General features: G+C 39.0%; 1 protein-coding gene and 1 pseudogene across 1 annotated transcript in view; one reads left to right on the top strand and one right to left on the bottom strand.

Moving 5' to 3' along the window:
* Positions 1–13,026, top strand: part of LOC133546676 (zinc finger protein 391-like) — a 26,451-nt gene extending 13,425 nt beyond the window's left edge. The window contains exon 5 of the mRNA XM_061892469.1: positions 10,047–13,026. Within this exon, the coding sequence (XP_061748453.1) occupies positions 10,047–10,900 (854 nt within the window). The 3' untranslated portion in view covers positions 10,901–13,026. The remainder of the gene's footprint in view (positions 1–10,046) is intronic.
* A 10,214-nt stretch (positions 13,027–23,240) lies between these two features.
* On the bottom strand, positions 23,241–66,748 carry LOC133546665 (zinc finger protein 568-like; annotated as a pseudogene).
* Positions 66,749–67,062: the final 314 nt, after the last annotated feature.

Raw genomic sequence — 67,062 nt, 5'->3', positions numbered from 1 at the left:
ACAAAGCAAATCATCAAATTGTTTTGAACATAAGAAACAAAATACACTCTTCCTTCCCTTATTAATGAATTGAAATTAAAAAATCAACTCATTCCAACATTCTGAAGGCATACATCTGTGGAATATTCATTTGACTAAAAATTAAAAACAACTACCTATTCATCAATAAAAACAGCAAATTTATAAAAATGTAAATAAATAAAATATCTATCTTTGTTGATCCGTCCATTGCTAGGGGTTGACCGCTAAAAACAATACAATTGCATGGCAGCAAGAGATGTCGCATAAGGGCTGTGACATACATTTACATCCACAATATATTCACATGGGTTTTATTTTCCTATGACAAGATCCCAGAACTCTCCAAAATAACAACTGTTGAATTAAAATAAACTAACTAAATAAAATGAAATATAATAGATCAAGTAACCATTATTTGTTAACATTCGGTTTCAAAGCCGAAGGGAGCCAGGGAGGCATGAAAGAACCTCATGTGGCTCCAGAGCCGCGGGTTGAAGATCCCTGATCTAACGCTAGCTATCATTGAATATAGATTCAATGTAATTAGAAATTGTAAAGAATATAGACACTAAAATGTTCTGGTAAACCACTAATGGTAACAATCTATCCTTTGGTGTTGTGTGTGTGTGTGTGTGTGTGCGTGTGTGTGTGTGTGTGTGTGTGTGTGTGTGTGTGTGTGTGTGTGTGTGTCTGTCTGTCTGTCAACCTTGACGAGTTATGACATCATGGTGTTGTTACAGTGTAGTTTGAGTGGGGTCATGTGACTGCCAAGCTCCGTTTGATTGGTGAAATGGAGTCAAAGGTCACGAGTGCTTAGTTTGGATTGGTGAAATGAAGTCATGTGACCGTGCCCGCTGTAAGAAGTCTTTCTAACGAGCTAAATGACTAAATGCCAGAAGCAGCATGCAGTGGAAAAGTGGCTTTATTTACAATGACGTTAGTATCTTTAGTTGTTGAATTGAAATCCACGGTGACTGGCTAGTTGTTTGAGTAGAAGCTAAGCGAGAGGGGTAATGCTGTGTGCACATGGCTACAAATGTAGCTTACCACCACCAAAGTGTGAATGTGGTGTAAATGAATGAATGGCACTTACTTCTCTGTGAGCGCTTTGAGTGTCTAGTACAGAGCTGGGAAAATATTTTGACTCTGCGGCCACAAAACTGTGCCAAGGTGTGTGGGTATAAATAGTACATACACAATTAGCTGTAAAAATCTGCTGTACAGTATGTGTGTTTGGATCTCTTTTTTCAGGAACATTAATACCAAAAATCACAATGTCCGAAAGAATTCTAAAAAAGTTATGACAGACCACCTCATAAAAACCGGAATGCAATTTAAACATGTTTTACTGAATGGGACACTGAAAATGTACATTAAAATAAAGAAAGTGGGATTAACAATATTAGCTATGAACAATAAAACACTGAATATTAAAGGGGAACATTATCACAATTTCAGAAGGGTTAAAACCAATCAAAATCAGTTCCCAGTGTCTTATTTTATTTTTTGAAGTTTTTCTTAAAATTTTACCCATCACGCAATATCCCGAAAAACGACTTCAAAGTGCCTGATTTTAACTGTCGTCATAGCCACACGTCTATTGTCCTGCGACGTCACTGCGTGAAGCCAACAAAAACAAATATGGCAGATAGCACAGAAAGGTATAGCGTCATTAGCTCGGATTCAGACTCAGATTTCAGCGGCATAAGCGATTCAACAGATTACGCATGTATTGAAACGGATGGTTGGAGTGTGGAGGCAGATAGCGAAAACAAAATTGAAGAAGAAACTGAAGCTGTTGAGCCATATCATGACAGACAGCGGCAACGAGGACGAATTCGGCAATCGCCTTCTAACCAACAATTGCATCTTTTGACTGCCGGTGCAACTTTAATCCAACGATTGGTAAGTGTTTGTTTGGCATTAAATGTGGGTGGAGGAAAAGGCTGGATGCAAATATAGCTAGGTGACGGACTTCCTGCCGTCCATGTGTGGGTTGCCGTAATGATGGACACATGACGCATCGTAGCAGGTTTGACTTTGATTTATTATTTCAACAATCATTACGTCTTCTTGCCTGTCTGTCGCGCCAATTTCTAGCGCGCCGGCTGATCCTGCTCGTCGCTTCGGTGTACCTTTCGGTGGCCGTTTGTTGTGTCTTTGGTGGGGGCGCATCTCGCTCGGGTTCTCCTTCGTCGCTCTCGTGGTCGTTCGGGTTGCATCGTTCCGCACCTACTTATCTTCCGATCGTTCCTCCTTCGCCTCTTTTATGCTGCAGCAGCAGATGATAGGATTGAGCGCAGGTGTGTGGTGTACGCACCTTGCTCTGATTGCTGCTGCCGCGCGGCTCCGAGTGTGTCACGCCTCTCCTCTCCGCCGCATGCCCCGCCTCCTGGCCTCCATCTCGGTCAGGACCACTGCTCTTCTCAGCCTGCTGTCGGCCCGTCGACTGCGTCTCTCCACAAGCTACAAATGAGGCATAATGATGCAATATGTACATACAGCTAGCCTAAATAGCATGTTAGCATCGATTAGCTTGCAGTAATGCTGTGAACAAATATGTCTGATTAGCACACAAGTCAATAACATCAACAAAACTCACCTTTGTGATTTCTTTGATTTTATCGTTGGAAATGCATCTGCTTTGAGTGTCGCAGGATATCCACAAATTCTTGCCATCTCTGTCGTAACATAGCTGTCGTCGGTAAAATGTGCGTCCAATTTCTTGCCACTTTTGCATCTTTTGGCCACTGGTGCAACTTGAATCCGTCCCTGATCGTGTTGTTACACCCTCCAACAACACACCGACGAGGCATGATGTCTCCAAGGTACGGAAACACTCGAAAAAATGGAAAATAACAGAGCTGATTTGACTTGCTGCGTGTAATGTGTTTGAGAAAGTGGCAGATTGCTTCACGTTTTGACGTCACAATTGAAAAGGCGTTTACATCGCCAAATTCACCCTTTTAGAGTTCGGAAATCGTTTAAAAAAACATATGGTCTGTTTTCTGCAACATCAAGGTATATATTGACGCTTACATAGGTCTGGTGATAATGTTCTCCTTTAACATATATTCATCGCTCCTCTTTTACTTCTCAAACGATAGACATCTTTTACAATCAAGCAAAAACACAACAAAAATGTAAGAAACAGCAAAATGTGAATGCAAAGTGTAATAAACAACTACAATATGATATCTTATCAATTTTATGCAGAAATGTGTCGTCTAAATTTGCTTCCGCATCTCTTCCTGACACATGAGTTTCGGGCTGGCTGCTCTGAAAACAAATCTCTTTGTTCCTGGTCGGAGCTGCTGTGACGTAGATTACCGTAATAACTGCTACAACACTCGAAAGCGCAGATTTCAACCATGTAATTACTTTCTATAGTTCAAGATTTACGGTCGTTTGAAAACAGCACCGCACATCACAATGGCGGCTACAGTTTTGATGTTAAAGCTCTAAAAAAATTATGACGAACGTCCAGTGGGCCAGATTGAAAATCTTAATGGGCCACATGTGGCCCATGGGTCGTATTTTGCCCAGGTCTGGTCTAGTGTATAAAAAAGTGCTATATAATTGTAATCCATTATTATTATTAATGATACTGCTATCTGTATTTTTTGTTCCAGCGGACCGATTGAATGATGACACGCTGTCACACTCAGTTCAGCTGCTGTCGCTACACATTATCATCAGCGCTAAATGATGACAAATAAGGAAGCAACACCACACAAACGTTTGTTGCATAACAATATTTTATTTTCAAAGTCACTCACAAGGTGTCATTTTGAAGTGAACACACTTTTCTCACGACGAGTCACGGCCGTGTTTTATCAACCGTCCTTCGGGCGATCCATTAATCCACAGGCCAATTACTACACACACACACACATACATTGGTAGCGCGACACTCAATATGGCTTCCGGTCCATCACTCAAATACGTCCGTATGCAACATGAACACAAAAATTCCTACTGTACATGCAAACTCACATAACATGCTAATTGATTGTATTAATTTATATAATATATTTGATATGATGTATCATGTAAAAGGTAAGTGATGCCATACCTAAATATTATTTCTAGCTGAGTGTAATTATAATGAATAGAACCCCATATATACTATATCAGGGGTCACCAACCTTTTTAAAAGCAAGAGCTACTTCTTGGGTACTGATTAATGCGAAGGGCTACCAGTTTGATACACACTTAAATAAATTGCCAGAAATAGCCAATTTGCTCAATTTACCTTTAATAAATAAATCTATATATATATATAAAAAAATGGGTATTTCTGTCTGTCATTCCATCGTACATTTTTTTTCCTTTTATGGAAGGTTTTTTGTAGAGAATAAATGATGAAAAAAACACTTAATTGAACAGTTTAAAAGAGGAGAAAACACAAAAAAAATGAATTTAATTTTGAAACATAGTTTATATTCTATTTTGACTCTTTAAAATTCAAAATTCAACCGAAAAAAATTAAGAGAAAAACTAGCAAATTCGAATACTTTTGAAAAAATTAAAAAAATAATTTATGGAACATCATTAGTAATTTTTCCTGATTAAGATTAATATTAGAATTTTGATGACATATTTTAAATAGGTTAAAATCCAATATGCACTTTGTTAGAATACATAACAAATTGGACCAAGCTATATTTCTAACAAAGACAAACAAAAATTTGAAAAGAAATTCAAAAGACTTTGAAATAAGATTTAAATTTGATTCTTATCAATTTTAAAATTCAACCGAAAAAAATGAAGAGAAAAACTAGCAAATTCGAATACTTTTGAAACAATAAAAAAAAGAATTTATGGAACATCATTAGTAATTTTTCCTGATTAAGATTAATATTAGAATTTTGATGACATATTTTAAATAGGTTAAAATCCAATCTGCACTTTGTTAGAATACATGAAAAATTGGACCAAGCTATATTTCTAACAAAGACAAACAAAAATTTGAAAATAAATTCAAAAGACTTTGAAATAAGATTTAAATTTGATTCTACAGATTTTGTAGATTTGCCAGAATTATTATTTTTTTAATTTTAATTATAATAAGTTTGAAGAAATATTTAACAAATATTCTTCGTCGAAAAAACATTAGCTAAAATGAAGAATTAAATTTAAATGTATTTATTATTGTTTACAATAAAAATAAATAAATTACTCGAACATTGATTCAAATTGTCAGGAAAGAAGAGGAAGGAATTTAAAAGGTAAAAAGGTATATGTGTTTAAAAATCCTAAAATCATTTTTAAGGTTGTATTTTTTCTCTAAAAGTGTCTTTCTGAAATGTATAAGAAGCAAAGTAAAAAAATAAATGAATTTATTTAAACAAGTGAAAACCAGGTCTTTGAAATATTTTCTTGGATTTTCAAATTCTAATTGAGTTTTGTCTCTCTTAGAATTAAAAATGTCGAGCAAAGCGACACCAGCTTGCTAGTTAATAAATACAATTGAAAAAAATAGAGGCAGCTGACTGGTAAGTGCTGCTACTTGAGCTATTTTTAGAACAGGCCAGCGGGCGACTCATCTGGTCCTTACTGGCTACCTGGTGCCCGCGGTCACCGCGTTGGTGACCCCTGGTATATACCGTATTTCCTTGAATTGCCTCAGGGCATATAGTATGTGCCTGTCTTAAATTACTGCCGGGTCAAATTCGCTTCGCAAAATAATTAGCCCATACTTAGTATTACCGCCTGGTTAAATTTGTGACGTCACGAGTGACACTTCCCCTGTCATCATTTTCAAAATGGAGGAGGCTGATTTCAATACCGGTAATTTGAAATCGCATAAAGGGAAGAAGATTAAGAGCTATTCAGTAGGATTTAAGGTCCAAGCTTACATCACACTAAAATTTTTACTGCATGCCTTTGGTAAGTGCCCGAGTGAGAAGAGGTTTTAAAATAATTAGCGCATGCTTACTTTTACCGCATGCCTTTGGTAAGCGCAGGAGTGAGAAGAGGTTTTAAATTAATTAGCGCCCCGGTGGCAATTCAAGGAAATACGGTATATGGATATATATATATATATATATATATATATATATATATATATATATATATATATATATATATATATATATATACACAAACCCCGTTTCCATATGAGTTGGGAAATTGTGCTAGATGTAAATATAAACGGAATACAATGATTTGCAAATCCTTTTCAACCCATATTCAGTTGAATATGCTACAAAGACAAGATATCTGATGTTCAAACGCATAAACTTTATTTTTTTTTTTGCAAAAAATAATTCACTTAGAATTTCATTGCTGCAACACGTGCCAAAGTAATTGGGAAAGGGCATGTTCACCAATTTGTTACATCACCTTTTCTTTTAACAACACTCAATAAACGTTTGGGAATTAAGGAAAATAATTGTTGAAGCTTTCAAAGTGGAATTCTTTCCCATTCTTGTTTTATGTAGAGCTTAACAATATTAGCTATGAACAATAAAACGCTGAATATTAACATATATACATCGCTCCTATTTTACTTCTCAAACGACAGACATCTTTTACAATCAAGCAAAAACACAACAAACTTGTAACAAGCAGCAAAATGTGAATGCAAAGTGTTATAAACAACCACAATATGATATGTTTAAATTTTATGCAGAAATGTGTTGTCCAAATTTGCTTCCGCATCTCGTCCTGACACATGAGTTTCGTGCTGGCATATATATATATATATATATATATATATATATATATATATATATATATATATATATATATATATATGTATGTATATATATATATATATATATATATATATGTATGTATATGTATGTATGTATATTTGTGTGTGTATATATATTTGTGTGTGTATATATATATATATGTGTGTGTGTGTGGGTTTATATATATATATATATATATATATATATATATATATATATATATATATATATATATATATATGTGGAGTTCCACAAGGCTCTGTATTGGGACCCAAGTTATTTATACTTTATTTCAATTATGTTTGTTCATTGTCTAATACATTGAAATGTATTATGTTTGCAGATGATACACATGTATATTGTTCAGGAGAAGATTTAAAGGAAGTGTTGAGGTTAATAGAGGTTGAGTTGATTCAGCTAAAAAAATGTTTTGATATTTATAAGTTATTAAATAATAAGAAAACTAAATTTGTGGTGTTTAGTGGTGCAAGGACAAATTGTGAAGCAAAATTAAAATGTAATCAAGTGGAAATTGATAGAGTATATGAAACAAAATTATTGGGAAGAATAATTGATAATAAAGCATGCTGAATATATACCTTATTTTTCGGATCAAAAAATCACATTTATTTTTCATAGTTTGGCCAGGGGCGCGATTTATACTCTGGAAGGATTTATGTGTGAAATTATTAACACATTACTGTAAAATATCAAAAAAATATTTATCTTATTCACATAAGTGCCTAGACGTACCGATAGAAGATGAAGCGGCACATTGTCTACTTTGGACTTGGCAGAGTTGTTTAGAAGCGACACCGACTAAGTAGATTTCATGGGATTTAGCGATTTGGAGTGACAGATTTTTTGGTAAAGGTATAGCATGTTCTATAAGTTATAGTTATTTGAATGACTCTTAGCATAATATGTTACGTTAACATAGGTGGCACCTTCTGAGTTGGTTATTTATGCGTCAAAAAACATACACTTATTCGGCTTAATGTTCACTATTCTGTAATTTATTTCAAGTTGCCTTTCAAATGTCTATTCTTGGTGTTGGGTTTTAGCAAAAAAAATTCCCCCAAAAATGCGACTTATACTTTGGTGCGACCTATATGTTTTTTTTCCTTCTTTATTATGCATTTTCGGCCGGTGCGATTTATTCCCCGGAGCGATTTAAAATCCGAAAAATACGGTAAAGGGAAACATATCCAAATCCATTGCTACTCTTTATAATGTAAAACATGCTGAATAAGACATGTCTGCATATGTTATATTATTCTATTACTTTTCCATATTTAACAGATTGTGTTGAAGTTTGGAGAAATGTTTATAAAACAAATATAGACCCAATTATTCAACTTCAAACAAGGGTCATCAGAATAATACACAAAGCGTGCTACTATGGACATACCAATCCATTATTTATGAGTTCTAATGTGTCAAAATGTTCATATATTGTTTTTTTAAAAACCTTGGAAATTATATTTCAAGTAAAGCAACAGTCTTCCAGCTTGTATTATTAGGTTATTTTAATTAAGAAGAAAAAAAACTATAATTTACGGGGGACATTGATTTTTGAAAAAGGTAAAGTAAGAAGGAATATAAAATGCAAATGTATTTCAGTTTTAGGAGTTAAATGGTGGAACAAGCTCAGTGATGAGTTGAAGACATGTAGTTCTCTCACTGGGTCCATGTGTACACTCTCAGTTACATTAACACTGATATTATACATGTGGGCCAATAGATAGAAATGCTGTTAAAGGGGAACATTATCACAATTTCAGAAGGGTTAAAACCAATAGAAATCAGTTCCCAGTGGCTTATTTTATTTTTCGTAGTTTTTTTCAAATTTTTACCCGTCCCGGAATATCCCTAAAAAAAGCTTTAAAGTGCTTGATTTTCGCTATTTGCTTAAGCCACTGTCCATTTCCCTGTGACGTCACATAGCGATTCCCATACAAACAATGGCGAATAGCACAGCAAGATATAGCGATATTAGCTCGGATTCAGACTCGGATTTCAGCGGCTTAAGCAATTCAACAGATTACGCATTAATTAAAATAGATGGCTGGAGTATGGAGGCAGATAGCGAAAACAAAATTGAAGAAGAAACTGAAGCTATTGAACGAATAGCTATTGACGCTATTCGGCCATGCATTTCTGCGTTAGCATCGCCGGTAAAATGTGCAGAACAACAGATCAGGACTTTGGCATTGACACTGGACCAACTTAAATCCGTCGATTGGTAAGTGTTTGTTTCGCATTAAATGTGGGTGGAAGGAAATGCTTGATGTAAATACAGTTTCAAATGTACATACAGGTAGCCTAAATAGCATGTTAGCATCGATTAGCTGGCAGTCATGCCGCAACCAAATATGTCTGATTAGCACATAAGTGAACAACATCAACAAAACTCACCTTTGTGATTTTGTTGACTTTATCGTTGGGAATCCATCTGCTTTGAATGTCGCAGGATATCCAGACATTCTTGTCATCTCTGTGCCATCTCTGTCGTAGCATCGCCGGTAGAAACCAAACGAGGGACTTTCGCTAATCTTGACACTGGAGCAACTTAAACCCGTCGATTGTTAAGTGTTTGTTTGGCATTAAATGTGGAAGGAATCGTAAGGCTGGATGTAAATATAGCTACAAATGAGGCGTAATGCTGCAATATGTACACACAGCTAGCCTAAATAGCATGTTAGCATTGATTAGCATGCCGTGCTAATCGATGCACATTCTACGTAAATCAATTTGAATCCGTCCCTGATCGTGTTGTTACACCCTCCGACAACACACCGACGAGGCATGATGTCTCCAAGGTACCGGAAAACAGTCGAAAAAACGGAAAATAACAGAGCTGATTTGACTCGATGCGTGTGATGTGGTAGGGAAAAATGGCGTTGAGCACCGATGTGACGTCACATTCTGACGTCGTCGCTCAGAGAGGGATAAACAGAAAGGCGTTTCATTCGCCAAAATTCACCCATTTAGAGTTTGGAAATCGGTTAAAAAATTATATGGTCTTTTTCCTGCAACATCAATATATATATTGACGCTTACATAGGTCTGGTGATAATGTTCCCCTTTAAATGTAGCTTTGATGTGGCAAGCTACTTTTGCAGTGTAGCGTGTAGTGTAGCTTGCTACAATTCTCTGAGGATAGCTTAGCTACATTTAATGGAGAGTAACTTGTAGCTTAGCTAACTACATTTTCCAGGTCGCTTGCCCATCACTGTCTGTTTGGCCTAGCTCACATGTGAATAGTTTGAATACTGCAAACTTCAATACAGTAACACCTCATTTGTGTTTTATGTTTTGCAGACGTCCAGCAGGTGTCAGCAGAGAGTCATGAAGAGATTCCCTCCAAGCAGCAGGAGTGGAGCTCCAGTGTGGGACAGAAGGAGCTACAGACCCCCTCCCACATTAAAGAGGAAGAGGAGGAACTGTGGAAGCAGCTTCAAAGGTTGGTGGAGGATAATGATGAAGATGAAGCTCAGTTCTTACTGCTTCATCACAGTCAAAGTGAGGAGAACAGAGGGGCGGAGCTTGTAAGTCAACACATCACAGAAGCTGATGGAGAGCATTGTGAAGATATAAAGTCAGAACCAGACAGCATCTTTGCTCCACTGTCAGACATGGACCACATGATGTCACACTCTTCTGATCACAGTGATCACATCCAACAACCTTTGGAGAGGAAAAATGACTCTAAAGGTGATACGAGACATCACACTAACAACAAACACTTTGACTGCTCTCAATGTGGGAAATCATTTAGACAGAAGAGTATTTATACAAGACACATGAGGATACATACCGGAGAGAAACCTTTTACTTGCTCTGTTTGTAAGAAGAGTTTCTCCACAAAGTTTGAAATGACCACACACATGAGAACACACACTGGAGAGAAACCTTTTACTTGCTCTGTTTGTAAGAAGAGTTTCTCCACAAAGCTTGTCATGACCACACACATGAGAACACATACTGGAGAGAAACCTTTTACTTGCTCTGTTTGTAAGAAGAGTTTCTCCAGAAAGCAATACATGACACCACACATGAGAACACACACTGGAGAGAACCCGTTGAGTTGCACTGTGTGTGATAAAAGGTTCAGGTATAAGTATCAGGTCAGTAAACACAAGTGTGTAACAGTCATGGAAGCTGCAGGGATTTAAAAACACTTAAACAGTGATTGTGCCAAATGTACTCTAATAACACAGCATGTTTAAAGGGGAACATTATCAGCAGACCTATGTAAGCGTCTATAAATACCTTGATGTTGCAGAAAAAAGACCACGTTTTTTTAACCGATTTCCAAACTCTAAAAGGGCGAATTTGGCGATTTAAAGACCTTTCAATTATTCGCTGTCGGAGCGATGTTTCTTTCACCCGTGACATCACAATGGGAAGCAATCCGCCATTTCCTTAAACACATTACACACACAAGTCAAGTCAGCTCTGTTATTTTCCGTTTTTTCGACTGTTTTCCGTACCTTGGAGACATCATGCCTCGTCGGTGGGTTGTCGGAGGGTGTAACAACACGATCAGGGATGGATTCAAGTTGGAATGTGCATCGATTAGAACGGCATGCTAATCGATGCTAACATGCTATTTAGGCTAGCTGTAGGTACATATCGCATCGCTGTGCCTCATTTGCACCTATATTTGCATCCAGCCTTTCTCTCCACCCACATTTAAGGCCAAACAAACACATACCAATCGACAGATTCAAGTTGCACCATTGTCAAAAGATGCGAAAGTCCCTCGTTTGTTCTGCACATTTTACCGGCGATGCTATGACAGACATGGCACAGAGATGTGTGGATATCCTGCGACACTCAAAGCAGATGCATTTCCAACGATAAAGTCAATGAAATCACAACGGTGAGTTTTGTTGATGTTATTGACTTATGTGCTAATCAGACATATTTGGTCGCGGCATGACTGCCAGCTAATCGATGCTAACATGCTATTTAGGCTAGCTGTATCTACATTTGTGGCTATATTTGCATCCAGCCTTTCCCTCCACCCACATTTAATGCCAAACAAACACTTACCAATCAACGGATTTAAGTTGCTCCAGTGGTCAAAAGATGCAATCTTTGGTTAGAAGGCGATCGCCGAATAGCTTCAATAGCTATTCACTCAAAAGCTTCAGTTTCTTCTTCAATTTTGTTTTCGCTATCTGCCTCCACACTCCAACCATCCGTTTCAATACATGCGTAATCTGTTGAATCGCTTAAGCCGCTGAAATCCGAATCTGAATTCGAGCTAATGTCGCTATATCTTGCTGGTCTGTCCGCCATGTTTGATTGTATTGGCATCACTATGTGACATCACAGGAAAATGGACGGTGGATTTACAGATAGCGAAAATCAGGCACTCTAAAGGCTTTTTTTGGGATATTCCATGATTGGTAAAATTTTGAAAAAAACTTTGAAAAATAAAATAAGCCACTGGGAACTGATTTTTATTGGTTTTAACTCTTATGAAATTGTGATAAGGTTCTCCTTTAATATGAATGTATATTTGATGATGTATGTAGTGCTTCTCATCTTCTACTGTTATGTTATCCTGGAGTTTTTAAGTTGTGTGCATGTATTGAATATCATATATGTAGCTACTAATTTATTTGATTTTCTCATTGTTAAAGAGAGGACATTTTTATTTTCACTTTGGGTTTTTTTTCACACATTTTCTTCCTATGTATTTTTATTGATGTTATTATCCAATTAAAAGTATGAATGAATAAAATATTTAACAAAATGTGGACTCTAGTAGATGAGCAGCATTGTTACATCATGGATGTTAACTACAGAAAAACATCAACAAAGAAGAAAAAGGCTGAAGTTAGCAACACATCACTGAACTTTAGAGCCATCGTGAGTGGAGTTGCTTGTTTTTATTGCTGCATTTGTACTTATTTCACCTCACATCTTCACTTTCAACTCTAAAGTCTTCTTCAAATATATTGTTCTGGGCTTCTAATATTGATGTTTACTATGTGTGTGTAGTCTGTGGAAAGGGTTGTTGTCCCTTGTGGATCCATTTGTTCACTTGAACAGATACATCATCATCATCATCATCATCATCATTATCAAAATACAGATTTAAGTACTGTATTAGAGTGCCTCTTGTAGTACTCCAACTCGCCACACTGAGAAGTGGGGGCGATCCTGAGCTAGCAGATGAATGTTGCTATCCTGTTTTATCAGCGAGGAAGACAGCATTTGTGTTTACTTTTTTGTCAGATCCAAGTTGTATTGCTCTGCTGAATAAATGAATCACTATGGCTGCCAATATGGAGGATTATATATATATATATATATATTTATATTTATATTTATATTTAAAGGCCTACTGAAATGAGATTTTCTTATCTAAACGATGTGTCATACTTGATCATTTCGCGATATTGCCATATTTTTGCTGAAAGGATTTAGTAGAGAACATCCACGATAAGCTTCGCAACTTTTGCTTGCTAACAGAAAAGCCTTGCCACTACCGGAAGTCGCAGACGATGACGTCACATGTTGATGGCTCCTCACATCCTCACATTGATTTTAATGGGAGCCTCCAACAAAAACAGCTATTCGGACCGAGAAAACGAAAATTTCCCCATTAGTTTGAGCGAGGATGAAAGGTTCGTGTTTGAGGATATTGATAGCGACGGACAAGAAAAAAAAAAAAGTTTAAAAAAAAAACGCGATTGCATTGGGACGGATTCAGATGTTTTTAAACACATGTACTTGGATAATTCTGGGAAATCCCTTATCTTTCTATTGTGTTGCTAGTGTTTTAGTGAGTTTAACAGTACCTGATAGTCAGATGTGTGTGTTCACGGGTGTGTTGACGCCAGTGTCTCAGGGAAGTCGACGGCTGCTTTATGGGCGGCACAAGCTGACCTAAGAAGAGACTTTTTACCACAATTTTCTCACCGAAACCTGCTGGTTGACATTCGGTCGGGATCCATGTTCGCTGTGATCCATAGTAAAGTTTCACCTCTGTGAATTTTAAACAAGGAATCACCGTGTGTTTGTGTGGCTAAAGGCTAAAGCTTCCCAACTCCATCTTTCTACTTTGACTTCTCCATTATCAATTGAACAAATTGCAAAAGATTCAACAACACAGTTCTCCAAAATACTGTGTAATTATGCGATTAAAGCAGACAACTTTTAGCTGTGTGTGTGTGCAGCGCTAATATTTCCTAACAGTCTGTGACGTCAAGCGTACACGTCATCATTACGCGACGTTTTCAAGAAAAAACACCCGGGAAATTTAAATTGCAATTTAGTAAACTAAAGCGGCTGTATTAGCATGTGTTGCAATGTTAATATTTCATCATTGATGTATAAACTATCAGACTGCGTGGTGGCTAGTAGTGGCTTTCAGTAGGCCTTTAATTCGGGGTCTGATCATGACTAGTCATTGATATCGACACCAACATCGCCCCCTTGTGGTGGAAAATTATAACAGTCATAACTTCCTTCCACATGCTCCAATCTTCCTGTTTTGTTTTATGGTGGGTGAAGATCATCGTCATTCTACATCCTGTACGCAAATTCAAAATGACATTTTTCATACTCAGCACATTTTCTAACATAATCTTGTTAATATGCTCAATAAGGTTCTATTCAAATGTAATACAAGTAATACGTAAGACTTTATTTGCACACTTAAGGAGATAAGTTTCCAGGTGAAAAGGATTGTTTATCAATTTATTTTCCATGAATTAATTTAGATCCAGAACAAACATTGTTATATATCTTATTATATTATAATGATTACTATAATTGAATGTAAGTTTGTGTAAAATATTTTCACACAACAAAGTGTGAATACATGTTGTAAAGTGTGGGGTTGAGTTATAATTGATATAATACAATTAGGTATGGCAAATGCATTTTGTTTACTTGCCAACTATTCAAATTATATTTAATATACATATTTATATAATGTCATGTAATATGAATTCAACATGTCTTATGTTAACATAAGAGTTTATTTGCTAGCCAGTTCTACTTCTGAGTATTTATTTTATTTTGTTATTGAACAATTAAACACACATAAACAATGTTTAGACACATTAAGGTACTTTCAATACAATATGAGTGTCAGGCCTTGACGTGGATTGAGTGTGCTCCTTCGACGCAGCGGGATTACAGGACGAGCCAGGCGTGAATTCAGGTACATGTTTTTATTTAAACACTCTAATCAAAAATCATCAAACTAAGGGTGCTCACAAAGAGGAAGAAACTTGGCTAAACAGTACAAACGTGAAACAAAAACACCTGCTCAAGGGCATGAAAGAAAATTTAACTATAAACTTAAACAGCACGATGGCAAGACTAAAGACATGAAACAAAAGAGTGCACTTTGGCATAAATATATAAACTTACTCGGCATGGAACTGTGGACAGGGCGTAAAGGTTTGGACAGCATGGGTAGGGTGCGTGTGAGTGTGAAGATCCCAGGACGAAGACAAGAAAAAGAGTGACTTAAATAGCTGTGACTATTAGTGAAAACAGGTGTGAGGCTGAGAACAGGGATGTGACAGGTGAAAACTCATGAGGTTGGCATGGAAACAAACAAAACCAGGAAGTGCAAAACGTGACTGATTGTCCAAAATTAAAAACATAACATGACAAAACAAAACATGATCCATAGGTGTGACAATGAGTCAATGTTTTTTCAATATTTTACTCAGCAATATAAAAAAAACATCACCATCCATCCATCCATCCATCTTCTTACGCTTATCCGAGGTCGGGTCGCGGGGGCAACAGCCTAAGCAGGGAAACCCAGACTTCCCTTTCCCCAGTCACTTCGTCTAGCTCTTCCCGGGGGATCCCGAGGCGTTCCCAGGCCAGCCGGGAGACATAGTCTTCCCAACGTGTCCTGGGTCTTCCCCAAGGCCTCCTACCAGCTGGACGTGCCCTAAACACCTCCCTAGGGAGGCGTTCGGGTGGCATCCTGACCAGATGCCCGAACCACCTCATCTGGCTCCTCTCGATGTGAAGGAGCAGCGGCTTTACTATGAGCTCCTCCCGGATGGCAGAGGAGAGGAAACTCATTTGGGCCGCTTGTACCCGTGATCTTATCCTTTCGGTCATGACCCAAAGCTCATGACCATAGGTGAGGATGGGAACGTAGATCGACCGGTAAATTGAGAGCTTTGCCTTCCTGCTCAGCTCCTTCTTCACCACAACGGATCGGTACAACGTCCGCATTACTGAAGACGCCGCACCGATCCGCCTGTCGATCTCACGATCCACTCTTCCCCCACTCGTGAACAAGACTCCTAGGTACTTGAACTCCTCCACTTGGGGCAGGGGCTCCTCCCCAACCCGGAGATGGCACTCCACCCTTTTCCGGGCGAGAACCATGGACTCGGACTTGGAGGTGCTGATTCTCATTCCGGTCACTTCACACACGGCTGCAAACCGATCCAGTGAGAGCTGAAGATCCCGGTCAGATGAAGCCATCAGGACCACATCATCTGCAAAAAGCAGAGACCTAATCCTGCGGTTACCAAACAGGAACCTCTCAGCGCCTTGACTGTGCCTACAAATTCTGTCCATAAAAGTTATGAATGAACAGAATCGGTGACAAAGGACAGCCTTGGCGGAGTCCAACCCTCACTGGAAATGTGTTCGACTTACTGCCAGCAATACGGACCAAGCTCTGGCACTGATCGTACAGGGAGTGGACCGCCACAATAAGACAGTCCGATACCCCATACTCTCTGAGCACTCCCCACAGGACTTCCCGAGGGACACGGTCCAATGCCTTCTCCAAGTCCACAAAGCACATGTAGACTGGTTGGGCAAACTCCCATGCACCCTCAAGAACCCTGCCGAGAGTATAGAGCTGGTCCACAGTTCCACGACCAGGACGAAAACCACACTGTTCCTCCTGAATCCGAGGTTCGACTATCCGACGTAGCCTCCTCTCCAGTACACCTGAAAACCTTACCGGGAAGGCTGAGGAGTGTGATCCCACGATAGTTGGAACACACCCTCCGGTCCCCCTTCTTAAAGAGAGGAACCACCACCCCGGTCTGCCAATCCAGAGGTACCGCCCCCGATGTTCACGTGATGCTGCAGAGTCTTGTCAACCAAGACAGCCCCACAGCATCCAGAGCCTTAAGGAACTCCGGGCGGACCTCGTCCACCCCTGGGGCCTTGCCACCAAGGAGCTTTTTAACTACCTCAGGGACCTCAGCCCCAGAAATAGGAGAGTCCACCACAGATTCCCCAGGCACTGCTTCCTCATAGGAAGACGTGTTGGTGGGATTGAGGAGGTCTTCGAAGTATTCCTTCCACCTATCCACAACATCCGCAGTAGAGGTCAGCAGAACACCATCCGCACCATACACGGTGTTGATAGTGCACTGCTTCCCCTTCCTGAGGCGGCGGACGGTGGTCCAGAATCGCTTCGAAGCCGTCCGGAAGTCGTTTTCCATGGCTTCCCCGAACTCCTCCCATGTCCGAGTTTTTGCCTCCGCTTCCGCTGAAGCTGCACACCGCTTGGCCTGTCGGTACCTGTCCACTGCCTCCGGAGTCCTATGAGCCAAAAGGACCCGATAGGACTCCTTCTTCAGCTTGAGGGCATCCCTCACCGCTGGTGTCCACCAAGGGGTTTTAGGATTGCCGCCCCGACAGGCACCAACTACCTTGCGGCCACAGCTCCAATCAGCCGCCTCGACAATTGAGGTGCGGAACATGGTCCACTCGGACTCAATGTCCAGCACCTCCCTCGTGACATGTTCAAAGTTCTTCCGGAGGTGGGAAATGAAACTTTCTCTGACAGGAGACTCTGCCAGACGTTCCCAGCAGACCCTCACAATGCGTTTGGGCCTCCCAGGTCTGTCCGGCATCCTCCCCCACCATCGCAGCCAACTCACCACCAGGTGGTGATCGGTAGAAAGCTCCGCCCCTCTCTTCACCTGAGTGTCCAAAACATATTATTGTACATGTTATACTGTAAAATTGAATAAATCAGAAACTGATGACATAGCGCTGTATTTTACTTCATCTTTTTTTCAACCAAAAATGCTTTGCTCTGATTTACTTGAATTAAAAAAATGTTCCCAGGGGGTACATCACTGAAAAAAGTTTGAGAACCACTGTTGTAGTAATTTGCTCCCTGGCCCCCAAAGTCCTAGTGGCAGGTGCTAACCACCGACAGGCAATCAGCCTAATTCTTACCTGTATGATAAGGCTATGGAACGCCTCTACCTTGGAAGTCTGGTGTTTACTCGACAGCATGGCGATATCTTTCAGCAGGGACTTGTTGTTGACAACCTCCTCCAGTTTCACTGCTGAGCGTGAGACTAAACATACATTTAAAATAGAACAATGTTTATACAAAATGTTCCAGTCAACTTGAAAACTGGTTATCTATTCACAAGTTTATCTGAATTTTTTGACTTTCAAAAGATCCATCCATCCATTTTGCTACCGCTTATTCCCTTTGGGTTTGCGGGGGGAGCTGGTGCCTACCTCAGCTACAATCGGGCGGAAGGCGGCGTACAGCCTGTACAAGTCGCCACCTCAACGCAGGGCACTTTCAAAAGATGTGCAGTAAAATATTGCTATTCCCTCACTGCTTCCGGGCAACTTATTTGCCTACTTACTTGGTTTGAGACATTTCTTTTGCATACTTCTACCGTGCAGTTGTCCAAGAGCACAAATTGGGAAGAGGTGGCCATGGTCCTTGTGGATGTTCTGAATGTGTCTCTCCACAGACTTCCACTAGGCAACCAGAAGTTCCCCCTCTCCAGGCGGTGTAGACGCTGCACTCCCATGCTGTTCAGCACCTGCAATACCTTGCCAGAAGATCCGCCAGCCAAGAGAATGCCAGCAGATAGCAGGATGTTGCCCGCGGCATAAGGGCCAATGTTTGGCTGGCTGCTCCACCTACTCCTCCGGTCACATGATGTACATTGTATGGTCATGATCAGCTGTGTACCGTTCCAATCCCAAGAAGGGCTTATGTCCTGGCTGCCACAGGCTGGACAGTGACACCACTTGACGAGACTCTGGAGGCACGACTCAAAGATGATGTACTTCGGTACCTTGTGGGCGCCCTCTTCCCGCATCTTGGGAGTACGTGTGGGATCTGGCGGCCCGTCAGATTGACACGGATCCGACGTCGATGACCCACTCGGCACGTAGCTGACATGGGAAGAACCACTATCAGAAGGACTTGATGCTGGTCCTTCATCAAACAATGCAGGAGGTGGTCGTAGCTTGGCTTGCATTCCAGACACACCTGGAGATGCTATGTTGGGCTGCATCTCGGGGCTGCTGCACTTGACGATGGGACTTCACTAACCCTGGCTGGCCCAGCTCTAACCCTCTCGAGGATCTCTGGGGTCACCTGCTGTCCTAGCAATAAAATAAAACACAAGTTGTTTTATATAATCTGTTAAATTTGAACTAGGATCACATACTAATTATTATCTTTGAATCCACTGCTTTCCACCAACAACTTTCTTCTTCGTAGTCTCCATTATTAATTGAACAAGTTGCAAAAGATTCAGCAACACAGATGTCCAAAATACTCTGTAATTACGCGTTGAACAGAGACGACTATTAGCCGTGTGTGGACGTGAGCCAAGATGTCCCCAACAATTTGTGACGTCACGCGCACGCGTAATCATAAACGTCATCATTCCGCCACGTTTTAACTCCGCGGGAAATTTAAAATTGCAATTTAGTAAACTAAAAAGGCCGTATTTGCATGTGTTGCAGTGTTAATATTTCATCATTGATATATAAACTATCAGACTGTGTGGTCGCTAGTAGTGGCTTTCAGTAGGCCTTTAAAGATGTTCTGTGAAAAACTCTAACAAAATAATGCACAATGAAGAAAAACAATTAATGTGCTCAGTTTGTAATAAAATATTTTCTGTGAAAAACCTGATAAACAAAAGTATGCGGATTGGAGAATAAACATTCAAAAGCTCAGTTTGTAAACAAGGATTCTCTGCGAATAATCTATTGATAACAGATTAAAAAAATACTCACAGAAGTAAAAACATTATTGTGCTCAGTTTGTAATAAAATAGTCTTTGTGAAAAAACTTGATGAACAAAATAATGCACACTGAAGAAAAAACATTAATGTACTCAGTTTGTGATAAAAGATGCTCTGTAAAAAAAAGTGCTAACAAACAAAAGAATGCACACTCGGGAAAAACCATTAATGTACTCAGTTTGTGAAAAAGGATTCTGCGTGAAGAAACTTTTGATAACAGACAAAATAATACAAACTAAAGAAAACCCATTAAAGTGCTCGGTTTGTAATAAAAGATGCTCTGGAAAAAAACATGATAACAAGCAAAATAATGTACACTGGAGAAACACTCATGTGCTCAGTTTGTAAAAAAAAGGATTATCTGTGAAGAAACTATTGATAACAAATAAAACAAATTACACACTGAGTAAAACCATAAATGTGCTTAGTTTGTAATAAAAATATTATCTGTGAAGAAACGTATGATAACAGACAAAAAATTACACAAAGTAGAAAAACCATTAATGTGCTCAGTTTGTAATAAAAGACTCGGTGAATAAAATTTAGCTAACAAACAAAATAATACACACTGGAGAAAAACATTAATGTGCTCAGTTTGTAATCAAATGTTATCTGTGAAGAAAGTCTTGATAACAGAAAAAATTATGCACACTGAAGAAAAACCATTAATGTGCTCAGTTTGTTACAAAGATGCTGTGTAAACAAAACTTGATAAACAAACAAATTCACACAGGAGAAAAACACATTAATGAGCTCAGTTTGTAATACAAGATTCTGTGTTGAAGACTTTAAGATTCTATGCACACATGGAGACAAACCATTAATGTGCTCAGTTTGTGAAAAAAAAAAAAAAAAGATGCTCTAAGAAAAACTTGATAAACAAAAGAATGCACACTGGAAAATCAAGTGCTCAGTTTGTAAACAAAGATTCTCTGTGAAGAATCTATTAATAACAGATTAGAGAAATTCTAAAGGAATCATAATTAAAGGGAGAGAGTATAAATTGGCCAGATGCGGATGACATTTTAGTCTTCCTCTGACACCCAACATACTCTCTTCCTAAATGAATGCACTCATTTGAACGGTAGGGTCTATTATCAGGACATAAAATCAACATCGATAAAACTCAACTCCTCTCGTATAATTATAACCCAGAAGCAGTGAAATTATGTACAAAAATCACACACAAAGGAATATTTTCTTATATTGTTTTTTTAATCTCTATAGTTCAAGTTTTACTTAGCTATTGTCTCCATCCAAAATGGATGGAGACTATATATATATATATATATATATATATATATATATATATATATTTATACCCCCTGATATGTCCCTTAAATACCTGGGCCTCATTTTATCAAAATATATAACAACATTATCAGTATAAAATTATCTACCCATACATAAGAAAATAAAAGATGACATAGCACCATGGGACTTAATTCCTTTTTTTCGCCTTAGCTGTAGAATTGATTGTATTAAAAGGAATGCACTTCCAAGACTGCTGTACCGATTTCAAACTCTGCCAATAGAGATCAACAAAAAATAATTCAGCTTCATGTAGTGTAATGAAAGATTAAAAAATGCTCAGTTTTGAAACTATTAAAGGGGAACATTATCAGCAGACCTATGTAAGCGTCAATATATACCTTGATGGTGCAGAAAAAAGAACATATATTTTTTTAACCGATTTCCGAACTCTAAATGGGTAAATTTTGGCGAATTAAACGCCTTTTTGTTTATTGCGCTGGAGGCGATGACGTCAGAATGTGACGTCGCCGAGGTAATACAGCCGCCATTTTCATTTTCAACACATTACAAATACCAGGTCTCAGCTCTGTTATTTTCCGTTTTTTCGACTATTTTTTGGAACCTTGGAGACATCATGCCTCGTCGGTGTGTTGTCGGAGGGTGTAACAACACTAACAGGGAGGGATTCAAGTTGCACCACTGGCCCGAAGATGCCAAAGTGTCTGCCGCCAGACCCCCATTGAATGTGCCAGAGTGTCTGCACATTTTACCGGCGATGACAGACATGGCACAGAGATGTATGGATAACCTGCAGATGCATTTGCAACGATAGTCAACGAAATCACAAAGGTGAGTTTTGTTGATGTTGTTGACATATGTGCTAATCAGACATTTTTGGTCGCGGCATGACTGCCAGCTAATCGATGCTAACATGCTATTTACTGGCGGTTGTAAAGCAGACATGGCACAGAGATGTATGGATAACCTGCAAATGCATTTGCAACGATAAAGTCAACGAAATCATAAAGGTGAGTTTTGTTGATGTTGACTGCCAGCTAATCGATGCTAACATGCTATGCTAATCGATGCTAACATGCTATTTACCGGCGGTGCTAAAGCAGACATGGCACAGAGATGTATGGATAACCTGCAGATGCATTTGCAACTATATTACGTTTCCTTCCACCCACATTTTATGCGAAAAAAACACTTACCAATCGACGGATTTAAGTTGCTCCAGTGTCACAAGATGCGAAAGTCCTGATCGTTCGGTCCGCACATTTTACCGGCAATGCTAACGCAGCTACTCGGCCATGCTATGGCTATGAATAGTGTCAATAGCTATTTGCTCAATAGCTTCAGTTTCTTCTTCAATACTTTCATACTCCAACCATCTGTTTCAATAGATGCGTAATCTGTTGAATCGCTTGAGCCGCTGAAATCCGAGTGTGAATCCGAGCTAATGTCGCTATATCTTGCTGTGCTATTCCCATTGTTTGTTTACATTGGCAGCACTGTATGACGTCACAGGGACATGGATAGTGGTTTCGAAGATAGCGAAAATAAGGCAATTTAAAGCTTTATTTAGGGATATTCCGAGACCGGTAAAATTTTGAGTAAAACTTCAAAAAATACAACAAGCCCCTGGGAACTGATTTTTATTGTTTTAACCCTTTTGAAATTGTGATAATGTTCCCCTTTAAAAGGACACATTTTAAAAAAAAAACAAGACTTATATCAATATCTGCAATTGCAGCATTTTGTTAATATGAAGGTGAAAAATGTAACAAAGACAAGCATTTGTTTCATTGAACTATTTACAAAAGCATATAATTCAGAAACTATTGATAGAAGTGTTTCATGTTTGTATAGGAAATAATATTTAACTTCATATATTAAAACAAAATGGGAGAAGGAAGGAGGGATAACTACATCTGAGGAAGAATGGACAATAAAAAGGAGATATCAATGGACTTGTAGCAGCTCACCCAAGTGGAGAGTTTGGCTGGGAAAGTTTTATTCCACCTTCTCAGAAGTCTCAGTATGATAACAACTCCCCTGCCTGTTGGACAAATTGTGGGAATCTAAAGGCAAACCACTAGCATGTTTTCTGGGACTGCTCTGCCATAAAGGACTATTGGAAAGAGATACACCAAGCTCTACAGGATATTTTCAAATCACCCCTTGAAAGTAACATTCTGTTTTTCACACATCGCACCTCAGGATTGGCTGAAAAAAGAGAAATACTTCATGAATATCCTACTAGTGGTTTGTAAAAAGAGCATTACCAGGAAATGGATATTACAGGAGAGCCCAACTTTGAAGAAATGGATGGAAATCACAATGGACATTTATAAAACACAGGAGATAACAGCTTTTATTATTTATAAACTAGAGATATTTACTTCATACTGGGAATACTGGCTCCATTATGTCACGCCACATAAGACTATTTTTTTTTCTAATTAGTGATTAAACTGTTTTAAAAAAAAAAAGATTACTCCCTATATGTATATAGTTTTATCTGTTTATATTATTTGTTATTAATATTATTATTACTTTGTTTTTTGTTTTCGTTTTTTTGCTGTCTTTCTTTTTTTGTGGCGGAGGGGTGCAGGTGTCATCGTTGGGAAATAAACAAAAAATAATATTTTGATCTTTCAGGCAGACAATAGATGTATGATGTATGCACATATGATGTAATGGATAACAATGTCAGATGATGGATGTCCATGAAAAAAACAATAATAATAATAATTTGTAAGTAAAAAATACATTTAAATGAAATAAGAGTAGTTGTAGTAGTGACTTCTGTCATGTGGACTGTAGCCTCCACATGAGAGAGAAGTGAGAAGAAGATTGTGTGAATCCTGCCTTCCAGTCCCAGTGTGCTGACATGACACTAGATTGCTTCTCCCTCATTATCCAGCCTGTCAATCTTGGCTCAGCTCATTTCTGACACTCCATTTGTCACATCTGGCAAATTTTGTTCACATTTTGTTTGTGTTTTCCGCTGTTTAATGTTTGAATTCCTGTCCTGTGCTTTTATTTTGGTGGCTCTCCCAGTTTTGTTGGTGTTTTCCCGTGGCAGCTTCACTTCTGTCCCCGAGCATTTCCCCTCACCTTTTTTCTGTTTGCAATCAAGACTATTTCAATTGATCCTCTTGCTACCTTTGTTGTCCGGACATTATTCTTTGTTCACGGGTGACTATCCTTTTAGATGTCAAGCTCGAGTACGCACATATTTTGTGGACGCCGTCTGCTCCACATTTCCTGTGAGAGTTTTGCTGGGTTTCAGCGGTTTGTTTTGTTGTCTTCACAGTTCCCTGTTGCTCTCGGTTTTTGTTCGTTTATCAAAAACATCCATTTTTTTTACTGCATGGTGCCACCTGGTTCATCTGCATCTTAAGAAATCATTCCCAATTTCCGATTTTTGGTGAATTATTGTGAAATTTCCACTGTCATGTTACTCTTTAAGGCTTCACGGTGGAAGAGGAGTTAGTGTGTCTGCCTCACAATACGAAGGTCCTGAGTAGTCAGGGTTCAATCCCGGGCTCAGGATCTTTCTGTGGGGAGTTTGCATGTTCTCCCCGTGAATGCGTGGGTTCCCTCCAGGTACTCCGGTTTCCTCCCACCTCCAAAGACATGCACCTGGGGATAGGCCCCTCCCACCTCCAAAGACATGCACCTGGGGATAGGCCCCTCCCACCTCCAAAGACATGTACCTGGGGATAGGCCCCTCCCACCTCCAAAGACATGCACCTGGGGATAGGCCCTTCCCACCTCCAAAGACATGCACCTGGGGATAGGTTGATTGGCAACACTAAATGGTCCCTAGTGTGTGAATGTTGTCTGTCTATCTGTGTTGGCCCTGCGATGAGGTGGCGACTTGTCCAGGGTGTACAACGCCTTCCGCCCAATTGTAGCTGAGGTAGGCAGCAGCGCCCCCGCGACCCCAAAGGGGAATAAGCGGTAGAAAATGGATGGATGTTACTCTTTATAGTTAACTAATTAGAAAATTAAAAAAATATTTACTGAGTCAGCTGCTAGTTCACATTTTGTGGAGTCATTTTGCTACCTGTCAAGGAGGGAATTTGTTCTTAAATATATATAAATAATCCTTCATATTGCCAGCCATAGTGATTAATTTATTAATGAAAAGAACATTAAAACTTGAATCTGACAAAAAAGTAAAAACAAATGCTGTCTTCCTCGCTGCTAAAACATGATAAAAACATGCAACTGCTAGCCCCCACTTCTCACAATGTGGCGAGGTGGAGTACTACAAGAGGCACTCTAATATGGTACTTAAATCTATATTTTTAGTCTTATTATCGAGGAATATTGAGGTCACACTTATATTAAAAAAAGTAATGTTAAAGTTTCATCCAGTATTCTGATGATGATGATGATGATGATGATGACCATGACGATGACGATGACGATGAATCTGTGTCCGAACTTAGGGTCCAAATTTTTTTAACAATGTTATTAATTCATACTTTTAATTAGAAAATAACATCAATAAAGTGCAATGGAGAAAATGTGTTGGAAAAAAAAATAAAAAATAAGATGACCTCTCTTTAACAATGGGAAAATAGAATAAAAATTTAGCAACATATATAATATTCAATAAATGCACACAACTTAAAAAGTCATTCCAGGACAACATATAAGAGTAGAAGATAAGAAGCACAACATTCAACATAAAATATATGTTCATATTAATCATCCTGTGTTTTTAAAGTACATTTAGCACAATCACCGTTTGAGTGTTTTTACATCCCTGCAGCTTCCATGACTGTTACACACTTGTGTTTACTGACCTGATACTTAAACCTGATTGTTTTATCACACAAACGGTTTCTCTCCATTGTGTGTTCTCATGTGTTTGGTCACACATTGCTTTCTGGAGAAACTCTTCTTACAAACAGGGCAAGTAAAAGGTTTCTCTCCAGTATGTATTCTCATGTGTGTGGTCATGTCAGGCTTCATGGAGAAACTCTTCTTACAAACAGAGCAAGGAAAAGGTTTCTCACCAGTGTGTGTCCTCATGTGTGTGGTCATGTGTTGCCATCTGGAGAAACTCTTCTTACAAACAGAGCAAATAAAAGGTTTCTCTCCAGTGTGTGTTCTCATGTGTGTGGTCATGTTACGCTTTGTGGAGAAACTCTTCTTACAGAGCAAGTAAAAGGTTTTTCTCCAGTATGTATTCTCATGTGTGTGGTCATGTCAGGCTTCATGGAGAAACTCTTCTTACAGACAGAGCAAGTAAAAGGTTTCTCTCCAGTGTGTGTTCTCATGTGTGTGGTCATGTGATGCTTTCTGATGAAGCTCTTCTTACAGACAGAGCAAGTGAAAGGTTTCTCACCTGTGTGTATTTTCATGTGTAATGTCATGATACTCTTAGCGTTGAATCTTTTAGCACAAATTGAGCAAGCAAAAGGTTTCTCTCCAGTATGTGTTCTCATGTGTGTGGTCATGTCATTCTTTCTGGGGAAACTCTTCTTACAAACAGAGCAAGTAAAAGGTTTCTCTCCAGTATGTATTGTCATGTGTGTGGTCATGTATTGCTTTCTGGAGAAACTCTTCTTACAAACAGGGCAAGTATAAGGTTTCTCTCCAGTATGTGTTCTCATGTGTACTGTAAAATTACTCTTATGTCTAAAAGATTTTTCACATTCAGAGCAGTCAAAGTGTTTGTTGTTATTTTGATGTCTCGTATCACCTTCAGAGTCATTTTTACTTTTTAAAGGTTTTTGGATGTGGTCACTGTGATCAGAAGAGTCTGACATCATGTGGTCCATGTCTGACAGTGGAGCAAAGATGCTGTCTGGTTCTGACTTTATATCATCTTCGTCATTAACCTCCTCCAACCTTGGAAGCTGCTCCCACAGTTCCTCTTCTTCCTCTATATGAGTGGGCTCGAGCTTCTTCTGTCCCACACTGGAGCTCCACTCCTGCTGCTTGGAGGGAATCTCTTCATGACTCTCTGCTGACACCTGCTGGACGTCTGCAGAACATAGAACACAAATGAGGTGTTACTTATTGAAATTTGCAGTATTCAAACTATTCACAGGTGAGTTAGGCCAAATAGACAGCACTCCACGTTATGCATTTATTTAGTTTACCTTTTCTTTGGCCCACCCCTATAAAGTTATTCATTTTCTCCACCTACATTCAAAAGACAGCATCTATCTATATCTTGAAAAACAAAAACAATGATGTGTGTGGTGTTTGAGAACAGTTTGTAAGAGCTTGACAGTAAAACTTTTCATGAACTTTAACTCACCTTAATGTGCTGGACGTCTTTGATCATTATGATTTTGGTTTTGGTTTAGAGCAGGGGTCTCAAACATGCGGCCCGCGGGCAAAATTGCGTTCCGCGAAACGTTATTATGCGGCGCGCACTTTGATGTGACAATTTTATGTTGGTGCGGCCCATGAGTTTAATCTGAACGGCGCTTGATAGGTCATGCTTGCCCAAGTCCCCAATTTTCCCGGGAGACCCCTGAATTTCAGGGCACCAATTCTCTCGAAGCCCCTGTCAATTTTTACCAGATCAACAATATTCAGGGAGTGCCATAAAGGCACTGCCTTTAGCGCCCCCTATATCCTGAATTGACAGCGTGCAAGCCCAATTAGAATAGAATAGAATAGAACATAATAGACTTTATTGTCATTATATTTGCATATAACGAGATTAAAGACTCCAACTTGAGTGGCGGTTGTGGGAACAAATATGGGGTGAAATAAATAACACAAGGAAAAACTAACAATTGAAATAAACAGACAGCTATCCAATAAAAATAACAAGCAATCCTGTACAATATACAAAACACTGTAGAAATACAAAATACTGTACAATATACAGAACAAGACAAGAGTACGGAAGTAATAAATAACAATCAGTATTGCACAGTAGGGTATTAGGGCATGATATTGTACAGGGGTGAATTATTATTATTATAAGTTAGATTTTAACATGGTGACAGCTCTGGAGAAGAAGCTGTCTCTGAGCCTGTTTGTTCTGGCTCTGATGCACCTGTAGCGCCTGCCTGATGGTAGCAGGTGGAACAGGTGGTAGCCAGGGTGTGTGCTGTCTTTGGTGATGGTTTTTGCTTTCTTGAGGCAACGGGAGTTATGTAAATGCTTCAGGGAGGGCAGGGGGCAGCCGATGATTTTTTGTGCAGACTTTATGACCCTCTAATTCGCCTGTTTGTCTGCTTCAGTGCAGCTGGCGTACCACACTGTTATGCAGAGTGGTCCAGAGTCCAGAAGAAAGCAAATTTTGTATTTCATTTGGAAGTCAAGGCGCTATAGTCTGGAGGAAAGCTGGAGAGGAGCAAAATCCAAGTTGCTTGAAATCCAGTGTGTTCCCACAGTCAGCAATGGTTTGGGGAGCCATGTCAGCTGCTGGTTTTTGTCCACTGTGTTTAATCAAGTCTAGAGTCAATGCAGCTGTGTACCAAGAGCACTCCATGCTTCCATCTGTTGTAAAGCTCTATGGAGATGATGACTTCATCTTCCAGCAGGAACTGGTGTACTGACCATGGCATTACTGTCCGCGATTGGCCTGCCAACTCCCCTGACCTGAACCCCTTAGAGAATTTGTGGGGTATTGTGAAGAAGAAGCTGTAAGACACCAGACCCAATAATGCAAATGAGTTTAAGGCCACTAGCGAAGCATCCTGAGCATCCATAACACCTCAGCAATGCCACAGGCCGATTGCCTCCATGCCACGCCGCATTGATGCAGTAATCCATGCGAAAGGATTCCCAACCAAGTACTTAGTGCATTATTTGACATTTTCAAATATTTGATTTTGTTTTGCTGTTATAATTTTTTTTTACTTGGTCCGAGGAAATATTCAAATTTTTTGAGATAGGATTTTTGAGTTTTCTTAAGCTGTATGCCATAATCAGCAATATTAAAATAATAAAAGGATTGCAATATTTCAGTTGATGTGTAATGCATCCAGAATGTCTGACATTTCCATGTTTTTGGTTTCATTACAGAAAATAATTTTTTGAGACAATCCTATACATATATATATATATATATATATACATATATATATATATATATATATATATACATACATACATAAGAGAGAGAGACATAGGTATTGTAATAACTTGAAGTAAATAATGAAGATTGAAAACCAATTACAAAAAACAGAATCCCAAACAAATTTACTAAAAGCTTACCTTTTTTAATTTGGCATAGTATGTATATATTATTAATGTTGTAAATAAACTCTTAATACATCTAGAACAGGGGTGGGCAACCCGCAGCTCCGGAGCCGCATGCAGCTCTTTGGCCACCCTGATGTAGCTCAGCTGCATAATCACCGACCCCCCTGGTTATTTCGGGAGGTTTCCTTATTTTGGTGCCTCTCCCGGACATCAACCGGGGCTAATAGTCTCCGATTTTCAGTCGGACAACAATATTGAGGGCGTGCCGTGATGGCTTTACTTTTAACATCCTCTGCGAACAGAACAGAACGTGTGTCGCTTGAGGTGGGTGGGGTTGGGGGGCAGGGTTTGGTGCTAGCGGGGTGTATAATGTAGCCACGAAAAGTCACGGATGCATGGGATTGTGGGTATTTGTTCTGTTCTGTTTATGTTGTGTTACTGTGAGAATGTCCTCCCGAAATGTGTTTGTCATTCTTGTATAATCTTGTATAATGTTGTGCTTACTTGGACTGTGATGAAGCTGTGAGGACTCAGGTGGTTTGTCTTCATGCTCTTCAGTCTTCACAGAGACAACAGTCAGTGGAAACTTGCTGACATCAGCCTCCTCCTGCCCTACAGGACACTCTCCCTCTTGACTGATCCACACTTCCTCCTCTTCCTCTTTCATGTGGGGGGGCTGTGGATCCTCCTCTTCCTCTTTAATGTGAGGGGGCTGCTGGATGTCTGTTGGGTAAATAAGTAAATAAGATAAAGAGAGTATAGAAATAGTTTTGAACTGACACTGTTAACACAATGACATGATTTGTGTTCTTTTGTGTATTGTGTTAAAAGTGTGTAGCAAAACAACCAATAAAAACACTGGAAATACCTACTTTTTTCCTAAAAATTATTCAAAAGTGGTAGTGAGTACACAAACAGACTCGGAAATTTGATGGGGGGCAATTTGAAAAGTTTGTATAAGTGTGAGGCAGCATTGATTGAAGCATTCTTAACTTCACTGATGTAAAGTGGGTAAATATTTAATTCTGTACACGGTCTGTTAAACCTACTCTTTATCTGTAAACTTAACCATAATATTATAATGACATTGTCATTACCATAACTTCAATATCATGGAAATAAAAAAATATATAATTCCAAAATCACAAAAAAAAAAAAAAAAACATTCATGGTATGTTTTTGTTATCATGCAACATACTTTCTTGAGGTCATTTTGTTGGCTGGGCCAAAAGGAACTTTTACCAAAACATGTTTTACTATGTGCTGTTTTATGGAGTATCTCCATCAACAATTCCTCTTTAGGAATTGGAGACCATCTACGACACGCTGAAGGAAAGTCAGTCACCTTTATGTTCTTTTAATAAAACAAGTGTTGACTACTTTGGTTACTGAAAATAAATGTTTACTTTCACTTATTGATGCATGTAGGTCAGAATCATGACGTGAAATAATTAGATTTGATTACAGTATAAAATATATTTGGTGAGTGTATGAGTTTAGTGTAAAAATGTTGACACAGGTTTACATCTTCTTGGGGACTGGAACACTGATATGTCCTGAAAGGATGCACCCATTTTTAAAACCTTCACTAAACTGTGCCACCAACATTGTCTCACTTGGCTCATTTAGCAAATTACCAGGGTGAGTGAGTCCTTTTAAACCTTCATAGACCTCCTTGTTACTTCTGACCAGTCTCAGATCACCACAAGTGGAACTACTGTATGAGGCTTAAGTGATCATTCCATCATGTTCTGTACTTATAAAGAACATAGAACCGAGGCTGACAGCCACAAAACAAGAGACGCTACAATCCTCAAGACCTAGACTAGCAAGGCTTTCAATGACAAACTGCCGAAATAAGACTTGCCTCGGTACTTGCAAGTACACAGGTCTTTGGGTCAATTCCTAACCTCAGAAAAGTAAATAACTTCACAGTCAAAGTGGGTGACAATATTATAACAAACAAAAATTAGATTAACTTTCTTGGCTGCATCGTAGAGACTAATCTCTCCAGTGAAAAAATGACTACTCAGGTAGTGAAAGAATCAACCGACAAATTATAATCTTACTAATGTTGTCCCGATACCAATATTTTGGTACCGAGACCTGTACAAAAATGTATTTTGATACTTTTCTAAAAAAAAAGGGATCACAGAAAAGTGCTTTATTGGCTTTCTTAAAATAACATTTTTTTTGGGGTACATTAAACATGTTTCCTATTGCAAGTTTGTGAACATACTGGACAACTTGTCTTTTAGTAGTAAGTATATAAAGAAAAGCTCCTAATTTAGTCTGTTGACATATGCAGTAACATATTGTGTCATTTATATTCTATTATTATTAGGTCAAAATTATTAAGGACATGTGGTAAAATATGGATTATTAATTTACTTGTTCATTAACTGTAAATATCTGCTTATTTTCTGTTTTAACATGTTCTACCTACACTTCTGTTAAAATGTAATAATCACTTATGTTTCTGTTGTTTGGATACTTTACATTAGTTTTGGATGATACCATAAATGTGGGTATCAATCTGATACCAAGTAGTTACAGGATCATATATTGGTCATATTCAAAGTCCTCACGGGTCCAGTGACATATTTCCTGAGTTTATAAACATAATATAAATAAATACAAATAAAAAAACGGAAGAAGATGTGATGGCAAAACATTTTGATGTAAACATAGAAGTAGTACTTTTTAGAGGCGGTTTAGTACCGAATATGATTAATGCAGTTGAGATGGGGTCCAACACCCCCCGCGACCCCAAACGTGACAAGCAGTAGAAAATGGATGGATGGATAGTATCACGGTACTTTACCAATACCGGCATTCCGTACACCCTTACTTCTTATATAGTAGGATCACCCCGCTGGTGGGTAGAAATACACTTAAGACTCTGACACAAGCACTCATTTAAAGGCCTACTGAAAGCCACTACTAGCGACCACACAGTCTGATAGTTTATATATCAATGATGAAATATTAACATTGCAACACATGCCAATACGGCCTTTTTAGTTTACTAAATTGCAATTTTAAATTTCCTGCGGAGTTTATTGGTGAAAACGTCAAGGAAATATTAGCGGTGCACCACACACAGCTAAAAGTTGTCTGCTTTAACGGCATAATTACACAGTATTTTGGACATCTGTGTTGCTGAATCTTTTGCAATTTGTTCAATTAATAATGGAGAAGTCAAAGTAGAAAGATGGAGTTGGGAAGCTTTAACCTTTAGCCACACAAACACACGGTGATTCCTTGTTTAAAATTCCCGGAGGTGAAACTTTACTATGGATCAGAGCGGTCAAGCAAACATGGATCCCGACCAAATGTCAACCTGCAGGTTTCGGTTAGAAAATTGTGGTTAAAAAGTCACCTCTTACCGGAGATCAGCTGAACTTGCGCCATCCATACAGCTGCCGTCGACTTCCCTCAGAGACTGGCCTCAAGACACCCGTGGACACACCCCTCCAACTATCAGGTAATATTAAACTCACTAATACGTCACTTCCTGTTCACGAGAAAGGACACAAAAGAAAAAGGCTCCGCCTTTGCTACCGGACTTTTTATTTATTCTGAAGATTTTGACAACTGATTTGCGATCACAGCCACAGGAGAGTCACCTGGCATCCTTGACCTCATTTTGGTCAGTTGTGAGGCACTGATACGCTGAAATAAGGCAAGTTGGATGAGACGTTTGCCTCAAGCCATCGGCGCCTTACCGCAGCTCAAAGCGGTTGCCGAGCAACCAAAAGCTACGGCGAGTTTACAGCTGTTTTAAAGTGCTTCCAACGGCGCAGTGTTATAAGTTGACAGACTAACACCTGAAATCGATCTGTGAACAACGCAATGCACGCATTGTTGGAACAAACAAGTTAAACGTGCTGCAAGTTGCTAAAGTAACTGCCGTTTAAGACACAAGAGTCACTGATGTCATCGATCTGCCACGATGCCAAAACTCCATGCTGTGGAATATCATAGATGAAATGGAGCAGGATAAACGAATGAATGATATCATGGTGACAGGGCACCGAATTAAACCAAGATCCTATGCGAAGGCTGTGAATAATGAAGGTGAACCAGATGAAATGGACCTTGTCTCGGCAGAACAGCAAGTGGTCAACTTTCTGCAATCAAAGGAAATTGAAATCGACATTAATACCATCGAAACATGCATCCCACTGAACAGAAGAGACAACAACGCCACTCCAGTCGTGCTCGTGAAACTCGTAAACAGAACATCTAAAATGGCATTGCTGAGACAGGGAAAGAAGCTGAAGGGAACAAATGTGTACATGAATGAGCATCTCACTAAACATAATGCTGGAATCGCCAAGAAAGCACGCAACTTGAGAAAGCAGGGAAAAATCCAGGGAACTTGGAGCACCAACTGTAAAATCTACATCAAGCTGAATGGAGGTCCAGAGGCAAGAGTAATTGTTGTCAATGACATCAAAGACCTGGACAAATTTGAAGTTTACACAGCTTCCACAGCAACGATGATAATGGACTCTGACATAAAACAAGCACCTAAATTCAACATCAACACTACTACACTGCAAGGGACGACTAAAAAAGAAGACTTAGATTCAGGACTGCATCCATCTACACTTATAGACATTATTGAAACGACATTAAAGATTGTTGAGCAAGGAAATATGGAACTACAAAACTTCTGCAACAAAGAGCACAAAAACCAGGATTTGGAAAACGATATAGATCCAGATACAATTTTTTTCCCCCACATTAGTAATAATTGTTTTTATTACAAAGATGAGCAATACAATAGCATCCTTAAAAGTGATAACAAATTGTCAATTGTTCATTTTAATAGCAGAAGCTTGTATGCAAACTACAACAACATTAAGAACTTTTTGAAATACATCAAAAAACCCTTCAAAGTGATCGCCGTCACAGAAACATGGATTGATGATAAAAAAAGGAATATATTTTGATCTGGAAGGATATGAACTAAACTACATCAACAGAGCCAACAAAAATGGAGGAGGAGTAGTTGTGTATGTGATGAAGAACCCGAACTACAAAGTGGTAAAAAACATGTCATTAGCTATAGATAATATCTTAGAATGTATTACCATTGAAATATGTCAGGAAAATAGCAAAAACATAGTAATCAGTTGTATATATAGATCACCTAAGTCAAGTATAGAAACATTTGAAGAATGGATCAAGGCAACTTACATGGACAATGGTCAAAAAATAATTTTCTTATGCGGTGACTTTAATATTGACTTATTGAACCCTAACAAGCAAAGGTCTATTGATGACTTCATTGATACAATGTACAGCATCAGTTTATATCCTAAAATCACAAAGCCAAGCAGCATCACAGGACACTGTGCCACACTTATTGATCATATTTTTACCAATGATTTTGATAATAACACTACAAGTGGTCTACTTATAACCGACTTTAGGGATCATCTGCCAGTTTTTACAATATATGATGGAAACTGCAAAAAGAACATGGAAGACAGAAGGACATTTCAAAGACTGTGCACAGAGAAGAGGATGATTGCTTTCAAAATGGAGCAACAAAAGCAAGATTGGGACAATGTGTACAATGAAGAAGAGGTTGATGAAGCATATGAACATTTCTTAAACAAGTTCATAATACTTTATGACAAACATTGTCCATGGAGACAACTCAGTAGTAAACATAGAAAGAATAATCAACCATGGATGACAAAAGGATTAAACAATGCTTGTAAGAAGAAGAATACGCTATATAGAAAATTTATAGTACAAAGAACTACAGAGGCAGAAGTTAAGTACAAAAAGTATAAAAACAAGTTAACAAACATACTACGATCATGTAGAAAAGAATATTACAGTGAATTATTGGACAGGAACAAAAATAATATGAGAGCAACATGGGGCATTCTCAATAGCATTATTAAAAATGGCACTAAGAGGGATTACCCCCAATACTTCTTAGATCAGGAGTGTCAAACTCAAATACTGAGTGGGCCAAAATTTAAAACTGAACAAATCCGCGGGCCAAGGTTGAACACATTGCCTTTTAGTAGGGACCCAAACACGTTTTGCAATGAATATTAAACAAGCAAGGCTTAAATATGGCAGCATGGTGGCACAGGGGTTAGTGCATCTGCCTCACAATACGAAGGTCCTGAGTAATCCTGGGTTCTTTCTGTGTGGAGTTTGCATGTTCTCCCTGTGACTGCGTGGGTTCCCTCCGGGTACTCAGGCTTCCTCCCATGGAACAGGCAGAGCTTATATAACGTAATTGTGCAAAATCAACTTTTAAAAAACAAAGGAAAAAACTTCAGTGGTATATTAAATAGAATTTAACTTAAAAAATTAATGCCTCTTTTCTATTTGCAGCCTTCTGAGGTAAATACCAACATTAACTTTTTCCACAGGCTAATAAATTTGAAAATAAAATTAAAATGAGGTGGGCGGGGATTTGGTGGTATATTGTAGAGTTGGTGCTGCAAAGGGTTCTTGGTATTTGTTCTGTTGTGTTTATGTTGTGTTACGGTGCGGATGTTTTCCCGAAATATGTTTTGTCATTCTTGTTTGGTGTGGGTTCACAGTGTGGCACATATTTGTAACAGTGTTAAAGTTGTTTATACGGCCACCCTCAGTGTGACCTGTATGGCTGTTGGCCAAGTATGTGTGTGTGAAAGCCACATATATTATGTGACTTGGCCAGCACGCTGTTTATATGGAGGAAAAGAGGACATGACGGCATGTTGTAGAGGACGCTAAAGGCATCGCCTTTAAAGCACGCTACCAATATTGTTGTACGGGTGCAAATCAGGAAAATGGTTGCCCAGAGAGATTTTCGAGAAGGGCACTAAACTTCGGGAGTCTCCCGGGAAAATCGGGAGGGTTGGCAAGTATGAGTATTAGCGGTGAATGTGGTGTTACCAGCGGGCCAGCTCTAATGTTAATTTGATATTGCCTCAAGGGCCAAATGAAATTAAACGGTGGGCCAATGTTTGGCCCGCGGGCCAGAGTTTCACACCCATGTCTTAGATGGAAATAAACATAATGACAACATAAAGGAAGTAGTCGAAAGCTTTAATAACTACTTTGTAAATATTGGACCAAAATTGGAAGAAAGGATTCCAGACCCAGTTTCAATTGAGGACTATAATGATACCATAGAGCAAAATCCCAACTCCATGTTCCTCAGAAATGTGACACAGGAGGAAATAGTTAAAATCGTGAAAAAATGTAAATCAAAGTCTTCAACTGATTGTAACGGAATTGATATGGATACGATAAAAAAGGTTATTGATGAGATCTCAGGACCATTAATGTATATTAGTAACCTATCATTTCAAACAGGTACATCTCCAAACAAAATGAAAATAGCTAAAGTTGCACCCAATTTATAAGACTGGAGATAAACATCTATTTACAAATTATAGACCTGTTTCTTTACTTCCACAAATTTCTAAAATCATTGAAAAACTGTTCAATAAAAGATTAGAGAGTTTCATAAATAAAAATAGAATACTCGAAGAGAACCAATATGGATACAGAGCAAATGTTTCAACTTCAATGGCTTTAATTGAAATCACAGAAAAAATGACCAATGCAATAGATAGTAAAAAATGTGCAGCAGCAGTGTTTATGGATCTGACTAAAGCATTTGACACAATTAATCACAATATTTTAATCAAAAAACTGGAACGATATGGCATCAGAGGGTTAGTCTTAAATTGGATAAGAAGTTATCTAACGAACAGGAAACAATACGTGAAACTAGGCGAACACACTTCTACAACACTAAATATATCCTGTGGTGTACCTCAGGGATCAATACTGGGACCTAAATTATTCAATCTCTATATAAATGACGTTTGTAAAGTTACAAGAGATTTAAAGTTAGTATTATTTGCGGATGAAACAACAGCGTTTTGTTGAGGAGAGAACACACAGAGGATAATACAAATAATAACAGAAGAAATGAACAAATTAAAAAAATGGTTTGACAAAAACAGACTATCATTGAATCTCAGTAAGACTAAAATAATGCTATTTGGTAACAGTAGAAAAGAAGTGTCAAACACAAATACAAATAGACGGAACAGAAATTGAAAGAGTAAATGAAACCAAATTTCTAGGTATAATGATTGATGATAAATTGAACTGGAAATCTCATGTAAAAAATATACAACATAAAAGTAACAAGAAATACGTCAATAATGTATAAAGCCAAAATATGTTCTGGACCGAAAATCAGTTTATATTCTCTACTGCTCACTAGTGTTACCATATCTGAGTTACTGTGTAGAAATATGGGGACATAATTACAAAAGTACACTTCATTCATTAACAGTGTTACAAAAAAGATCAGTTAGAATAATACATCATGTTGGATATAGAGAACATACAAACCCTTTATTTATTGAATCAAAGATACTGAAATTCCACCACATAGTGAAATTGCAAACAGCTAAAATTATACACAAAGCAAACTATAACCTGCTTCCCAAGAATATACAACGATTCTTCTCAACAAAAGAGAAATATAATCTTAGAGCAAAATGTAATTTAAAACATTTGTATGCACGTACAACACTTAAGACCTTCAGTATATCAGTATGTGGAATTAAATGATGGAATGGATTAAACAAAGCAATCAAACAATGTACTAATATCATCCACTTCAAGAAACTCTTCAAACCTAAAGTGTTTACAAAGTAGAAAGAAAAAGAACCATGATAATAAACATTCTGATTTTATTCACCCATTCATTCTCAAAATAATCGTACTTATCTCATCGTATGGAATAAAACTTACTTCACCAATTATTTATTTATTTATTTTTATTGTGATTACTTATTACTTATGGAGTATACATTGTGAATACATTGAGAACAGGAAGTGAACAAAAGTTTTAGCAACTGTTATGTAAAGAAAAGGGGTAGGAATAAATAAGCTCTGCTTCTTCCTACTCCTTTTCCAACATGTTGAAAAGAGAAACCGGAAATTGTGATGTATCATGTTGTATGTGTGATGTATCATGTTGTATACATGCATGTGTGATGTATCATGTTGTATACATGCATGTGTGATGTATCATGTTGTATGTGTGATGTATCATGTTGTATGCTTGCATGTTCCAAATAAACTCAAACTCAACTCACTAAAACACAAGCAACACAATAGAAAGATAAGGGATTTCCCAGAATTATCCTAGTAAATGTGTCTAAAAACATCTGAATCAGTCCCAATGCAATAACCTTTTTTTTTAACTTGATTTTTTATTTTTTTTTCTAGTCCGTCGCTATCAATATCCTCGAATCCTCGAACATGAATCTTTCATCCTCGCTCATATTAATGACACAGAATGGACCTGCTATCCCCGTTTGAATAAGAAAATCTCATTTCAGTAGGCCTTTAACCCCACTTTGACTACAGAGTTCATGTTTGGTACCGTGATGCCTTAAAAGCCCTGAAAAACAAACTCCAGACAGCCCAAAACAAAATGATTGTGCTTCTGCTTAACCGTCCATCTCGGGCTCACCTTTCAGCCAACCATTTCCTTAACGTGGGGAGGCTCTTGGTATCTGACAGAGTACATCTTCTTGCAGTTGGTCTGGTGTACAAGATACACCATACCACTAAAATACCCATGTACCTGTCTAGATACTTCAAAATATATTCACCATTATAACACCAAAGGTAGTTGTACAAATCACATTCAACCTAGATCTCACTCCAAAAATGTTCTAATTTGTTTGCCTGCCATACCACCAACATGTGGAAGTCCCTATCAAAAAGAAACATATTACTGCTTGCGGCTACTCGTAACTGGGAATAAACAAAGCCTTTTATCTATTTGAAATTATATTTGCATGTATTTTCTTGCAGTATATTTGTATTTTAAATGCTACTTTCTACATAGTACTGTGTGAGTTCAAATATATATTTCAACTGAAAGCATCTCAGGCTTTCTTGCAGCAGTGAATGTGTACCGTGATGAAAGTGTACCCTTTCCTATGCAAACTTCTCATAACTCCTTCAATCAATCAATCACACATTGTTACAAACTGAGAGGAACATCAACCTCAAACTGTCCCCTTTTCGTGAAGAATCTAAGTCAGGGGTCTCAAACTCAATTTACCTGGGGGCCACTGGATGCAGAAACCGGGTGAGGCTGGGCTGCAAGAAAACATTTCTTAAAAAATCCAACATGCACTTTTTAATGAATTCACCTTCTTTGAATGGCTTTCCCGCCCTCGTAACATACTTGCCAACTGTGGCGATCTCTCCGGGAAACACCCGAATATCAGTGCCCCTCCCGACAATCCCCTGGGGCAAGCATTCTCCCGGTTTTAACCCGGACAACAATATTAAGGGGGTGTCGCGATGTCACAGTCTTTAGCGTCCTCTACAACCTGCCGTCTCGTCCGCTTTTCCACCATGGCGCACATTAGTAACAGTGTTAAAGTTGTTTATACGGCCACCCTCAGTGTGACCTGTATGGCTGTTGATCAACTATGTCTTGCAGTTGTTTACTGCATCTACAGAAGCCAAATACGGCATGTGGCTGGGCTGGCACGCTGTTTGTACAGGTTGTAGAGGATGCTAAAAGCAGTTCCTCCACGGTGCCCCCTTAATATTGTTATTTTGGATGAAATTCGGGAGAATGATTACCCCAGGAGGGGCACTGAAAAATTGGGAGTCTCCCGGAAGAATCAAGAGTATGCAAGTACACCGCTGTTGGGCGCCGTTCATACAAAACACGCGGGCCGCACCAACATTAATTTTCCATGTTAAGGTGCGGGCCGCAAAATAACGTCTCGCGTGTTTGAGATCCCTGATCTAAATCAAAGCATTGCATCATCCCCACAAGACAAAGCATCTTCCTATTGAAGAAGTGTTAATAATGAAATGTAAAGTTAGTAAAGATGTGAGAGTAAGAAGTAAACAAACCTGTTCTGTGTAACACAACTTGATGTTTCTTGAAAACAGCGTCCAATAGTTGATGTTGTCGCTCCTTCTCCTCTTTTGTACGAAAAAGTTCCTCCTCATACTTTGCTATCGTTCTTTCGCACATTTTCACACAATCACAACACTTTACTCACACATTTGATCTCTACTTAGCGATGTGTTGATAACGTCCGCGTCTCTTTGTTAGCAGCTAACAAGCTAAGCTAACTAACAAGCAAAGATAGCACGAGAAGCGGCACAGTGCTTCTAGCGCATCGAGACCACTTTATCCTTAAAGAAAGAATCAAATATGTATTTTATACGACGTAAATATTTCAAACTGGATAACAAATAATAAGACTGTCTTTCTCCGTCCATGTGCTGCACACTTGACGTTACAAGGCAGTACTGCTCTGTTCTGCTGCTTTCCGTTTACACCGGAAGCTGGGAATGACGTCACAGCCGAGTGGACGAAGAGGTAGCTCTATATAAGATATTGCCTGCTGTCACTGTTACCATGCTTTTATAACCTGTAATATTTATTTGAACAGCAATGTGATATAAACGAGTGTCTTGTTTTTCAAAAATAAATTCAAAGTATATCAAACAAAGCTTTAATGTTGGGGTTCAGTGGCGCCCCCCTGCGACATTCATTGCAATGACAAGAGTGAAAGTGCTAGAAATTGTAGCGATATTACTGCCTGATTCCACGTGTTTTTATTGTGGTTCCCTTTTACTCCTAGATAATCTATTTTCATACAAAACATTGATAAAACATTCAAATATCACAGAACATGATGTCGCACGAACCAGAGGTGTGGACTCGAGTCACATGACTTGGACTCGAGTCAGTCTCGAGTCATACAATTGATGACTTTAGACTCGACTTGACCACATTTAAAAAGACTTGCAACTCGACTTAGACTTTAACATCAATGACTTGTGACTTGACTTGGACTTGAGCCTTTTGACTTGACATGACTTGCTACTTTCCCCGAAACCCAAAGATTAAAAAATTATTCAGGAGCGCTCCGTATCTTTCATTTAGTATTTGTGTGTGTCTGCGTGTTGTTCCCGTCAGCTTGTATGCTCTCAGTACAACAGCCAATCACATTGCAGGTCAGCTTGTATGCTCTCAGTACAACAGCCAATCACATTGCCGGCCAGCTTGTATGCTCTCAGTACAACAGCCAATCACATTGCAGGTCAGCTTGTATGCGCTCAGTACAACAGCCAATCACATTGCAGGTCAGCTTGTATGCTCTCAGTACAACAGCCAATCACATTGCAGGTCAGCTTGTATGCTCTCAGTACAACAGCCAATCACATTGCCGGCCAGCTTGTATGCTCTCAGTACAACAGCCAATCACATTGCAGGTCAGCTTGTATGCGCTCAGTACAACAGCCAATCACATTGCAGGTCAGCTTGTATGCTCTCAGTACAACAGCCAATCACATTGCAGGTCAGCTTGCATGCCCTCAGTACAACAGCCAATCACATTGCAGGTCAGCTTGTATGCGCTCAGTACAACAGCCAATCACATTGCAGGTCAGCTTGTATGCTCTCAGTACAACAGCCAATCACATTGCAGGTCAGCTTGTATGCTCTCAGTACAACAGCCAATCACATTGCAAGTCAGCTTGTATGCTCTCAGTACAACAGCCAATCACATTAGTACTGTTGTTTTGCTCCCACAGCACTCATCCAATCACATTGCAGGTCAGCTTGTATGCTCTCAGTACAACAGCCAATCACATTAGTACTGTTGTTTTGCTCCCACAGCACTCATCCAATCACATTGCAGGAAAACCAAGGAAGAATAATTCTTAAACAACGCGCCATTGAGAAAAAAAATATGCCAACGTTGGTTTCGTCCGGGTATAAAAAACTACGACTTGGTCAACAAAAAACGAATTGCCGTATGCAAAACATGCAGTTCGAATATGTAGACGCAACAACTTCCAATTTCGTTCGACATTTGAAGATGCACAAAGAAGGGTAAGTTTTGATTGTAAGCTAAAGTTTATTGGCTGAGTAATGTGACTTTTATTTGCTGTGTAGTTAAATGTGTGAGGCTGTAAACTCACTGCTAACGTTATAACCATAGTCATCTTATAAGTAGACGCGGTATAGAGCACTTCTGCTACTGGCGCTGAGGAGACGAGACGCGCGGTCGCCATCTTGGAGTGGTGATCCGCTTCACTCAGTGCAATTAATTTGTCAGGAGCAATGAACAGTCGGCCTCCATCTTGGAGTGGTGATCCGCTCCACTCAGTGCAATTAATTTGGCAGGAGCAATGAACAGTCGGCGCATTTAATTAATCTTACCTCACTAAAAAACACTGATTTTCGTCATACGTGTAACTATGATAAAAGGACACATGTTTTGGTGTGTTTTATTATTCATTGTTTGCTTAACAGTAACAGAATATTTGTATATGCTATAAGTGACCAGACGTCCAAGATCAATACTGGGAATATAATCCCAGAGAAGGGGAAAAAAACATATGCATGTATATATGTATATACATGCATATGTTCTACATAAAAAAATGTATGAATACATTAGATATCTATGTATCTTACGGACCTATAGACTATCTCTGTTGCTGCAGCAGCAGGGAGTTTATTCTGTCTTGGCATTTTGTATTGATATTCTATTATATTCTTCCCTTAAATGATCATGTTTTCAGTGATTGTTTTATATGTATTTTTTATGTATGTCACTTTGGATAAATGCGTCTGCCAAATACTTCAACATAAACATATATTAACACGCCGAGTCATACCAAAGACTATAAAAATGGGACTCATTACCTCCCTGCTTGGCACTCAGCATCAAGGGTTGGAATTGGGGGTTAAATCGCCCAAAATGTTTCCCGGGCGCCCACTGCACCCCTCACCTCCCAGGGGGTGAACAAGGGGATGGGTCAAATGCGGAAGACAGATTTCACCATACCTAGTGTGTGTGTGACAATCATTGCTACTTTAACTTTAACCTGTAAGTTTTTAGATCAGCTAAAACCACCAATCTGTTTGACTGGATTCAGAATAAAACTAAATTCTGTTGTACCCAACAATGTTAGTATTTGAATATTGTTACTTGAAAACTTATTCCTGGTTACATACATACTGTTAAGAAAGTATTGTCTTATATTTTGCCTAAAATGAGAATGCATCATAATCATTGGCAACTGGTGAATTTTGTTTTAGGTGGGGCTGAAAGTTTGTAAAGCAAATACCTGTAGGGGCGTCATCCTCCCCCAGAAGATTTCTTTGTGATTTTCACATACAAATATTGAAGATCTTTGCTCCTTCACAACTCTGTTGTAATATTCTTTTCACAAAATACAACCATCCATCCATTTTCTACTCCTTATTCCCTTTGGGTTGCGGGGGGCACTGGTGCCTATCTCAGCTACAATCAGGCAGAAGGCAATAGTACGTTAATGTTAAATCTTACTTGTGAAAAGTAATCCCCCAATTCCTATTTTCAACAGTCCGCTAATATTAACAGGAAAACGCTGAACACCGCCCGGCATCTTTGTTTTCTACCTGTCAACTGTCAGTTTAAGCTGCTCGCCAGCTCCTCATCACCACTTCAAGATGGCGGCCAAATTGCTCGCGTCACAGCAGCCAATGCGGCGTCTACTTATAAGATGTCTCTGGTTATAACGTCATTGCAAACACGACAATCTGTTGCATCCACTGCAGTTTGCTACCATATTCATACTTTTTGTAAAGTGATTTTTTTCAAGCAGGGTTGCATGAGGTACCTACACATAGTGTTACGTTTGTCAGTGTATCACAAACGGTAACGTAACGTTATACGGTGGTCAGCAGCACCGCATATTTTAGCCACCTACAAAAAGACAAACATAGTCAAATAAAGGTCAGTTAAAATGTACCCTATATTAAGAATATGTGTACAGATTGCTTTTGCATAGGGCCCTGAAATCTAAACAGTACATTGTTCATTGTTATTTTCATGTATTTGTTATGTTTTTCATGTGTACGCAGACATAAACACACAAACAGAATGAGATGAGATCAATGACATAAGGTAAGAACAGGATAGAAACTGCTGTGGAACTAACTAGCTACAATGCAATATGACATGGAAATACAATGTTAACACTTTGTTTACAAATAAGTACAGTTCAACTTGTTTTTCCAAATGTGTTTATTCTGTAAAGCAATGAGTTAAATGTTTAAAATGACTGGTTAATAGTGTTATTATGAATTGCAAGGTCAGCACTATTTTTTTTCCTGCAATTTCAAATGCACTTGGTTTTAATAAATAAATACAGCATTTTAAAAACATACATAATCTGTGTAAATGTATTAGTCTGTGATTAAAATGACCTGAAAGGACTCGAAACTCAAAATGCAGGACTTGGGACTTGACTTGAGACTTTCCAGTCTTGACTTTGGACTTGACTCGGGACTTGCCTGTCTTGACTCGAGAGTTGAGGGCAAAGACTTGAGACTTACTTGTGACTTGCAAAACAATGACTTGGTCCCACCTCTGGCATGAACTCTGACATAAAACAAATTGTAAGTCCAGGAAGTGACGTACTCTTCGCGCATGCGTGGATCGATCGTGTCGTGAATTTATATCAATTTTTAAAAAGTGTGAAACATTTGCTCTCATACACAAAAGTGTCTTTCTTAAAGTGAAATCCAAATTCTAACATTGTGTTAATGATTTGAATTTATTATTTTAATCTTGGAAGATTGTACAAAATAGAAAAAGCCCTTATTATATTTACTGAAATAATTTAAGTGTATCATTTATTTATATATATTTTATTTTAATCTTATTCGAAGGGTCTCTCATATTTACTTTTACTTTCTTTAACGGGTTTTGTTTGTAAGAGGATTGGATTTAATGTGATGTTTTTTTTATATTGCTGAGTAAAATATTGAAAAAACATTGACTCATATTGTATTGAAAGTACCTTAATGTGTCTAAACATTGTTTATGTGTGTTTAATTGTTCAATAACAAAATAAAATAAATACTCAGAACCAAAACTGGCTAGCAAATAAAGTCTTATATTAACATAAATAATGTTGAAGTCATATTACATGACATTATATAAATATGTATATTAAATATAATTTGAATAGTTGGCAAGTAAACAAAATGCATTTGCCATACCTAATTGTATTATATCAATTATAACTCAACCCCACACTTTATAACATGTATTCACACTTTGTTGTGTGAAAATATTTTACACAAACTTACATTCAATTATAATAATGATTATAATATAATAAGAAATTTAACAATGTGTGTTCTGGATGTAAATTAATTCATGGAAAATAAATTGATTAACAATTAATCTTTTTAGCGAGGTAGCATATTTTTTACCTGGAAACTTATCTCCTTAAGTGTGCAAATAAAGTCTTACGTATTACTTGTATTACATTTGAATAGAACCTTATTGAGCATATTAACAAGATTATGTTAGAAAATGTGCCGAGTATGAAAAATGTCATTTTGAATTTGCGCACAGGATGTAGAATGACGATGATCTTCACCCACCTTAAAACAAATCAGGAAGATTGGAGCATGTGGAAGGAAGTTATGACTGTTATCATTTTCCACCACAAGGGGGCGATGTTGGTGTCGATATTTATGACTAGTCATGATCAGACCCCGACCTAAAGACCTACTGAAAGCCACTACTAGCCACCACGCAGTCTGATAGTTTATATATCAATGATGAAATATTAACATTGCAACACATGCCAATACGGCCGCTTTAGTTTACTAAATTGCAATTTTACATTTCCCGGGAGTTTCTTGTTGAAAATGTTGCGGAATGATGACGTATACGCGTTACGTTGAGGACTGTCAGGAAATATTAGCGCTGCACACACACACAGCTAAAAGTTGTCTGCTTTAATCGCATAATTACTGAGAATTTTGGACATCTGTGTTGCTGAATCTTTTGCAATTTGTTCAATTAATAATGGAGACTATAAAGAAGAATGCTGTTGGTGGAAAGCGGTGGATTGCAGCTGTCTTTAGCACCGAGACACAGCCGGTGTTTCTTTGTTTGTTGTGAAAGCAGAGCGGTCAAGCGAACATGTTTTCTCTACGTCAACCAGCAAGTTTTTGGATGGGAAAATGGTGATATATATCTTACCGAAGACATCAGTGGATTATTTGTCGTTCTGCAGCAGCTGTGAGTTTGGCTCCTCGGCTTCTCTCTTAGACTCGAGGTATGCCTTTACAATCTTTAAAACCTCACTAAAACACTATTAAAACAATAAGCAGATAAGGGATCTTTCAGAATTATCCTAGTAAATGTGTCTAATTGCATCTGAAACGCTCACACTGCCGTCGCCCGGAGCTGTCACTTTTTTTTTTTCCTTTCTATTCCTTCACTTTCAATATCCTAATTCAAGAATCTTTCATCCTCACTCAAATTAATGGGGAAATTGTTGCTTTCTCGGTCCGAATTGCTCTTACTGCTGGTGGCTCCCATTACAAACAATGGGAATATGTGTGGAACCCTGCAACTCGTGACATCACGCGCACATACTTCCGGTAAAGGCAAGGCTTTTCTATTAGCGACCAAAAGTTGCGAACTTTATCGTCGATGTTCTCTACTAAATCCTTTCAGCAAAAATATGGCAATATCGCAAAATTAAATGATGAAGTATGACACATAGAATGGACCTGCTATCCCCGTTTAAATAAGAACATCTCATTTCAGTAGAGATTTTCAATGAGATTTTCTTATTTAAACGGGGATAGCAGGTCCATTCTATGTGTCATACTTCATCATTTCGCGATCTTGCCATATTTTTGCTGAAAGGATTTAGTAGAGAACATCCACCATAAAGTTCACAACTTTTGGTCGCTAATAAAAAAGCCTTGCCTGTACCGGAAGTATGTGCGCGTGACGTCACGAGTTGTAGGACTCCACACATATTCACATTGTTTTTAATGGGAGCCACCAGCAGTAAGAGCAATTTGGACCGAGAAAGCGACAATTTCCCCATTAATTTGAGCAAGGATGAAAGATTTGTGAATTAGGATATTGAAAGTAAAGGACTAGAAGAAAAAATGGCAAAAAAAAAAAAAAAATGTGACGGCTCCGGGCGACGGCAGTGTGAGCGTTTCAGATGTAATTAGACACATTTAGTAGGATAATTCTGGAAAATCCCTTATCTGCTTATTGTTTTAATAGTGTTTTAGTGAGGTTTTAAAGATTGTAAAGGCATACCTCGAGGTCGGATGGCTGCGGTGAACACACTGTGTCTAAGAGAGAAGCCGAGGAGCCAAGCTCACAGCTGCTGCAGAACGACGAATAATCCAATGATTTCTCCGGTAAGATATATATCACAATTTTCCCATCCAAAAACATGCTGGTTGACGTAGAGAAAACATGTTCGCTTGACCGCTCTTTGTTAAAAACAAACAAAGAAACACCGGCTGTGTCTCGGTGCTAAAGACAGCTGCAATCCACCGCTTTCCACCAACAGCATTCTTCTTTATAATCTCCATTATTAAATGAACAAATTGCAAAAGATTCAGCAACACAGGTGTCCAAAATACTTTGTAATTGCGCGATGAAAAGAGACGACTTTTAGCCGTGTTTGGTGCTACGCTAACATGTCCCCTCCAACAGGTGATGTCACGCGTATGAGTCATCATTCCGCAACGTTTTTAAAGGAGAACATTATCAGCAGACCTATGTAAGCGTCAATATATACCTTGATGGTGCAGAAAAAAGACCATATATTTTTTTAACCGATTTCCGAACTCTAAATGGGTGAATTTTGGCGAATTAAACGCCTTTCTGTTTATCGCTCTGGAGGGGATGACGTCAGAATGTGACGCAGCTATTCGGCCATGCCATGGCTATGAATAGCGTCAATAGCTATTCACTCAATAGCTTCAGTTTCTTCTTCAATACTTTCATACTCCAACCATCCGTTTCAATACATGCGTAATCTGTTGAATCGCTTGAGCCGCTGAAATCCGAGTCAAAATCCGAGCTAATGTCGCTATATCTTGCTGTGCTATTCGCCATTGTTTGTTTATATTGGCAGCACTGTATGACGTCACAGGGAAATGGACAGTGGCATCGCAAATAGCAAAAATCAAGCACTTTGAAGCTTTTTTTAGGGATATTCGGAGACCGGCAAAATTTTGAAAAAAACTTCAAAAAATACAACATGCCACTGGGAACTAATTTTTATTGTTTTTAACCCTTTTGAAATGGTGATAATGTTCCCCTTTAACAAGAAACTCAAGGGAAATTTAAAGGGTAACATTATCACAATTTCAGAAGGGTTGAAACCAATAAAAATCAGTTCGCAGTGGCTTATTTTATTTTTCGAAGTTTTTTTCAAAATTTTACCAATCATGGAATATCCCAAAAAAGGGTTTAAAAAGCCTGATTTTCGCTATCTGTAAATCCAGCCGTCCATTTTCCTGTGACGTCACATAGTGATGCCAATACAACCAAACATGGTGGATAGAACAGCAAGATATAGCAACATTAGCTCGGATTCAGACGTGGATTTCAGCGATTTAGGTGATTTAACAGATTACGCATGTATTGAAACGGATGGTTGGAGTGTGGAGGCAGATAGCGAAAGCGAAATTGAAGAAGAAACTGAAGCTATTGAGCGAATAGCTTTTGAAGCTATTCGGCGATCGCCTTCTAACCAACGATTGCATCTTTTGACCACTGGAGCAACTTAAATCCATCGATTGGTAAAAGTTTGTTTAGCATAACATGTGGGTGGAGGGAAAGGCTGGAGGCAAATATAGCTACAAATGTACATACAGCTAGCCTAAATAGCATGTTAACATGGATTAGCTGGCAGTCATGCCGTGACCAAATATGTCTGATTAGCACATAAGTCAATAACATCAACAAAACTCACCTTTGTGATTTCGTTGTCTTTATCGTTGGAAATGCATCTGCTTTGAGTGTCGCAGGATATCCACACATCTCTGTGCCATCTGTCGTAGCATAGCTGTCGTCGGTAAAATGTGCAGAACAAACAAGGGACTTTCGCATCTTTTGACCTTTGGTGTACTTGAATCCGTCAATTGGTATGTGTTTGTTTGGCATTAAATGTGGGTGGAGGGAAAGGCTGGATGCAAATATAGCTACAAATGAGGCATAACGATGCAATATGTCCATACAGCTAGCCTAAATAGCATGGTAGCATCGATTAGCATGCCATGCTAATCGATGCACACGCCACGTAAGTCAACTTGAATCCGTCCCTGATCGTGTTGTTACACCTCCGACAACACACCGACGAGGCATGATGTCTCCAAGGGACGGAAAACAGTAGTAAAAAAAAAAAAAATAACAGAGCTGATTTGACTTGTGTGTGTAATGTGTTTGAGAAAATAGTGGATTGCTTCCCGTTGTAACGTCACAGGTGAAAGGTCATTGCTCCGACAGCGAACAATTGAAAGGCGTTTAAATCGCCAAATTCACCCTTTTAGAGTTCGGAAATCCGTTAAAAAAACATATGGGCTTTTTTCTGCAATATCAAGGTATATATTGACTCTTACATATGTCTGGTGATAATGTTCTCCTTTCAAATTGCAATTTAGTAAACTAAAGCGGCCGTATTGGCATGTGTTGCAATGTTAATATTTCATCATTGATATGTAAACTATCAGACTGCGTGGTCGGTAGTAGTGGCTTTCAGTAGGCCTTTAAATTTAACAGTAGAAGATGAGAGGCACTACATACAACATCAAATATACATTTATATTAAACATGCTGTGTTTTTAAAGTACATTTAGCACAATCACTAAGTGTTTTTAAATCCCTGCAGCTTCCATGACTGTTACACACTTGTGTTTACTGTCCTGACACTTATGCCGGAACATCTTATCACACACAGTGCAACTAAATGGTTTCTCTCCAGTGTGTGTTCTCATGTGTCTGGTCATGACAAGCTTTGTGGAGAAATGCTTCTTACAAACAGGGCAAGTAAAAGGTTTCTCGCCAGTATGTGTTCTCTTGTGTGCGGACATCTTAGGCTTTGTGGAGAAAGTCTTCTTACAAACAGAGCAAGTAAAAGGTTTCTCTCCAGTATGTGTTCTCATGTGTGAGGTCATGTTAGACTTTGTGGAGAAACTCTTCTGACAAACAGAGCAAGTAAAAGGTTTCTCTCCAGTGTGTGTTCTCATGTGTATGGAGATGTCAGGGTTTCTGGAAAAACACTTATTACAAACAGAGCAAGTAAAAGGTTTCTCTCCAGTATGTGTTTGCATGTGTGTGATCATATGCTGCTTTGTGGAGAAACGCTTCTTACAAACAGAGCAAGTAAAAGGTTTCTCTCCAGTATGTGTTCTCATGTGTTCGGTCATGTTAGACTTTCTGGAGAAATTCTTCTTACAAAGAGAGCAAGTAAAAAGTTTCTCTCCAGTGTGTGTTCTCATGTGTCTGGTCATGGCAGGCTTAACGGAGAAACTCTTCTTACAAACAGAGCAAGTAAAAGGTTTCTCTCCGGTGTGTGTTCTCATGTGTGTGGTCATGTGTTGCTTTGTGGAGAAACTTTTCTTACAAACAGAGCAAGTAAAAGGTTTCTCTCCAGTATGTATTCTCATGTGTCTTGTAAAATCACTCTTCAGTCTAAATGATTTCCCACATTCAGAGCAGTCAAAGTGTTTGTTGTTAGTGTGATGTCTCGTATCACCTTTAGAGTCATTTTTACTCTCCAAAGGTTCTTGAATGTGGTCACTGTGATCAGAAGAGTCTGACATCATGTGGTCCATGTCTGACAGTGGAGCAAAGATGCTGTCTGGTTCCGACTTTATATCTTCACAATGCTCTCCATCAGCTTCTGTGATGTGTTGACTTACAAGCTCCGCCCCTCTGTTCTCCTCACTTTGACTGTGATGAAGCTGTAAGGACTGAGCTTCATCTTCATCATTATCCTCCACCAACCTTTGAAGCTGCTTCCACAGTTCCTCCTCTTCCTCTTTAATGTGGGAGGGGTCCTGTAGCTCCTTCTGTCCCACATTGGAGCTCCACTCCTGCTGCTTGGAGGGAATCTCTTCATGACTCTCTGCTGACACCTGCTGGACGTCTGCAGAACATAAAACACAAATGAGGTGTTACTGTATTGAAGTTTGCAGTATTCAAACTATTCAGATGTGAGCTAGGCCAAATAGACAGTGATGGGCAAGCAACCTGGAAAATGTAGTAAGCTAAGCTACAAGTTACTCTCCATTAACTGTAGTTAAGATATCCTCAGAGAATTGTAGCAAGCTACACTACACGCTACACTGCAATAGTAGCTTGCCACATCAAAGCTACATTTAACAGCATTTCTATCTATTGGCCCACATGTATAATATCAACGTTAATGTAACTGAGAGTGTACAAATGGACCCAGTGAGGTTCCATTGCTGTTAACTACCTGTCATTCAGCTGGGGACACCTTACAACTACCTCAAGGGGTCCCCGCAATCCAATGTATGTATTTATTCATTTATTTTATTTCTACCATTCTTGAGAAACCATCAAGGATAAGTAGCTTCCGTATGAGCAGGTGTGAACAAGTTAGGACATACATCATGGTCCCTATACGGAAAACCATTGCATCTAATAGAGAATGTCTCATTTGCACCCCTGGTGGTGAAATCCAACAAAATGAGGGTGGTCCCAAAAAGGAGGAATTTTTCAAATTGACTGTGTGTCAGTTTTGAATGTGTTCCCCTTCTGAGCAACGTATGAAATAACAAGTGTATGTAAGACATTGAAATGTGCCCCTTTTGGCCAAAATTATTAAAAAAAATATGTTTACACACACAGAGAGAAAGAGAGAGAGAGATCGTAATAACATCAAATAAATAATGTATCAATCAATGATTAGCCCTAAAACACTAGTGTCTCAAAGGGCTGCACAAACCACAACACAAACCACAACGACATCCTCGGTAGAGCCCACATAATGTAGAATAAAAACCAGTTAAAAAACAGAATCCAAAAGAAATTTACAAAAAGCTTATTTTTTTATATTGGAATAGTATGTATATATTAATAATGTTGTAAATATAAATCTTGATATATCTAAAAAGGGGGAACCTAAAGAGGTAGGCATTTTTCAGAGGTCTCAAGAAGGTCACACATACAATAATGTACAGTATGTGTGTATGTGTGTGTGTGTGTGTGTGTGTGTGTGTGTGTGCGTGTGTGTGTGTGTGTGTGTGTGTGTTTTGTACAAACCCTGTTTCCATATGAGTTGGGAAATTGTGTTAGATGTAAATATAAACGGAATACAATGATTTGCAAATCCTTTTCAAGCCATATTCAGTTGAATATGCTACAAAGACAACATATTTGATGTTCAAACTCATAAACATTTTTTTTTGCAAATCATTAAATTTAGAATTTGATGCCAGCAACATGTGACCAAGAAGTTGGGAAAGGTGGCAATAAATACTGATAAAGTTGAGGAATGCTCATCAAACACTTATTTGGAACATCCCACAGGTGTGCAGGCTAATTGGGAACAGGTGGGTGCCATGATTGGGTATAAAAACAGCTTCCCAAAAAATGCTCAGTCTTTCACAAGAAAGGATGGGGCGAGGTACACCCCTTTGTCCACAACTGCGTGAGCAAATAGTCAAACAGTTTAAGAACAACCTTTCTCAAAGTGCAATTGCAAGAAATTTAGGGATTTCAACATCTATGCTCCATAATATCATCAAAAGGTTCAGAGAATCTGAATAAATCACTCCACGTAAGCGGCATGGCCGGAAACCAACATTGAATGACCGTGACTTTCGATCACGAATCTCTAAATGAAATCACCACATGGGCTCAGGAACACTTCATAAAACCACTGTCACTAAATACAGTTGGTCGGTACATCTGTAAGTGCAACTTAAAGCTCTACTATGCAAAGCGGAAGCCATTTATCAACAACATCCAGAACCGCCGCCGGCTTCTCTGGGCCCGAGATCATCTAAGATGGACTGATGCAAATAGGAAAAGTGTCCTGTGGTTTGACGAGTCCACATTTCAAATTGTTTTACGAAATATTTGACACTGTGTCATCCGGACCAAAGGGGAAGCGAACCATCCAGACTGTTATCGACGCAAAGTTCAAAAGCCAGCATCTGTGATGGTATGGGGGTGCATTTCCACTTCCTGGGAAACTGATCAAGGAGCTCTTTGTATTATTAGGTCCATCAGTGCTAAATATTATAAACTTATCACTTTCCTCGGGCACTGTTCCCCTAGCATTCAAAAAAGCGGTTATTCATCCTCTTCTTAAAAGACCTAACCTCGATCCTGACCTCATGGTAAACTACCGACCGGTGTCTCACCTTCCCTTTATTTCAAACATCCTCGAAAAAATTGTTGCGGAGCAGTTAAATGAACACTTAGTGCCTAACAATCTATGTGAAACCTTTCAATCCGGTTTCAGGGCAAATCACTTCACGGAGACAGCCCTCGCAAAAATGACTACTGATCTATTGCTAACGATGGATTCTGATGCGTCATCTATGTTGCTGCTCCTCGATCTTAGCGCTGCTTTCGATACTGTCGATCATAATATTTTATTAGAGCGTATCAAAACACGAATTGGTATGTCAGACTTAGCCCTGTCTTGGTTTAACTCTTATCTTACTGATAGGATGCAGTGTGTCTCCCATAGCAATGTGACCTTGGACTACGTTAAGGTAACGTGTGGAGTTCCCCAGGGTTCGGTCCTTGGCCCTGCACTCTTCAGCATCTACATGCTGCCGCTAGGTGACATCATACGCAAATACGGTATTAGCTTTCACTGTTATGCTGATGACACCCAACTCTACATGCCCCTAAAGCTGACCAACACGCCGGATTGTAGTCAGCTGGAGGCGTGTCTTAATGAAATTAAACAATGGATGTCCGCTAACTTTTTGCAACTCAACGCCAAAAAAACGGAAATGCTGATTATCGGTCCTGCTAGACACCGACCTCTATTTAATAATACAACTCTAACATTTGACAACCAAACAATTAAACAAGGCGACACGGTAAAGAATCTGGGTATTATCTTCGACCCAACTCTCTCCTTTGAGGCACACATTAAAAGCGTTACTAAAACGGCCTTCTTTCATCTCCGCAATATCGCTAAAATTCGCTCCATTCTGTCCACTAAAGACGCTGAGATCATTATCCATGCGTTTGTTACGTCTCGCCTCGACTACTGTAACGTATTATTTTCGGGTCTCCCCATGTCTAGCATTAAAAGATTACAGTTGGTACAAAATGCGGCTGCTAGACTTTTGACAAGAACAAGAAAGTTTGATCACATTACGCCTGTACTGTATATACCTTTATATACATATATACATACATATATACCTATACTGTATATACCTTTATATACATATATACATACATATATACCTATACTGGCTCACCTGCACTGGCTTCCTGTGCACTTAAGATGTGACTTTAAGGTTTTACTACTTACGTATAAAATACTACACGGTCTAGCTCCATCCTATCTTGCCGATTGTATTGTACCATATGTCCCGGCAAGAAATCTGCGTTCAAAGGACTCCGGCTTATTAGTGATCCCCAAAGCCCAAAAAAAGTCTGCGGGCTGTAGAGCTTTTTCATTTCGGGCTCCAGTACTCTGGAATGCCCTCCCGGTAACAGTTCGAGATCCTACCTCAGTAGAAGCATTTAAGTCTCACCTTAAAACTCATTTGTATACTCTAGCCTTTAAATAGACTCCCTTTTTAGACCAGTTGATCAGCCGTTTCTTTTCTTTTTCTTCTATGTCCCACTCTCCTTTGTGGAGGGGGTCCGGTCCGATCCGGTGGCCATGTACTGCTCGTCTGTGTATCGGCTGGGGACATCTCTGCGCTGCCAATCAGCCTCCGCTTGGGATGGTTTCCTGCTGGCTCCGCTGTGAACGGGACTCTTGCTGCTGTGTTGGATCCGCTTTGGACTGGACTCTCGCGACTGTGTTGGATCCATTATGGATTGATCTTTCACAGTATCATGTTCTCATAGTCATCATTGTCACCGACGTCCCACTGGGTCATTATTGTCACCGATGTCCCACTGGGTGTGAGTTTTCCTTGCCCTTATGTGGGCCTACCGAGGATGTCGTAGTGGTTTGTGCAGCCCTTTGAGACACTAGTGATTTAGGGCTATATAAGTAAACATTGATTGATTGATTGATTGAAATTACTCAATGCAAGATGCAGAATTAGTAACACTAATAGAAGCATGTAAAGTAATGAAAGATCTAAAGGTCACAATATACACAGATAGCCAATACACATTTTCAACAGTGCACACATTTGCATAACACTGGAAGAATATAGGAACGTCAACAGGAAAACCTGTAAAACATGGAGAATTATTGGGAAAAAATGAGTAAAAGCAGTACAGCTACCAGCTAAAATAGCAATATGCAAATGTGCAGCACACACCAAAGGAGCAGACGCAGTGTCACTGGGAGGTGTGTTTGCTGACAGAGCAGCAAAACAAGGAACAGGAAAAAGAAATACACATTTCAAATTACAAATTAGTGACATAAATAATGATATACTAAAATATATGCAACAACAAAGTACTCCAAAAGAAAAAGATAAATGAATAAAAAAAAAAACAGAGTCACGTTGTACAAAGAATACATCTATGTATGTCCAGACAATACACTAATCGTACCAAACAATCAGTAGAAGTGGGTAGCAGTTGTGAGCCATAGGTGAACTTATGGATCAACAGGAGGGACATGACTAGCCTCATATACAAGTACCATACTTCCTATAGTTTAATTCATACAAAAAATAAAAAAAATGTATTCAACATCTATGCATGGATTTTATTGAACTAAATGAGAGTGAAGGAAAACATTATTGTCTGGTCATAGTAGATGCATTTTCAAAGTGGGCAGAAATATTTCCTAAAGGAAAAGAAGATGTGCTAACAGTAGCAAAAGCATTATGCAAAGAGTTAGTACAAATGTACAGTATATGAACCTTACAAGTACAACAGGACTAAGACCCTTTGAAATAATATTTGGAAGACCTTGTCAGCTACCAAAATTTTGAAAAATCAATGAAAAGGAAACATTGGCATTCTCCAAGGGGGGAGAGAGGTTGTAAACAACTAAGACAGCAGTAAAGATAGTGGAAAGACCAAGCTGACTACACTTAGCACATTGTAAAAAGGTCATATAATGGAAAAAAAAAGTATTTGGGATTGTATTTGTCTTATTAAAGGGACATGTTAACTAGCACACTACAAATTCCACTGTCACAGTTGTGTCAAAGTTTGATAATAATTGGTTCCTGTTTTGGCAATTAATTTGTTCCTTATGGCAGAGCAAGTAGGAAAAGCTACACAAATTGATTGTGTTGTATGCAAAAGCCCAGACAATTAGTCAAGATGAGTCAAAAAGGTTTGATTGAAGTAATGAGCAAAACAAAATGTACCTGTAGCTAAAGAGACAAAACAGAAACTAATATTTGATAAATATGTAAAATAATAAAATAAAATAAAAAAAAGCTAATTATACCTGCATTGACATGTACAACAGTTAGGAAACTTATCATAAGATAACTGCTTACACATAGTACATGTATGAATATTTGTACAAGGGTTGTTAACATATCTGAACAGTTTTGATACCTGGACATTGGAAAATAACTAGACATGATGTAAACTGGCAAAGTGTTTTAGATCTAACTTGATCGATCCAATGGGTGTCCAAAGAAGTGTATCTGACGACTATAAATTGGTAAATTAAGTTGTAGGTGGATTTGAATCCTCCGTCTACTGGTGGTGTACGATTAACAAGAATGTTGATAGAATAAACTATGTCTACTACAACGTAGAGGGATTAGAAAATTACACAGGCCGACTTGAAGCCGTCGCTGATCAACTCGTCGCCACCTTCCTTATGGCTTTTCAAAACCGTATGACACTAGACATGTTGTTAGCGGAAAAAGGGGGCGTGTGCACAATATTTGGTGAACAGTGTTGCACGTTCATACCAAACTACACTGATGCAGAAAGTAGCCTGACCAAAGCACTGGAAGGCCTGCACACCCTTAACGGTAAGATTAAAAAGTACTCTGGCATAGATACATCTATGTGGGAGGGGTGGTTGGACGTGTTTGGCAAATACAAGTCTTTGATATTTAGTATCTATGGCCGTGTTCAGCAATACTGACGTTGTGTGGATGTTGTTATATTTCCTGTCTTGTGTTCTCTGCCTAACCGTCTTGATTACCACAGCGATTAGCCCAGCAGACAATAAAGCTGTTCAGACGCACTTTCTGGCGGACGACAGAGAAGATGAATCTGACGACGAGAATACCTACCTGGATGGTGTTCCTGATTTATTTCCAGAAATGTCATAATAAATAAAAAAATACCGGACAATTCCGCAAACTTCATGGCTGGCTCACATCGTGGTCACTCCGTGATCACTTACGACCGCCAGACACTTCTGGATGTGGACAGATCGGGCCATTTTGGACTGATAGACGCGTGCTTGCTAGACCTGCTAGCTAGCACGGGAATACTTCACCGGCTACATCCAGCGGCCTGTGAAGCAGCGGAGTATAGTAGCAGCGGAGGCCGTCAACGGAGCAGACGCCAGTGGTGTGATCCGAAACGCGGATGCCGAGCGGGGCTAAAAACAAAGCTAAAGGCTAATGCCCACAGAACACCACTTCCCTCCATCCTGAAGCAGGATTTAAATGGAAGATACGAGACGACTGGTCTAGGTAAGGAGTTAGTTAAATTAGAACAAGTTTTTTCTGCTTTGATTGTTTCAGAGTTAGACATGCGTTCTACTGAGGTGGAAAACTATGATGCGTGCAGTTTATCAAAGCACCAAACAAACAATCGGAAAATTCCCGTCGTATCAATTCCTAGATATGGTCGTAATTATATTAAGTGCACTGGGCATAATAAACACAACATTATTAATATTGCTACTACAGATAATTTGATCAAAAATTCCCTAAAACAGCCAATTACCTATAATATAAGTTTTTTAAACATAAAATCATTGTCTCCCAAAACGTTGTTAATTAATGAGGTCATCAGAGACAACAATCTTAACGTCATCGGTCTCAGCGAAACCTGGCTTAAACCAAACGACTTTTTTGCGCTAAATGAGGCATCTCCTCCTAACTTTACACATGCGCATATTGCCCGTCCGCTCAAAAGGGGTGGGGGGGTCGCACTAATATACAACGAAAACTTTAACCTTAGTCCTAATATAAATAATAAATATAAATCGTTTGAGGTGCTTACTATGAGGTCTGTCACACCGCTGCCTCTACACCTGGCTGTTATCTACCGCCCCCCAGGGCCCTATTCGGACTTTATCAATGAATTCTCAGAGTTCGTTGCTGATGTAGTGACGCACGCCGATAATATAACTATAATGGGGGACTTTAATATCTGTATGAATACCCCATCGGACCCACCGTGCGTAGCGCTCCAGACTATAATTGATAGCTGTGGTCTTACACAAATAAAAAATAAACCCACGCATTGCAACGGTAATACGATAGACCTAGTGCTTGTCAGGGTTATCACCGTTTCCAAAGTTACGATACTCCCGTATACTAAACTATTGTCAGATCATTACCTTATAAAGTTCGAGATTCAGACGCATGTTCGGCAAACTAATAATAATAATAACTGCTATAGCAGCCGCAACATTAATACAGCCACAACGACAACTCTTGCTGACCTACTGCCCTCGGTAATGGCACCATTCCCAAAGTATGTGGGCTCTATTGATAACCTCACTAACAACTTTAACGACGCCCTGCGTGAAACCATTGATATCATAGTACCACTAAAGTTAAAAAAGGCTCCAAAAAAGCCTACCCCGTGGTTTACAGAAGAAACTAGAGCTCAGAAATTATTATGTAGAAAGCTGGAACGCAAATGGCGCACAACTAATCTTGAGGTGCACCATCAAGCATGGAGTGATAGTTTAATAACTTATAAAAGCATGCTTACCTTAGCTAAAGCTAAATATTACTTGAATCTCATCCACCTTAATGAAAACAATCCTAAATTTTTGTTTAGTACGGTAATAATAATAATAATGGATTAGATTTATATCGCACTTTTCTATTGTTAGATACTCAAAGCGCTCACAGAGAAGTGGGAACCCATCATTCATTCACACCTGGTGGTGGTAAGCTACATCTGTAGCCACAGCTGCCCTGGGGTAGACTGACGGAAGCGTGGCTGCCAGTTTGCGCCCACGGCCCCTCCGACCACCACCAATCATTCATTCACCAGTGTGAGCAGCACCGGGGGCAAGGGTGAAGTGTCCTGCCCAAGGACACAACGGCAGCGATTTGGATGGTAATAGGTGGGAAGCGTACCTGAAATCCTCAGGATTCTGACACGTCCGCTCTACCCACTACACCATGCCGCATCGCTAACCCAACAAGGGACCCCTTCCAGTAGCTCCACCCACTCAGCAGATGACTTTATGCTATTCTCTAATAAGAAAATTGAAGTCATTAGAAATGAGATTAAAGACAATGCGTCCCAGCTACAACGGGGTTATAGTAACACTGATACGACTGTATATACAGCGGATACTGCAAATATCCAAAATAGTTTCTCTCGTTTTGAGGAAGTAACATTAGAGGAATTGTTACAACGTGTAAATGGAATAAAACAAACAACATGTTTACTTGACCCACTTCCTGGGAAACTTATCAAGGAGCTCTTTGTATTATTAGGTCCATCAGTGCTAAATATTATAAACTTATCACTCTCCTCGGGCACTGTTCCCCTAGCATTCAAAAAAGCGGTTATTCATCCTCTCCTTAAAAGACCTAACCTCGATCCTGACCTCATGGTAAACTACCGACTGGTGTCTCACCTTCCCTTTATTTCAAAAATCCTCGAAAAAATTGTTGCAGAGCAGCTAAATGAAAACTTAGCGTCTAGCAACCTGTGTGAAATCTTTCAATCCGGTTTCAGGGCAAATCACTCCACTGAGACAGCCCTCATAAAAATTACTAATGATCTATTGCTAAAGATGGATTCTGATGCGTCATCTATGTTGCTGCTCCTCGATCTTAGTGCTGCTTTCCATACCGTCGATCATAATATTTTATTAGAGCATATCAAAACACGAATTGGTATGTCAGACTTAGCCCTGTCTTGGTTTAACTCTTATCTTACTGATAGGATGCAGTGCGTCTCCCATAACAATGTGACCTCGGACTACGTTAAGGTAACGTGTGGAGTTCCCCAGGGTTCGGTCCTTGGCCCTGCACTCTTCAGCATCTACATGCTGCTGCTAGGTGACATCATATACAAATACGGTGTTAGCTTTCACTGTTATGCTGATGACACCCAACTCTACATGCCCCTAAAGCTGACCAACATGCCGGATTGTAGTCAGCTGGAGGCGTGTCTTAATGAAATTAAACAATGGATGTCCGCTAACTTTTTGCAACTCAACGCCAAAAAAAACGGAAATGCTGATTATCGGTCCTGCTAGACACCGACCTTTATTTAATAATACAACTTTAACATTTGACAACCAAACAATTAAACATGGCGACACGGTAAAGAATCTGGGTATTATCTTTGACCCAACTCTCTCCTTTGAGCCACACATTAAAAGCGTTACTAAAACGGTCTTCTTTCATCTCCATAATATCGCTAAAATTCGCTCCATTCTGTCCACTAAAGACGCTGAGATCATTATCCATGCGTTTGTTACGTCTCGCCTCGATTACTGTAACGTATTATTTTCGGGTCTCCCCATGTCTAGCATTAAAAGATTACAGTTGGTACAAAATGTGGCTGTTAGACTTTTGACAAGAACAAGAAAGTTTGATTATATTACGACTACAATGTATATACCTTTATATACATATATACATACATATATACCTATACTGTATATACCTTTATATACATATATACATACATATATACCTATACTGGCTCACCTGCACTGGCTTCCTGTGCACTTAAGATGTGACTTTAAGGTTTTACTACTTACGTATAAAATACTACACGGTCTAGCTCCAGCCTATCTTGCCGATTGTATTGTACCATATGTCCCGGCAAGAAATCTGCGTTCAAAGGACTCCGGCTTATTAGTGATTCCCAAAACCCCAAAAAAGTCTGCGGGCTATAGAGCGTTTTCAATTCGGGCTCCAGTACTCTGGAATGCCCTCCCGGTAACAGTTGGAGATGCCACCTCAGTAAAAGCATTTAAGTCTCACCTTAAAACTCATTTGTATACTTTAGCCTTTAAATAGACTCCCTTTTTAGACCAGTTGATCTGCCGTTTCTTTTCTTTTTCTCCTATGTCCCACTTTCCCTTGTAGAGGGGGTCTGGTCCGATGGCCATGGAACGTACTGGCTGTCCAGAGTCGGGACCCAGGATGGACCGCTCGTCCAGAGTCGGGACCCAGGATGGACCGCTTGCCTATGTATCGGCTTGGGACATATCTGCGCTGCTTATCCGCCTCCGCTTGGGATAGTTTCCTGCTGGCTCCGCTGTGGACGGGACTCTCGCTGCTGTGTTGGATCCGCTTTGGACTGGACTCTCGCGGCCGTGTTGGATCCATTATGGATTGAACTTTCACAGTATCATGTTAGACCCGCTCGACATCCATTGCTTTCGTCCTCTCCAAGGTTCTCATAGTCATTATTGTCACCGACGTCCCACTGAGTGTGAGTTTTCCTTGATCGAGAATGTCGTAGCGGTTTGTGTTGTGGTTTGTGCAGCCCTTTGAGACACTAGTGATTTAGGGCTATATAAGTAAACATCGATTGATTGATTGATAATTATGAGGGAAAAATTGATGTTCAATTCTGAGTGTAAACATAGCTTGTTTCAAGGGAAGTTAAACAATAACTGAAAATCGCAAGAAGAAGTTATTAGGGATACGAAGATTATGGGGAATTTATTTGATAAACAGGGGGGAATGTCAGAAAAATTCTGTGTAAATTATCAAATAAAACCTTGTATTACATTGTGTTCCTGACGAGAAGAAAAAAGGCTGGAGCTTTCCAAGAAGAATGCTGGACTTCCAGGCGGACAGATGGCAGAATCTGCCCAACTTCCAGAGAAACTCTTTTAAGTATTTTTACGAACCCTCTTTGATCTATTTTATGGGACTCTCTGTGATCTATTTTATGGGATTTTCTTTGATCTGTTCGGGAACCGAAGGCAATGCTGGTCATGACCCACTTCCATGAGGAAGCAGCTGTGGGAAGGAGGGGGGTGAAAATCAAATAAAGAACCACGAGAACGATCTTGGGGCAGAGCATGGTGCAGGATTTGTACAGGCAGTACAATGGCCATGCCTCTCCTCGGATCCGAGTATAAATTGAATTCTGTCTCTGTTTGATTCTTTGCCTTTTTGTCCTGTTTAATAGATGTCATCAATGTTTGAACCTGACAGATGGAGGTCTCGCAACTACGGTAAGCAGCTGCCAACTTCATTTTCCCCCGTAGAAGAAGTGCGCTTCTTTTTCTTTTCGAGCCGCCGACCTTATTTTGCCCCGTAGAAGAAGAAGTGCGCTTCTTCTTCTATGCTTCTTCTTCTTCTACAGCCGCCAACCTTAATTTCCCCCGTAGAAGAAGAAGTGCACGGTGCATGCTGGGATACATGACTGCGGGAGGCATGCCGTTTCTGTGTGTAAAGACTCCAAAATGGCTCCCACCACGCAGAGTTTAAACTCAAGGAGATCAGTCACACAGTAGAAGACGGGAATAGAGCAGCAGCGAGAGAATTTAACATTAACTGCAACGACAATGTCTCATTTAATGACGACTTTGACGAGACATGTTGGATGTTGTATACGCCCAACTGTTTGATTGGAACACTGAGGAAGAAGAATTAGAGGGATTAGTGGATGAGGAATAACTTAATAAAGTGAGCTTTACATGTTTATTTTGTGTTTTGTGACATTAGGGTTTGAGCAACGTTGAGTTATTGATATATTATTGCTTTGCACTATTTCCAGTGTTACTATATTGTGATTGCACTAACCTTTGATTTACCGTAACAGTATCAGACTGTTTTTTACCTGTTTATTGAATCGGGGAAAATAATAAAAACAGCTGTTTATTCATTTTGGGAGTGAACGGAGCTGTCAGAACGCTGGTTTGTAATCTATTAATAAAGTTTGACTGACCTATCTGACTGTTTTGTTGACATTCCCTTTAGCTCAGCTCCCTCCAAAGCAGGGGTGTCAAACATTTTAGGTGGGGGGCCATATGGAGAGAAATCTACTCCCAAGTGGGCCGGACTGGTAAAATCACGGCACAATAACTTAAAAATAAAGACAACTTCGGATTGTTTTCTTTTTTTCGAAAATAGAACAAGCACATTCTGAATTTTTTTCTTTTTTTTTTACATTTATATTTTGCTGTTGATAGTATTCTATCTTTATTTGTTGTTATCTATACTTTCTGATTAAATTATGTGATAAGGTTCATCAATCAACTCGTTGGTGTTAATGTTCCATCCATCAAGATAAAAAAAAATATTAAAATCAAATTACAGGATGGTATTTATGTACTTTGATCATTTTTGTCTACCGGTGCACTAAAATCGTGTGTGTTTTTTGTGTTTTTACATATGTAGCATCATCTACAAAAATACACAAAATTGCTATTGCGACATCTAGTGGACACATTTAGAACAGCAGTTTCTTTCATTCAAACATTTTGACTCATCTTCATACTTAGCCACCTCATTCCGCGGGCCGGATAAAACCTGTTTGAGGACCTGATCCGGCCCGCGGGCTTTACGTTTGACACCCCTGATGTAAAGGATGCATAACGTGACTCCAGCCTCTACTCAGTGGCCTAGTGGTTAGAGTGTCCGCCCTGAGATCGATAGGTTGTGAGTTCAAACCCCGGCTGACTCATACTATAGAATATAAAAATGGGAATCATTACCTCCCTGCTTGGCACTCAGCATCAAGGGTTGGAATTGGGGGTTAAATCACCAAAAATGATTTCCGGGTGCGGCACCACTGCTGCCCACTGCTCCCCTCACCTCCCAGGGCGTGATCAAGGGTGATGAGTCAAATGCAGAGAATAATTTCGCCACACCAAGAGTGTGTGTGACAATCATTGCTACTTTAACTTTAACTTTACTGTTCCATCTATTCTATGCACCTTATAATGCGGTGTGCTTTATATATGAACAAAGTTTTAAAATAGGCCAATCATTGAAGGTGCACCTTATAATCCGGTGTGCTTTATAGTGTGGAAAATACGGTATATCTCCATCTTTAGTGATAAATGTGTCCCCCGGATGAACATGTGTCACAAACATTGTATTAGATGATATGTGGATGTTGTGCTTACTTGGACTGTGATGAAGCTGTGAGGACTCAGGTGGTTTGTCTTCATGCTCTTCAGTCTTCACAGAGACAACAGTCAGTGGAAACTTGCTGACATCAGCCTCCTCCTGCCCTACAGGACACTCTCCCTCCTGACTGATCCACACTTCCTCCTCTTCCTCTTTAATGTGGGGGGGCTGTGGATCCTCCTGCTGCTGAAGGGGACGTTCTTCTTGACGAGCGTTCATCTGTTGGACGTCCGTAAGACAACACAAACAAACTTCAGCTCAGATGTGTCAAAGGTTTTTAGACCATCAAATATAATATTTTCCAAGTGAACTGACAGCACTATTTGGTGATGTTCTTCTACACATGGAATAATCATCAGTTATTGATTATTATGAATTGTGTCATTGATCCTATTTTCTGCATTTACATTAATTATTGATTAAAAAGTAACAACTTATAGAAAACCTCCTGCTGGGATTTTAATACCGTCATGACTGCATGAAGTCAGTCTGCACGTATAAAAGTGTCATTGTGCTGCAGCATCAAGTGACGCCAACTGGCTCCTCCCACTACCAACCTACCAGCCAACCTTGACGTGCACCTCCAAAATAGTCCCACCTCACGTCAACGGTGACCAGGACTACAGAGCTGTGGTCGGTTGGCTTTACTTTTACGCACAATATCCTCTCCTTGTTCTCCATTACCTTCCTGCTTGGCACTCAGCATCAAGGGTTGTGATTGGGGGTTAAATCACCATAAATGATTCCCGGGCGCAGCACCGCTGCTGCCCACTGCTCCCCTCACCTCTCAGGGGGTGATCAAGGGGATGGGTCAAATGCAGAGGACACATTTCACCACACCTAGTGTGTGTGTGACAATCATTGCTACTTTAACTTTCTTCTGCGAAAGCAACATTTTTAACCCAACAGAAAACAAACAGAAGTGCAGCGAAGCACGTGGAACAAGTGCCAGTGAGTATATATACATATACATATATATATATATATATATATATATATATATATATATATATATGTGTATATATATATATATATATATATACATATATGTATATATATATATATATATATATATATATATATATATATATATATATATATATATATATATATATATATATATATATATATATATATATATGTGTATATATATATATATATATATATATATACATATATGTATATATATATATATATATATATATATATATATATATATGTATATATATATGTGTGTATATATATATATATATATATATATATATATATATATATACAAATTCATAAATGTAAACAAATATTTAGAATATTTGGGTACCTCATGTTTCGACTACATACAAAATATTGATGCAAATTCATTTTGTGTGCAGTATATTAAAGCTATTTTTAATATTTAACATTTATTTAATTAAATATTTATTTTAGTCCGACTGAATAAGCATTAATCACTTACAATTGTGCAAATAGTGTATTCGTAATAACAAACATCAGTTGATTTAATTTCCATGATATGTCCACCAAATGCAGCTGATAGGCTCCAACACCCCCCCCCCCCCCCGCAACACCAAATAGGGACAAGCGGTAGAAAAATGGATGGATGGTTGTTATCAAGGTAATAGAAGTGCGTGCAAACATCATTTGTATTTATTGCTAATAAAGTTGACAGCAACATAAAGCAGACCACTGCAATAATACATTATATTACACTGTCATTACAATAACAATAATATTATTTTTTCATCCTGTAAAGCATCTTTGAGTACACTGAAAAGCGCTATACCAAATAAAATGTATTATTATTATTATTATTATACCATGTGACTTATTCCAGACTTAAATTACGAGACGATCGTTTCTTTCTAGTAACAAATATTTAATGATGTTAAGCGTGACTGTAATATACAACAAAAAACAGTTAAAGTATTAAATAAGTCAATATAATTCTCACAGAGAACATATAAAATACACTCCTCAAAAAAAAACGCTCGCATTTGCTACAAAGGCCTGCTAGCGGGCTAAAGCTAGCACGTTAGCTTCGAACAACATATGAGGTAAATAAGATAAATAATATGAAAATATATCATGTATATTACCTCATAAGCCGCGTGTACAAGAGAGGAGTGGAATATATTCTTCCTATTGTTACACCAGCAACTCTTTTTTGTCTTCTGTGGCCGGGCGAAGGAAGTGTGCACCACTCACTATTGTCCCAGTGAAACACGTGTTCGAAGGAAGTGTGTACCACTCACTATTGTCCCAGTGAAACACGTGTTTGAAGGAAGTGTGCACCACTCACTATTGTCCCAGTGAAACACGTGTTTGAAGGAAGTGTGCACCACTCACTATTGTCCCAGTAAAACACGTATTTGGCCAAAATTTGTTCTGCGGTTGAGAACACCTCGATGACGTCACACAGGAGGTAGAACAAAACAAGACGTTGTTTTGGTTATTATGGTTACAGGTCTTAATTACAACGTACATGTGCACATGTGTGTCGTTTAACAGAGTAAACGTCCTTATTAATTGTTT

Source organism: Nerophis ophidion, unplaced genomic scaffold (genome assembly GCF_033978795.1).
Source record: "Nerophis ophidion isolate RoL-2023_Sa unplaced genomic scaffold, RoL_Noph_v1.0 HiC_scaffold_36, whole genome shotgun sequence".
NCBI classification, from domain to species: domain Eukaryota; kingdom Metazoa; phylum Chordata; class Actinopteri; order Syngnathiformes; family Syngnathidae; genus Nerophis; species Nerophis ophidion.
Note: the sequence above shows the minus strand (reverse complement) of the source record. Positions and strands in the feature narration are given on the sequence as shown.